General features: G+C 39.2%; 1 protein-coding gene and 1 long non-coding RNA gene across 3 annotated transcripts; one reads left to right on the top strand and one right to left on the bottom strand.

Moving 5' to 3' along the window:
- Window positions 1-25,652: 25,652 nt before the first annotated feature.
- Window positions 25,653-44,383, bottom strand: LOC107179289. Of its 2 annotated transcripts, none has more exons than XR_006220717.1 (3): window positions 44,129-44,383; window positions 26,239-26,346; window positions 25,653-25,820 (listed from the first exon to the last, which is right to left on the bottom strand). It is a non-coding gene; the product is annotated as an uncharacterized LOC107179289 (long non-coding RNA). The 2 variants fall into 2 exon arrangements; XR_006220716.1 differs by having other exon boundaries at window positions 44,163-44,383.
- On the top strand, window positions 42,750-62,614 carry RND3 (Rho family GTPase 3). Its single transcript, XM_007078538.3, has 5 exons — window positions 42,750-43,137; window positions 43,619-43,706; window positions 55,691-55,800; window positions 59,005-59,139; window positions 60,582-62,614. Exons 1-5 carry the CDS (start codon window positions 42,988-42,990, stop codon window positions 60,831-60,833), a joined length of 735 nt encoding a protein of 244 aa, XP_007078600.1. The 5' UTR covers window positions 42,750-42,987; the 3' UTR covers window positions 60,834-62,614.
- Window positions 62,615-72,089: the final 9,475 nt, after the last annotated feature.

Below are 72,089 nucleotides of genomic sequence, written 5' to 3'. Positions count from 1 at the left end.
CATGAGATCGAGCCCCGCATTGGTTTCTACATTGACAGCACAGAACCTTCTTGAGATTCTCTCCCTCTCTCTCTCTCTCTCAAAATAAATAAATAAACTTAAAACAAATAGTACAAGGGAAACTCAAAGAAGGTAAAATTAAAGATATGTCCAGGACCCTTCAACTTTTTGACTGTCATCATTCTCAGCAGTTCTTCAGGGGCAACTACAGCATTCAAGAGATGAACAAGCACGTGTGTGCCCCTCCATACCACCACACTGTCACTACTGCAGGAATTCTGGATAAATAACAGTTAGATTTTTAGAAAGATATTGCTGATGATGTGTTGGAAGACTACTTACTCCTTTTAATTGTTCTTCCATGGGTAGATGTTTTCATTGAGATCATTGTGTCCAAGAATTTACCCACATCCATGCTGGTCTCATCTTCCTAAGTAGCACCTTGACCACTCTCTTCTGGAGAGTGTTTCATTTCAGTGTGGCAGAACTTCAGTGTGGCTTTCTTCTTTCCTGTTGCTCTTTTGTTACATTAGAACCCTTGGCCCATGACAGATCGTATCCCTCAGATGTTTAGCTCTGCATTGGCCTTAAGGGTTTGCTATTCCTGGAAAGTCACATGAAGGGTTGAAAGTTCCTTAAAAGCGTCTGTGTGTTACTTCTTTCCGATTTAATCATGACTGGTTTCCTACTTTTCTCCCTCCCCCACCAAAAAAGGGAAAGAAGAGCAATCAAAAGATTCCTGCTTGTTTCCACATTGAGGTTTTGGGTCTGCAGCTTATGTTAAGGTCAGACAACTTCTGATTTACTTAGTGTCTTATGATTGTCATTGGACATAAAGAGTTCAGGTGTCATTGAGAAGCTCTAACCAGGAGGAAGGGAAGCTTCATGAACCAGGAGGAGGGGGATAAGGTAGCTGGCATTTGGCTGGAGATCCACACCAGATTGTGCTTTGCTGGCTATTGGTCAAGAAGGCTCATTCCAGGGCACAGAGAACAATCCAGAGAGATCGCTTGCTTTTTTTATGTCACCCACAAAATATAACCATCCTAAATATGGATAGATGGCAAGCATCAAGGCTGGGGAAAGCCGCACATTTGATAACATCTACTCTAGCACAGAATACAAATGCCAGGAGCCAGCAACACAACCAGGGACATTAGTGAAGGGAGTAGCTTTCCTCTGTGATCCCACAACATAGCCAGAGAGACAAAATATTTGTAAACATCACTGTGATTCACTCTTCAGCATCAGCGGTTTTGAGGAGATTAAAAACAAAACAGGACAAAAGCAAAAGCAGTACTATTGCTGTCTTTGAATCATTTCCTGTCGAAGAGGGTCAGCCTAACCACATGCTTAGAGACCAGTTGACCCAACATCATGAACTCTGGGGTGCATTTTTCTGCTTTTAATTAGTTTTTTAGCAGCATGTTGAGACAAGTTTAGGTAGCACACTCACTTCTCTACATAAGGTATAGGAAATAGTTTATAAAAGTTTAAAAGAGACAAAAGCAAATATGTCAAATGTTCTCTTCAGGAAGAGAAAAATTTTAGTCTACAAAAATGTTACCGGTTGATACATGACAGGCTTTCCTTTTATAGCTGCACTACCTCAGGCCTTAAAATTGTTTCATGAATTATTACATGAAGTTCACTGGGTCATTTTTCTCCAGAGACCCTCTCCTGCCCAGGCAATCTACCTTCTTCTGATTCCCTCTGTCTTATAGGCTATATTTACATATATATCTATATGTATATATCTATATCTATCTATCTATCTATCTATCTATCTATCTATGTACACACACACATAAATATACCTCTCACCCAGTCTTTGTGAATAAAAATATTTCAAAAAGCTGAACTATGCTATGAAGTCTAAACATTCTAAGTAAAATATTTTAAGTTATTTGAAGTTGAAATCTTTTTGTGAAATGTGCATAACATCTAACTTACAAAATTATTGTAAGGATTAGAGTGATGGATGGGAGGCACTTAGCCCATTGCCTGACTAATGGTAATGGTAAATAAACCACAGCCATCATTATTACATTATTAAAATTTTTTCCAATGTGCAAGTAAGCCCTGTAGTGTAGAGTACTTCATTTAAAACTGTGGGTTGTGACCATTGGCAGCTCGTGAAATCAAATTGGTGGGTCATGACAAGAATTAAAAGAAAAGTACGTAAGTATGACAGAAGAAAAAAATCTCAGAATATATTAGCATGCAGAACTAAATGATGTTTTGTGAAACTATTATATCTGTTATTCATAGTCTGTATGTCATTGTACATGTGTATTTATGCTGGGCTTAGTCTTCTGTGGATCATGGTCAAAAAACTTCGAGAACCATTGACAGAGAATCGGGTGGAGAAATGGCAGACTAGAGGATGTATCTAGAACCTCATAGCAGGGAATCGTGTGCTTTTTGCAACTTTGCCCTTTGTATGAGGCTGGAAGACAAGGCTTTCCAAGGCTAAGAGTCTATCCTTCTGCAGGTGTTTCTGTGGCTGACCCCAAGGGAGGACAGGGAGAAAATCACCCTAGGATGCAATAGCCTAGGTGGTGTCCAAGCTCAGGGCTGAGCAATAACCAGGCCATTCACGTGTCCACATGCCCTAGAATGTTTGGGAAGGGCAGGCCCACTGCCAGGTGCTCTTGGTGATCCTGCTGCTGATATGGTTGCCATGAAGCTTTAGGATTTGCCTACCAGGCTCCTATGCCAGATTTTGCACATGCTGTCAGTGACACTGGGGTGGAAGCTGTGATGAAGAAAGATCTAGATTTGTGGGTGGGGAGCAAAATTATGTTTTCCTCTCATCTGTGTGTCAAAGGCTGTGGTATTACCTCCTTCATAGAGCCAAAGCAAGAATCAGCCTTCTTTGTAGTTTCTGGCTGAGAAAAGAATGAGACAGATGTTTTGTAAATTCCAAAACCGTGTTATAAGATCAGAAATCCTACAGTGTTCTGGGGAAAGAATGTTTAATCAGGACATGAGCAACAGAGGTGATGAATGTCTGGCATTGTCGAAAAATGTAATAGTTATTATTGTTACCAACCAAGAAGGTCGAATAGTACTTACTAACAAAAGAAACATTCACACAAATGAAGAAACTGCACGTAGAGTCTTCCATTGGAGTGTGGGAAACAGTTCATCCTATTCCTCATGGTCAGTAAGCCCCTCTGATGCACATCTTTGGCTCTTGGGAAACTGTGGCTCTCAGAGGAGCCAGTGCAGGGAGGGAGGCAGCTGGTTCACGGCGATCACAGACACGATGCCTTGGGAGATTCCAAGTACCATTCTGTTTCAGCCTCAGGTTCAATTTTAAGACCACAAGAGCAATTCTTTGAAGTTTTGGAGTTAGCTCTGGGTACAACGCTGAAGTGTGAGACATTTGGAAGTTATGGGGAACTTAAGCAAGGAGGCCCCATGTGTTGAGCCACCCCCGATTACCTGGTTCCCCCAGACTGTAATTACAGACCAGTCAGGCTTGAGGACCAACCACCACTGTGCTGCCACCTTACTTTTGCTTTGCTATGTGAATAGTTCTCTCCTCCAGTCCTCCCTGGAACTTCTAGGTGTCCTTCTCCTGCTTAGGAGGAAGTGGAAGAGAGAAGGGGAATGCCCACTGGTTGCATGAAGATTCACAGAGCATCTATAATCATCCTGCTGTGAGGAGCTTTCCAGCAGTAGGCTGGTGAAAAGCTGACTCGGTGCTCTTTCAGAAACCCTGGAATCACTCTTTTCTGGCGTTAGATGGATGGGAGTAGAGCTGAGATGAGAGGAAACCCACAGACAGTGCCACTGTCCCTACATGGGAGAAAGAGGGTACCCTATGTTTCTCCCTCATCTTCACTCAAAGGTGCAGGTATGTACCCTAACCTCTCAGAAAGGTTATTATACATGTTAACTAGGTTTTAAAAAAGTGAATAATCTTGCACATATAAATGAAATTCATGTAGATGCATCATGAAAAGTAAAACAATGCATTATTTGTATATAAATGCTCCATTTCCCAAAGCATGTAGCTAGAAGATGTTTTAAACACATGCTCACAAGCACTGTATAGACTCCCCTACCCACTAGAAAAAGCTTTTCTAAGCTGCATACTGGAAATCTTGTATTATACAGGGTGATATTTGTACAGTTGTGCAAACTGGCTGCCTCTTGGGCCACTCCATGATTTTCACTCACAATTGAATTTTTAACACACAGCAGTCACTCCAGGACTTGGCTATGTATTTTTAGAATCATCTTAGACATTTTTGAATAAGAAAGCAATTCAACTTCTTGCAGACTTTGTATATTAAATTTTCCTGTTACCCACCTTTTTGTCTTTTTCAGATATATTTCATACTCCAAATCAAGGGACATTTTTTGCCAGGAATTTCCCTTATAACTTCTTTAAAGTTTATGCATTTGGAGGCAAATGTAATCCATATGTTCCTGAGTTACTCTCACTTTTTTTTTTTATCAAAATGTTATTCTCTGCAAAGTACTTGATCACCAATAAGTTATATGAGATTTTTAAAAACCTTTTTTTCTTTGTAAAGGGAAACCACATTTGATCAATAACACAGTTAGTTATAGAGTCAAAGTTACACAAAGACTTACGAAGATATATTGTTTTACTATTTAACTTTAATAAGTTAGGCTAGAGATATTTGGAAACTCACCAGTCACTGTCAGAAAAATGCACACTATTGGTTTTTTTTTTCTCTTCACAGCCTAAAAACTCTATTTTTTGTTTATAGGATACACTTTATTTTCTCATTACAGTGACTTTGTCAAAAAAAATTGGTCCTATTTCTGCAGTTAGAATTCATTGCAAACAACTATGTAATGTAACTATCTTATATTTGAATACATCTGCATGTAAAGACCCTTTACAGAAAACCCCTAAATCTGTAAACCTGAACACATAGTTATAATACAAAGTTCTATAAACATAATACAATTCAAGGCAATAACTCTTTCCAGATGATGAGTTCCCTAAAGGCAAGAAGAGTGTCTTCCTCATAGTGGGTCTTTGATAAATATTTGTTGACCAGAGAAACCATGATTTATTTAAACAAATTTTTTTAACATTTATTTATTTTTGAGACAGAGAGAGACAGAGCATGAGCAGGGGAGGGTCAGAGAGAGAGGGAGACACAGAATCCGAAACAGGCTCCAGGCTCTGAGCTGTCAGCCCAGAGCCCGATGCGGGGCTCGAACTCACAGTTGGACGCCGAACCGACTGAGCCACCCAGGCGCCCCAAAGAGACCATGATTTAAAAAAATTTTTTTTTAATGTTCATTTGTTATTGAGAGAGAGAGAAACAGAGTGCGAGTATGGGAGGGGCAGATAGAGAGGGAGACACAGAATCCCAAGCAGGCTCCAGGCTCTGAGCTGTCAGCACAGAGCCCGACGTGGGGCTCCAACTCAGGAACAGGGAGATCATGACCTGAGGCGAAGTCAGATGCTTAACCGATTGAGCCACCCAGGTGCCCCCCTGTTTTTTTAATTTTTTAATGTTTACTTATTATTGAAAGAGAGATACAGCACGAACAGGGAACGGGCAGAGAGAGAGGGAGACACAGAATCCGAAGCACCAAAGAAAACATGATTAAAAAGAACGTAAGAAATATAGTTACAGCAGAGTCTGGTTTTAGACTACAGAAGGGTGCCAGCTGAACAAGGAGGAATACGTGAACAGGATATAAGAATACACCAACTCCTACTTTAATGCAACTTCAAAATGGATTAAAGGTACATGGTTGGTTGAAGGCAAGAAAGAGCTGGGAATGTGTTCAATGACACAGCTGCTCTGGCCATGCCCTTCCCAGCACATGTCCTTGTTGAGAAGAGAAGTGGGCTGGGCTTGATTACAGGCTATACCTTAACTTATATTACTTTATATTGAAACGTATGGTGTTAGCATAATCACTGTGCTTCAGAAATACCCGTATTTCAGTTTGTCTGAATAGAATTATATATATCCTATATAAATACATACAACAAATACATATTGGCTACATATATATTTGTTCAGCTATCTATTTTTATATTCTCTATGTAAGTTTGTGTATGTATAACATATGTTATAAATATATGTTATAGAATTTCTCCATACATAAAGATTTCCATTATTTATGTAGGAGGCCAATATCATTAGCGTTCATAAATTCTTTTGTATCACAGATTATTGATCCAAAGAACATTCTTTTCGTATAGACTCTTCAGGGAAGCGGGTGATGTTCTCTGATGTCTGAGGCTTATCTGCCCTCAAAACTTTATGTAAATTACTAAAGAATATAACATGAAACTCCCTAAGGACATTTAGGAAATGTGAACTCTCCCTAATTGATATAATCAAATTTCTAGAATTGCAGAAGAATGAAGAAAACTTGTTTGAAGGCTATACTCCCCACCAAAGATTTTCCATGGATTATTTTTTTAAGCTGCAAAGACTATGAAATGGAAACCAAAATGGGATATGAGCCCCAATAACACTTTCCCACATACTACACATTCCTGACTTCTAAACACAAAGTCATAGATCAGAGTTTCAGGCTCACAGAATTCTAAGCTTACCGTCTCCAAAAAATCCACATCCACCTTTATACAAAAGTGTTGATTTATAACATAGACACTGTAAAGGGTATTTAAATGTGTAAGCAATTTTTCTGTTTTAAACACTTGTTTTACTAATGATCCATACTTAGAACCATTATGATCTTTCTTCTTCAGTGTTGTTTTTTCTCTCATGCTAAAGGCCCTGGTGATTCTGGCAAAGCAAACACACAGACCCCTCCTCCCCCCCCCCCACACTTCCTACACACATACACACATACACACACACTTCACAGCAATAAACAAACAGACAGAACTTTGAAAAAGTTGTGTAGTATACATGTGGAGAAAGGAACCTAGGAAAAGCAGGAACTGATATGCTTTGCTATGGGGCAAGACATCAAAACCCAAATAACAGAAAGATTAAGAATGGTATTAGTCGTTCAGACCTGAATGGATATTAGTTTAGTCACAGATGGCATCATTCCCATTAAAATTGGCTTCTTCTTTTAGTCTTTCTCTTTATCCACTCCTGCAGAGAGTTCGCAGTGATGGGGTAGACCAGCAAAAAGTCACTGCAGGTGGGAAGTAGAGGTAAGAACAGCACCACATGGTTGAGGACGCAGTTGCAAATAATAAAAAATTAAATGGGGAAGAATATCTCAAATGACCTTCATCCATTTTAGAATTTTGACAAAGCCACACCAGGTACCAAAAAACTGTCTTCTTTTCCTGTCTTCTTCTTCTTCCTTCACTGTTCTGTGGCCAGAGTCAATTCGACACAGTCCCTTTACCACATTCATGGCACCCAATCCACCACAGCATCTTGGTGACTATTAACTACAGAGAACATCAATGGGTTTCTGGTTTATACAACCTAAGAAGTTCCTGGAATAGAACCAGTTTATAAGTTAAAGACTTCCTATACTAAGCACACACTGTTTCAAAGTGATAACAAAAACAGGCTTTTTTATTGAGCTAGGCAGAGGAGAGGAAACCCTCTGCATTTGTCTATTATTGGACATATGTAATATGCTATAAACTGAGCAAAGTACTAGGCAGCACATAATTATGGACCAGTTGTTTTCTCTGTCCTCAAGGAAATCAGTCTTGTTGGGAAGATGAAACTGGAAAGACATTAAAACAATTGAGTGTTAAAAAAAAAAATTAAAAAAAAAAAAAAAGGGGGCGCCTGGGTGGCTCAGTCGGTTAAGCGGCTGACTTCGGCTCAGGTCATGATCTCGCAGTCCGTGAGTTCAAGTCCCGCGTCAGGCTCTGTGCTGACAGCTCAGAACCTGGAGCCTGTTTCAGATTCTGTGTCTCCCTCTCTCTGACCCTCCCCCATTCATGCTCTGTCTCTCTCTGTCTCAAAAATAAATAAACATTAAAAAAAAATTAAAAAAAAACAATTGAGTGTTTAAATATATTGTGAACATTGTTACAGTCTGGTGTGAGCAAAACAAAGAAACAGGGCCAATGTAAGATGTATTTGGGTGGTGGGACCTATTTCTGATATTCAGTGTTCATAGGCCAAGTGGATTCATAGAGTCTAGTGGTATGGTAATGAGTGGCTAATGACAGGAAGATAATACAGATGAATCAATACCAAGAAGTGTCTGCCTTCCCCTCCTGGTTACATGTGGGGTCCTAGAATCTGGGTACCAAATTCAAGCAGCTTCAACCTATAAATAAAAATTTGTTCACCATTCATGGGCTAAGTGGGCAAAAGAGAATCCAAGTCAATATTATATATATATTTTATAAATATATAATCTTATTTTCAGTATACATATGTATGAAATTGTATATAATTTTTAAATATATATAAAATATATAATTTTAATATATGTATAAAAAGTGGTAGGTTTTTTAATTTACATATTTTAAAATATACATATGTATAAAGTTTTTATTATATACTTTAAATATATATATAAATACATAAACTATATGATTTTTAAAATATATACATATATATGAAAACTAGTAGGTGTCCTGTGACTCTAAGGGGTAACACAAGACCACCATATGTGGAACCTTTGGCTGGGGGTGGGAAAGTGGAGTTAAAAGTGTCCTATGAGTTTAGACATTGAACACAGTGTCCTAATGAATATGTATTTGAGTTGCAGCAAAGAAAATTGGCCAAGGTATAGTGGAAAGTAAAGATTCAGTGATGGAAAAAACTAGAATAACCTTTTGATACATGAAAGGGAGACTTCATGGGGTGCTTGGGTGGCTCAGTCAGTTGAGCGTCCAACTCTTGATTTCAGCTTAGGTCATGATCCCAGGATTGTGGGACCAAGCCCCATGTCAGGCTCTGTGCTGAGCATGGAACCTGATTAAGATTCTCTCTCTCTCTCTCTCTCTCTCTCTCTTTCTCTTTCTCTTGCTCCCTCTCCCTCTGCCCCTCTTCCCAGCTCACATTCTCTCAGAAGGAAGAAAGAGAGAAAGAAAGAAAGAAAGAAAGAAAGAAAGAAAGAAAGAAAGAAAGAAAGAAAGAAAGAAGACTTTTAAAAAGTATTTATTTATTTATGTATTTACTTATTTTTGAAGCATAGCTGATATGCGATGTTATATTAGTTTCAGGTGTACAACATAGTCTTTGAACAATTCTTTGCATTACTCGGTGCTCACTGTGATAAATACAGTCACCAGCTGTCATCATATATCGTTATCACAATATTATTGACTATATTCCCTATGCTATACTTTTCATCTCCATGACTTATTTATAACTGGAAGTTTGAAATGAAGAGAGTTTGGAAAGAAGACTTTTTAAAGTTAATTTTGTTGGTGTTTTCATGGGGGTGGGGAGGAAACAATTTATAATGAAGTTGTGTTAATAAATGTACAGTAATCCCCCCCTTATCTGTGAGGGATACATTCCAAGATCCCCAATAGAATGCCTGAAACATCAGATAATACCAAACTCTATGTATACTATGCTTTTTCCTATACATACACAGCTATGAGAAGGTTTAATTTATAAGCTAGTACCATAAGAGATTAACAACCATAATTAATAAAATAGAGCAATTACAGCAATGTACTATAATAAAAGTTATGTGAATGTGGTCTTTCTCTCAAAATAGCTTATCATACTATATTCACCCTTCTTTTTGTGATAATCTGAGATGATAAAATGTCTACATCATGAGATGAAATGCGGTGAATGATGTAGATGTTGTGGCATAGCATTAGGCCACTACTAATCTTCTGACAATACCTAAGAGGAAGGATTATCTGCTACCCTACTGCAGGTAACTGAAACCATGGGAAACAAAATTGCAGAAAAGAGGGGACGGCTGTAAAGTGAAAAATAGAAGCAATTATTCAAGGAGCTATAGCCAGCAAAGAAAACACAGAGTTATTTAAAAAAAAAATTTTTTTAATGTTTATTTATTTTTGAGAGATAGAGACATAGTGTGAGTGGATGAGGGGCAGAGAGAGAGAGAGGGAGACACAGAATCTGAAACAGGCTCCAGGCTCCAGGCTCCAAGCTGTCAGCACAGAGCCCGATGCAGGGCTCGAACTCCTGGAATGGAGAGATTATGACCTAGGCCGAAGTCAGATGTTTAATCAACTGAGCCACCCAGGCGCCCCAACACAGAATTATTTTTGATAAAATGTTCAGATAAGTAAATAAAAAATTAGTGACCTACCCATGTGGTTTTCTCCAATATTCCTCTTTTTAACGGATAAAAACTAATAAAAAGACCTGATTTAATTTCTGGAATGTTTTTAGTATATCCTCACATGTATTCTTGTTTTTGAAGAAAAAGTGTGATCTAAAATGACAATTTCTACAAAAGAAAAAGTATGAATCATTTGAATTAATATATATACAATATATATATATATCTATGCTTATATCCACATATACTCACTTTAAGGTATTACTACTGAAGATAATACTGAATTGAAATGAACAAAGGAAGCATATCCATTTCATCATACACAACACCTAGACATTTTCAGATGCTAAAAGAATTTCTTGGAGTATTTTCTCCTCCAAGTTAAGAATAAATTGAGTTGTTCCAAATGTCATTTTATAGAGTGCAGAATATCAGTGATACGTCCAAAAGATATCTATGATGAAAATACCATTTGAGTGTTCCTGGGCATGTGCGACTATTTAAAAATGATTTCAGAAAAACTCCCCTGTCATAGTGCCATTTTCCCAGCAGCCGTGGCGGTACCAGTAACCAGACGACAGATACTGGCTTTTCTGGTTCTGAAGAGAGAGCAAAGAATGTTGACAGAAAGCACCACCCCATGATTCATGTGTCAGAACAAGGCTTAAATCATTCTTCAGTAGAAGAATTTCCAAGGTTATTCCTTCCCAGAAGCTTCATATTTAAGATACTCTGCTATCCCTATGGTTACCAAAAGGGGAAAAAAGAAAGAAAAAAAAAAACAGACTTCAAATTTCAACTGCTGTGCTGTTGAATCCCAAGCAACGAAGTGACCTTCACCTGAACAATGTCTTCCGGATGGTTTCAGGTCTTTTCATTTGACTCTGGATCTGACTTATCTTTAAAAACAATGAAAAAAAATATACTCCAAACAAATAACAATGAACATATCTTCTACACGCATAATAATAAAAGCTAGATTTGTGTAACTAGCTATATTGTTTAATAATCTGAGGGAATTGGACAGTAGGAAGATCAACCAGAAAAAAAGTGATTTGATAAAAATTTTTAAATAATGATAAAAGCAAATAAAATGAATTATGACTTGAATTGCGTTGCTGAGGTCAATAAACCATGTGAATGATCCCTGCCAGCTCCGGTTAAAGGGACTATTTTTAGCTTTGTAGGTAGCAGGAAATATTAATACACAAGAGGAAAAACTATCTAGGTTATATGGCTCATTGGCCTTCTCAAAATTCTTTTTTCCTCAAAGAAAATGTAAGGAAGTGAGGGAAACAAATCAAAACAAAAAGACTGAGAAGAACAATAAAACACACACCTTGTCTCTGTTTATCTAAATGAATCTACATTTCTAGTTTTAGAGTTGGCTCAAGCCTCATTATCCATTATGGGAATGTTATGAGATGGGTGTTTCCAGTAAAGTTCTGTCCTACTCTGGCCCCGAAGCAACAACACAACCTGATCAGCACAAGAAATTCAATACTGTTATTGTGTCCTCAGTATGAGCACTAGACACTGTAGAAGATCCAAAGATGGATGTAATTGAATCCCTGTTGTCCGTGGATGCACAGGTTAGCTGAGGAGCTAAATACCTTATTCTGCCTTTTATGGTAATTTGATTTCTTCCTTGGTGATTGCACAAGGGAATGAAGTGAAAGTGTGAAGGAAAAAGAATATCTATTTGGAAAAATCAGAAATTACTTCCTAGAGGCTGACTTTGAAAGTGCAAAGGCATGTAAGCTGGCATTTGGGTCTAATGAGTTTAGAGCCGGTGTCATAGAGGAGGTGGACTGCAGGTCAGAGAAGACTAGCAGATAAATAAGTAGGGCCATTCTCTGGAGAATCTAAAACGCTGGTTTAATAAGAATGCATTGCGATCCATAGGTAATTGAAACTCATTAAATGTGTTTTTAAAGAGTACTGACTGAGCTTCTTTACATGCAGTTCTAACCATATGTTACCTTGACTACAAGACATCGTATACAGCAAGTCCTTCTCTCCAGAAGGACCTGTGCTGGGACTATATTATCTCCTTACTCGTCATGTTGCCCTGCATTTCTTTCTTCACCCCCACTTGCCCCCAGCAGGCTTTCATGTGCAGGGTGGCCAGACAAGCCCCCTCCAGCATCAATCCTATCCCCTTGGGAATGTTTCATAAACAGTGTGTGCTAGGCAACACATCTGTATCCCTAGGTACTTAGAAAAAGAACGGGGCAACAATCAGCCTGATATCAGGAGAATGCTTTCGGGCTAGTACAGTGGTTAATGGCAGAGAAATGTCCACAATTTATTTTTGAACCACCCCCATCTCCCCCACAGGCCTACCTCTGACCCAAACAGCCCTATGGGGATTCCTAGTGCTTCCTTATGTTGAGAGGGTACAAAATGGAATGAGAATGCAGTGAGGGGATGTGCACAGGAGAACAGCACAAGTAGAACATCTAAAGCCTCGAGACCCTGGTTATGTCACACTCAATGTCAGTCCTACCTCAGAGATACAAATCCACAGAGCACACATTTAATGGGGATGATATCGCCTCCAAAGGGAGAAGATTGGTTCTCGGGGAGTAAAAGCATCAGGCTTGTGTGATGTGTAAAAGACAGACACACATACAGTATATGAACAGTATTGAATTGTCATGAGGGAAATTTTATTAACTTACTAATTAAGAAAAAACCCATGTCTTAAAAGGCTCCTTAGGAGAGCAATGATGAAAAAAACATTGTGAAACATTGTCATAGGGGCATAGGAACCTCAGCCTTGCCCCACTGTGGGTTCAGTGGATATGGACAGAGGGAGAGAGAGGGAAATCTGTGAGCCCACCTTGACTCCATCCCCAGAGCCAAGGCAGAGCCATCTGAATATGTAGCATCCACTCTGGAGAAGGATTTGGTAGGTATTCAGAGAGCTGATGGCAGAATATGAAATTCCTGGGTCTTGCCAGGCTACAGAACGAGCTCACTGAGTGGCAGCTGGGGAAAAAGCAGGCTCTGCCAGCTTCAGAGTGTGCGCTCAACTTGAGGGTGGGAATTTCCCAGAGCCCACATTAGAGTTCAGGCTTATACAGAGCTGGGGTTCCCTGATTTGCTCTGTGCTTGGGGACAAACATGTCATGTTGAGCTTAGCCATGAGTGCTGTCTTTCCAAAGCCTGCAAGTCTCCCTACTCATGGGATATGGAGATATTCCAAAAGGAAGTGTTTGGCTACCTTAGGCTTCCCGTAAGCCAGTGGACTGGAATGGAAGACCACTTTGGTAACCAAATTCTGCATGGGGTGATGACATAATCTCTTCTTTGTAACTGAGGGACAAACAGATGGAGGGAACCAAGAGAGGTCGGAGGCCATCCGTGACACCAGAGAGGGAGTCTTCTTTTTTTCTATTGGAGCTTCTGTGTAATTGTTTTGTCCACCTACAAACTACTGGAGTCTTGCCCAGTATCTGAGACTTGGGAAGAGGGTGGGAAAATGAACAGAACAGAGAGGGATGAAGGCAGTGGCCCTGCAAGGAAGGCATAAAATATTAAGCATGGTGGAGGAGAGCTAGCAGTGAGGGGCAGCTAGAGTCAGACAGCTGAAAATGGAAGTGGCAGTGGGCTCTAAGTCCATTTTAGCTGAAGAGAAAGAAAATGTGAAGAAAATGGCTCTGAAGACTAATTGGCGAGATATGTAATTTTCTCTAATTATGTTGTAGGAGAAAATTATGCATATTTATATATGCCGAGACTGTATATCCCATACAAGCATGCAAACACATGTATATCTCATCTTATTATAACGTGTGGAATATTTAGGTATGCAATTTTCTAATTTGATAATTATTTAATGAAGTTCTTCTTTCAAGGTACCTTCCTTTGAATTTCTTTTTGTGTTCCTGTATGCTAAGCAGAAAGTGAGAGGATACTTCCAAAAATGGAAATGCATCAAGGTAGGCAGCGAAAACTTGATGAGGCTGTCACCCTTTAGATCTTTAAGGGATTTCTCGTGAAGGATGAATAATACTCAATATAATTACTTGCTGAAGGATTAGGATATATTTTTTTAATTATAAGTTTACCCAGGTAAATGTTTATGGGCTTGCACTGACAAGCTCAAGAGAGGTAAAGGAGTTTTAAGGCTTGTGGGAGGAGAAGCAGGTCCACAAAAGGAAGCAATACTGTTATCCCACGTCACTTAACGTGGAATCATCTTTGGAATTTATGTTCACGCCTTTTATGGTTAAAAAAATGGAGACTTCATTTGCATTTGTAATATGTGCTCAGGTTCATATCCTGTTAAATCCAACCGAGTTCACACGCCCCATGTCATTCTGACAAGACTGAGGTGCAGAGGAAACTAAGGCTTTTCTAAGTTGTTCAGGCCAGCATTAGAGCTATGCCCACAAAATGTAGTAGAATGGCCAAGATTTTTACCATGTGAAATTCAGGAAGAAAAAGGTCCGGGGTTGCCACATTTCTGATGTGTTTTAAACCTAGGTTGTCCACACCATATTCACTACCCTGGTGAGACAGAATCCAGCCTAATCTAAGTTTCAGAAGGGAAATTAATTATACGAGGGTGCTAATATGGCGTGGAGAAAAAGAATCCTTAGTCATAAATCAAATATGCACCATTGAAACCACATGTTTTAAAAAATAATAGCTTCCATCTTCATAAGAAAAAAAATCACAGTACTTGAATACTGCAAGCTTTTGTGCCCAACTTTGCCTCTCCATCCTCCTGAGAGAGGAAGAGTCAGCTTGTCATCAGTGCATTTCTCTCCAAAAATCTCGGTACTTTTTAGAAAGGCGTTGCCAGAAGCCAAGGTCATTCCTAACAGTGCAGGGGCTCTAGCTTTAGGGTGCTCTTAAGTTTCAACTTACCTGGGATGAAATGTCTTTGCATGGGTTGTGTCTCACAGCTTGTGTTTCTCAGTATGCTTTTGCTTCGTTGGTAGCTTGGTGTCATGTTCACCACTATTCTGTATGTAACATACGTGAGAGAATCCCACAATGTTGTCAATTCTTAATGAATATTTAGGTATATCATAGCTGAAGAATATGAGACAAGTGGTTTTGGTCCAGGCTTAATAAACATACTCTGTTATTTTCTTTTTTTTTTTTAAGTTTCTTTATTTATTTTGAGAGAGAGAAAGAGAGAGTGGGGGAGGTGTAGAGAGAGAGGGAAGGGCAGAGAAAGGGAGAAAGAGAATCCCAGGCAGGCTCCACACTGTCAGGGCAGAGCCCGACACAGAGCCAAACTCACCAACCAAACGTGAGATCACAACCTGAGCCAAAATCAAGAGTCGGATGCCCAACTGACTGAGCCACCCAGGTGTTCCTCTGTCATTTCCTGTCAAACATTACTAAAGAAGTTTTTCCAATTAAGACCTTTGGTTCACAACAATTTTTCCAACATGTTTTTATTTATGATCAGGAGCAAATGTTAAAAGAGTGAGCAAATGCCAAGACTTTTTTTTTTTTCCCTGTATTTTCTCTTTTACTGCTTCAAGAATTTTGGGTGATTTTGTTGTTGCTTTCTCTTTTCAAAATCCAGTTGATACAAACCCTTTTCTAATTGCAGAATTTGGCTTTGATGTCTTGTTATGAACCATTCCTAAGGAAGTATAAAGTAGAAATAACATGAATAGTTATGCTTCAATTATTAATTCACCTTTCCACCATGATAAAGCCCAATATATGGTGAAATAAAAGTCATCAGTTGCCTATGCAGTACGAGAAATTAAGGTATTTAAAAAAACAAAAACAAAAACCTTCCACATGTAAAACTGTGATATTTGTGGCTCTAGTTACAGGATCATTCATTTCTCAAAAGAAATATTTTGATGAAAAAACAATTTTCCAGATAGAAATATCTACACGAGAAAAAAAAAATTTTTCTAGAAAATGTTAGGGGCGCCTGCATGGCTTAATTGGTTAAGCGTCCAACTTTGGCTCAGGTCATGATCTCAAGGTTTGTGGATTCGAGCCCTGTGTTGGGCTCTGTGCTGACAGCTCAGAGCCTGAAGCCTGCTTCAGATTCTGTGTCTCCCTCTCTCTCTGCCCCTCCCCTGCTCGTATTCTGTCTCTCAAAAATAAATAAACATTAAAAAAAAAAGAAAGAAAATGTTAGGTTTGAACCTATGACACCAATATTGATGGGCTTTCTTTTAATTAGTCACACATTTGAGCCTCCCAGAGGCAAAACAAACTGCATGAACTATTGGTTTTCACAATTTTCCACCTTCATTGGAATAGAAGCTAAAGAGACAAGGATAAAAGTCAGATTTTGTATTTGAAATAGCATGTCTTTTTTTAAGACCTGGGTCACTATGGCCCCCACAAAAACAAAGTCAGAAGATCATGAATCATACATGAATGAATGCCAAATGTTTTTTCTCCACCTAAGGAGATGTTTGAAAGGGCAACAAGAGCTTTTAAAGTACTCTATATGTCCTGTGTAATCCTAGTAAGGTGTTAAAATATTCAATTGTAAAAAGTCACCAAAAGAGAAGACCCTATTTCTTCCATATCAAAAACCAAAGTAAACAAAACAAAACAAAAAAAAAAAACAAAAAAAACCCAGAATATCATGAAAGAAAAACAGGCACATCTTTTACTCTAAATAAATGGACTGAACCTATAATGTGGAAGAATTTCCACGTCTGCAAGGAGGATTGCAATGTTACTGACAGTTATGGGTGCGGCTGCTTACACTATCATGTGACTTTTTCATCTCCCATTCAAAAGCTATTCAGAACTGTTCTAAGTTCATTAAAAATGTAAGAAGGATTTATAGTGACCTAGACAATAGGAACCCACTCAACCAAAGCTTATTAAAATCTGATTTTTATGATGTTGCTGCAATGTGCAACTTTTTATTCAGGTAGCCACAGCAAAATACACTCTGGAGATCATCCTACCATGTTAGCCCATATTCGTAACAACAACCCTTTATTGGCTGATCTGGTGACCCTTACCATGTTCTCCCTAATATAGTCTTTTACGTGGACAACTTCCAAATATTGACACAGCCATTAGTAATAATGGTAGTAGGATAAAAGAAAACCCTTGCAACACTCAATGCAGATAATCTAGGTTATTCTTCAAGCTTTCTCACTTCTTATCTTTTATGTAGATGGTACCTAAAAACACCTTCCTAAATTCCAATTCAGTCTTTAAAGTCAGCAGATCAAATTGCCCAAACTCACACAGCCGTTTAATAATCAGTAACAACCTCTAGCAATCTATTCCTTCATCTGTAATATTAGAAGACTGAATTGATTGATCTCAAAAATTCTTTCCAGATTTACAGTTCTTGTTCTAACAGCAAAAGAAATACAGAAAAGCTTCAAACAAAGTTGGATGGGAAGCTAATATTTGTAATGTCACATGGAGAGATTAGCTCAGCAATTTCCATTAATAGGAGTCATATGGTGAAATCTCCCAGAGCTATTTAGAAACAAATCTCTGATTGCTTAGAACTATAGGTAGAGCCAATTTACTTTGCCTTTTTTTTATTATTAAAAAATTCAAGGTATTCGAGGGCTATGCTCTGTCTTTCTCGGGGTGGAGTAATAGACATTTAGAGAAGAAATTTTGCCTAGGTCAGCACTTTACCTTCTACATGAAGCAGAGGTTTCCTGGAAAATCTTTTTCAGATGAATATTGAAAAAGTACTGAACCAAGCAGCGGATGGGGTAGAGAAGAATGAAAAATGTTGTAAAGGTCATAGGAGCAGAAGAGGGCTGTGGATTGGCATGTGATAAGTGTTTCAATGCCTTATGGTTTCTTGTTGATGGTAGGCTAGCCTTCCAATTGTATGTAACACCTTAAATAATGAGAGGTTTTGAGATATTATGAGCAGTTGCATTCATCACCGTATTTTGAGTTCGTTGTGGAATGACTCATGGAAGACAAGGGAAATGCCAGAGTCAAAGAGGGAGGACCAAAAAAAGAAAGTTTTCAAAGATTTAAAGAAACACTTTATCATATTTTCCTCCTGTACAGTGGGTGTGTTTGGATGGAGGGGTTGTGTAGGGTGTTGGGATTGTTATTTTTCATATAACATGCGTTTATGTATATTACATATAATATATAATATTATAGCTAATATTGCTATAGTCCTATAAATATGAATAATTTTGGATTATTAAAAATAGGAATTGAAATATTAGAATGAATACTTAAAAATGAAATTGTTTTTGTGTTTCACATTCATATGACTCACTCTTCAGGTGTTCTTTAAAAATACCTACATGATTTAATGGCAATAAGATCAATTTGAAGAATTCACTTATTAAAATGTTGAGAATAAAAAAAAATTTTTAAGGTGAAAGGTACTAAGAGCTTGCAAATCCGTATTTGATTGTATACTATTAGCATATACTAGGAATTCCACAGTCAAGGGAAATTGACATGTACAAAAAGTTAAGAACTCAGAGGAATAACACAGTAGCTCTTTCCCCTCTATGAGATCTTCTCTGATAATCCATGGGTAGTTTTTGGCATTCTTTCTCCTCTGCTCCCAGTATATATTGTGTTATAAATTTATTGTAGCGGACTCGTGTATTTACAGGTCTATCTGCTCCTTGTACCAAGTGATCTTTATAATCAAGGATCATCCTTCTTTTTTTTTTTTTTTAAGTTTATTTATTTATTTTGAGAGAGAAAGAGAGAGGGAGGGAGGGGCAGGGAGAGAGGGAGAGAGAAATTCCAAGCAGGCCCCATGCTGACAGTGCAGAGCTCAACAACACAAACCATGAGATCATGACCTGTGCCGAAACCAAGAGTCGAACACTTAACCAACGAAGCCACCCAACGTCCCAGGGATCATCCTTCTACCTTAGTGCCCTCTGCAACTACTCTCCATAGTGGGCATTCAATAAGAATTTGCTCAATAGCTTGGTACTGCTTTATTTTTAGTGCAGACAAAGAGAAAGGTCATGCTTTTTTCTTTTTTAATTTTTTTAATGTTTATTTTTTAGAAAGAGAGAGAGAGAGCAAACAGGGAAAGGGAAGACACAGAGAGAGACACAGAATCCGAAGCCGGCTCCAGGCTCTGAGCTGTCAGCACAGAGCCTGACGCAGGGCTCGAACTTATGGACCACGAGATCATGATCTGAGCCAAAGTCGAACACTTAACTGACTGAGCCACCAAGGTGCCCCAGAAAGGTCATGTTTTAATCAAGTTCTTTAAGACCTCAATGGTAATTTTGGGACACTTATAAATTAAAAACTTAAAAGAAAAACAACAGCCTGGAAGAAAATATTTGCGTAATATATAATAAAAGGAGTACTCCTAAGAAAAAAAGAACTACAAAATAACAAGAAAATCACAAACAGCCAAATGGGAAAATAATAATTGAAAGATATGAATAAAAATATCAAATGGCTAATAAGCATATGAAAGGAAGATACACCCCACTAATAATAATAAAAAGTCAAATTAAAACAATAGTGAGCTGTCATGTTTGCTGGTTTCGTGAAACAAAACCTTAAAAGGTTAATAATGTCAGTGATTGGTAAAAATGTAGGGAAATGACTACTCATATGTTTTTAGTGTGAGTGTAAAATAGTACAGCCCATTTTGGGGGAAGGGGTTTTCACTTTCTAATCTATTAAAATGTAAAACACATGTGTCCTTTGAACCAGCAATTTCACATCTTGAAATTTATCTTAAAAAAATACTTGTACAAAGAAGCATGTGTCTGACTGTTTCTGGAAGCATTTGTTGCATTAGTCAAAAATTGGAGGCAATCTAAATATCTATTAATAAGGTGCAGGTTAAATAAATTGTGGTCTGTCCGTCTGCAGAAACCTGTACAGTCATAAAAAAGAATAAGCTGAGTATGTGCTCATTGACAAGGGGGTACACCTGTGACACAGCGCCATGTGAAAAAGCAAATTGTGAAAGAACACATATAGTATGATTTTTTTTTTGTTTTTGGTAAAACATTTTAATAAAGACTATGCATACCAGAGTTGGAGAAGATGCATAACTCTAGTAGTGATTGACTCCTGGGCGTGTAGGAGGCAGCTGGAGACTTTCATATGCTTTTGTATTGACTGATGTTACCACTGAGTAATTCTTAAACGCACCATGTTTTAAAAATAGAAATGCAGAGGGAGGATTGTGTATGCTTAGAAGAAAGTTTGTAACATGAAGTATGCTGGGTTTTTTTTTTTTCTTATCTGAAGTATTTCAGATAATACAAGCATATGCTTTTAAAAATCACATGATACGGAAAAAGAGGGCCCTTCTTGCTCCCATCTGTGCCAGTCGCTCTGTGAGCCTGCTGGGTAGCTGCCCTTCTGGGACTTCCTTCAGCTGTGCTCCTGGTTTGGATACACTTGAGTTCATGCTTTTCTTTTTCTTGGTCTGTTCTCTCATTTTGCTGAAGATTGTCCTCAAAGACTCCTGAAAATGTTTGCTTGGGAAACAGGATCTCTGAAAAGAGATCTTTTTTTTAAGTTTATTTATTTATTTTGAGAGAGAGAACAGGAGCAGGGGAGGGGCAGAGAGAGAGAGGGACAGAGACTCCCAAGCAGGCTCTGTACCGTCAGTGCAGAACCCAACATGGGGTCTGAACTCACAAACTGTGAGATCATGACCTGAGCCAAAATCAAGAGTCATATGCTTAACTGACTGAGCCACCCAGGCGCCCTGAAAAGAGTTTTATTAATTTTTTTTTTAAATTTCAACATGACATACACTAAGAAGTTGCATATTAGATTTGATTCATATAGTACTGTATATAGTAAGAACTCAACAATCAAGGCAAGCTGATGTGTATAAAAAATTAAGAACTCACAGAAATAACAAACCAGCTCTTTCCCCTCTATGACTTCTCTGATAACCCACAGACAGCTGTGACACTTCTAATTTAAAAATATAGAAGACAAACAACAGCCTGGGAGAAAATACTTGCATCATGTATAATAAAAAGAGTACTTCTAAGAGATAAAGAACGACAAAATAACAAGAAAACCACAAACAGCCAAATAGAAAAATAGTAATAATTGAAAGATACAAATAAAAAAATACAAAGGGTTCATAAGCGTATGAAGAGAAGATGCCTTCCACTAACAATCAGAGAAAGTAAAATTAAAACAATGGTGAGCTGTTATGCTTGTCCGTTGCATAAAACAAAACATGGACTCGACCCACCATCTGGAACCAGAAGTCACAGATAACCTTCCAGAGGCACATTTTCATTCCATGTTCACATTATATTTGCCTTGTCATGCAATATTTATTAAATTTTCACCACAACTTCATGCGACAGGCAAAATTATCCCTAATTTACAATTAAAAATGAGATGCAGTCACATTGATTTCCTCAAGGTGAAACACTGGTTAGAAATGCCAAGTTAAGTATTCTAATTTCATCACCACCAACACACCTACATTGAGAGATCACAGCTTTAGAGATGTGCTTTCAGTCACTGGCATATTTTAGGATGTATGATGGTATCGTGTAAAAAGCCCTGGGCTGGAAGAGTCAGGAGGCCTAAAATCTAGTCTTATTTCTCCTAACTGTATCCACCACACCACCATGGACTTTTATTTCCTCATCTGTAAAGTGACAGGGTCATACGGGATGGCATTTCCAGCTGTAATGGTTGATATTTCTATAAACCTACTGAACACGTCACCACATGATATTGTTTGGGACTTAAGGAACATTACCATAGAAGTGTTTTCTGAGCATGTTGTTGTGGATTCACAATGCCCTGTCCTTAGCGGGATGGGCTTCATCAAGAATTTTCCCGGGGCACCAAATTAAGTCTAATAATATTTAATAGTGAGGACTCTTGCCTAATTGGGACAGTCATGCTTACTTAGTTGAGATGCCTCTAGGTGATTGTGTGGTATCATCTGCAGAATTTGAGGTGACTGAAGACTGGTGATGCCTTGGGCTTCTTCAAATAATTCTGTTAGTGCAAGTCAGTAGAGCAGCACAGAAAGAGCAAACTCTTCCCCAGAAAAATCATCTCTCCTAGGTGAGAAGAATCAATTCTCCCAGGAAGATTACTCTTTAGATGTCTAGTAAAGATCAATTAGTAGAGGGCACCCTTACTTCCAGAGAGAAGGCACTCGTCGAGAGCTAGGTTTAGTGTATGGAGTGCACACTCAGTATACGTGCGTACCACAGCAGAATATTTGTATGGTGTCTGCCAGAGAGAATTTGATAGTCTACATTAAAAAACAAATCCGTAGAGAGAAAGGAGGCAGGAGCTGAATCAGAGACCTAATGAAAGACTTCAAATGTTCGCAAACATACATACACACTTAGTAGCCACAATTTAATGGAAAAGCACAGGTCGCAGATTGTTCTTTGCAATCTCCATAACCTCAACAGAAGGTGCAGAATTTAACACCTGCCTGTTTTTAGCCATCAGTCTTCTCTCTCTTTCGATTAAATGAGGTCTCGCTTTCTTTGGTTTCTGAAACTGTTGCTATACTGAGTTTTGTTGCCTTTCTATTATGAAAATCTTGACTTTTTTGCAATATAGTTCAATGTAGTATCTATATAAATCTTGACTTTTCCTCCACTTGGCCTATATGACAATATTTTCCTTATAAATGGCATTAGGGGAAATTTTATAATAGAGAATTGTGTTATTTTAAGATCTAAAAGATAGCACATTTAAATTTTTTGCCACTTTTTTTTTTGGACGCACAGACCCAAGAATTGCGAATCGATTCCTTTCTGGTGGAATTTTGGCTTTATCTGATATATGTTTATATCATGTAATAATGAACATGTCCTAGAAGAATCATAATATTTCCTCAGTGGTTGAACACCCCATGCATACAATTTGTCCTTAATCTAAATAATCCCAGACAGCATGTCCTGTATAATCACTGCAGTTGCCAACAGCAGACTTATGCTACTTAATCTGTTTTTTTCAGAGAGGGGGTGGAGCTTTTAGATAATTCATCTAACAAAGCTAAAGGTGTAAGTTTAATTATTGCTTTTCAGCAGTTTACATTACATCTGAGCTCAGTAACACCTTTGAGATTTCTGCCACCCAAAGCAAGAATGCTCCATGCCCTTGATTTAACCCCCTCTGAACCAGGTGCTCACCTACACTGTTATTAGCAAAAGTATTTTACAACCTACAGCTAATTCCAAGAGTTACTTCTCTCCACTATCTCACTGAGGCACTCAGGCTGGGGCAAAAGACAAGTGGAAGTTAAGTGAAACCGTATGCTGAGGTCAGGTGGATTTCAGCACCCCAAATTGAGACCTGAGTGGCTCTTTAGCAAGGACAAGCGTTTATTCAGAGCTCTTCCCTTTCCTTTTGGTGTCTCTTCACCCTCATGTCTGACCTGTTCTGAGCAGTGAATTGACAGCTTTCACTACAATGGGACTTAATAGTTTTGAATGTAATAAAATATTTACTACATACGATTTTGATTTTAAAATTTTAACTATTTTGTCCTTATTATGACATCCTTTGTTTATGAGACAATGCATGTATATTTCATATTAGTTTAAAGTACCTGTAGGTGACATTGAAAGGTTGTTTCAATTTAGAAAGCAAAGCAATTATGCCATTTTACTATTTGATACTGTGTTCTGAGCAGGTATTCAATAAATGACAATTGTTGATTAGATAACTCCTAAAGATGTATTTTATAAAATAACCCATATAATTCTTTATCAATGTTCTGATCCATCTGATGATTGTTAAACATGCCAACAATTTCAAGTATTTAATAACTTACTTTAGTCTAGAGTTGATGTCTTTCTCTTCATGGCTGTGTTTTATTTATTTATTTATTTATTTATTCATCTAAAAAAGGGTATCTTGTGACCTATTGAATTCTTAAGAATGTCTATTCACTTAGAAATTCAGATTTATTGGATCAATTTGTAAGGTCAAAGTTGTGCCAGTGCTTCACAGCACAAGAAGTTTTTCAGCTGTAGGCTCGGGTTACACCTTGTATGCATTCCCCAGTAGAGTTTTACATTTAATTCTGGACTGTGGAAGAACCTGGGTAGGAGAAAGAAGGAGTGTGGATGAATTAATGAGGAAAGCAAAGTTCAGTATGACTCTGAGAGCTGATCAAGTTTGCTGAAGTGCCTCAGCCACTTATGTGCCTGTGTTTTTCCATGGACCTCAGGCTCACAAGCTTTACAGTCTTCAGGAGGCACCTAGCTCCATTTCTCTGGCTTTACAAGATGATGTTCACGGTTCTTGCTCCCCATGTAGTTTTTCTAAAAGCACTTTATAAAGCTATGGTAATCTTCTGAACCCAACAGCGGTTGACATAACTAAGGTCATTTTCAGATTTATAATATATCTAAATATACTTTGTAAATATAAAACTCTAGTAAAGTCGAGCAACGATACAGAAGTATTTTACCCTTAAGACTCCAGTGAAATAAAAAAAATCAAATCACACTTAATTATACATTTAAATAATTGCTTTTTTTTTTTTTAGAAAAAAATGCATTAAGAAATCAAGACAATGCCAGTAAATCTCCATATTTATGGTTGGCTATGGACTAAATTATGCCCCCGAAATGAATATGTTGAAGCCCTAACTCCATGTGACTGTATTTGGAGATAGGATCTTATGGAAGTAATGACATTAAATGACATCATTAGGGTGGAGCCTTAATCAGCTGAGACTGATAGCCTTATAAGAAGAGGAAGAGATGTCTTTCTCTGTCTCTCTGTCTCTGTCTCCTTGTGCACCCAGATGAAAGGCCGTGTGAGGATACAGAAGGAAGACAGCTATCTACAGACTAGGAAGAAAGGCTTCACCAGAAACAGAACTCCATTGGATCTTAACCTTAGACTTTCCAGTCTCCAGAACTACGAGAAAATAAATTTCTGTTGTGTAAGTCATGTAGTCTGTGGTATTTGTTATGGCAGCCCAAGCTGACTAAGACACTTTCCATATCTATTAAAAGTGCACAGAAATGAATAAAATATGCCACAGATTTCCAAGGGAGTCTTCAGAATAGCTGTAGTGCTGGTCTGTCTAGAGTGCTTGACTGTTTGGAAATCGCGGCATGTAACTCTAAAAAAAATCACTTTATTGGGTTGCAAGAAGGAAGTTCTGGCCCTGGTATAGCTCTAATTACCATAAAACTATGTGGAATTAATATTCACATAATGTAAACCAAATGAGTAATTTTAAACCAACCAATGGCAGGGCGATTGGGTGGCTCAGTTGGTTAAGCATCCGACTTTGGCTCAGGTCATGATTTCGCAGTCCGTGAGTGCAAGCCCCTCGTCGGGCTTTGTGCTGACAGCTCGGAGGGAGACACAGAATCTGAAGCATTCTGTGTCTGCTTCAGAGTCTGCTTCAGATTCTGTGTCTCCCTCTCTCTCTGCCCCTCCTCTGTTCATGTCTCTGTCTCTCTCTCTCTCTCTCTCCCTCTCTCTCTCTCTCTCTGTCTCTCTCAAAAGTAAATAAACATTAAAAAAATACACAGTGGCAAAGTCTGTCTATTTACAAACACTCAAGGTGATCTCTTAAAATTCATTTTATCCAAGATAGAGAGAGGTAGAGCTGCTTCCTCGAGGCTGGAGACTATTGGCGGGTATCCGGTTCAGCTACAACATTGTCAGTACCAGCTTTCTTGGACTTGCAGAGGTAGTTCCGCCTTCTTTCATTCGAATAAACATGGAGACAAACAGAAAATATTACAGAAGTCAGAGATGATTACTAGAATCAAAAGAATGCAACTGAGTCATCATCCACAAGTACAGGGAAGCTAAAGACTAAGTGACTTGCCCACAGTGCTCATTCATGGGAAAGAAATAGTCAAAATCTGAATCCAGGTCTCTTGAATTCCAGTCTACCACACATAATTCTTCTCTCTGTACATGAAGAATATGACTGGGCTTAAAAAATATGTGCTACAGATTCCATGGCATAACAAAATATAATATCCTGTAATAGGTGCATGTTAGTCAATGGAAAACAACCTGAAATAAAATACAAGATACTTTTTTTTTAACACTATAGCTATTTCAAACAACTGCATGTTGTAGTGTAATTGTTTTCCTTCCTTTATAAATTACCTGGGATGTGGACAAGTCAAATGGTCCTCACACGTTCAAAACAAGTCAAGAAACTTATTTGCTTTCCTTGGCTGGTTCTTATTTTGTTGTCTTTTACAGAGGTGCATTCTGGAAAGAAAAATAATGATTTAGTTGTGCAACCTTTGTCAAAATAATTTGTAAACGCTCTTCCATAATGGAAAAGAATCAACCTGGAAATAAACTAAAACACAGTTACTTTTCTTGACTAAAAGTACTTACCTAAAAAAATTTCAATTCGCTTTCAACTATCAAATGCTATACTGGACTTTTTTCCGGTTTTGTTGAGAAATAATTGACATACATTACTGTATAAGTTTAAGACATACAGTGTGATGGTTTGATTTACACATATTGTGAAATGATTACCACAATAGGTTAAGCTAACATCCATCTTCTCATATGAATACAATAAAAAGGAAAGAAAGGAAAAAACTCTTTTATTTGTAGCACAAGAGCTTTTGAGAAGATAAATAACAATAAAAAGTAATCTCTGAATTTCTAAGACGATCATTAAGATTGCTCCAAATTTATATGTCTGAAATGATATAATACAGATTTTAATGTTAACTGAACTTGCTTTCCATTTAAAAAACCTTTGTCTTATAAGCAAAATCCACCACAGGTAATTATTTCTAATTGTAGTTTTTCATGTAGTTTGTAGTATTTAGGGCTTTTTTAAAAAATTTCCTTAATAAACTGGTAACACATTATTATTTTGAACAATTCACAACTTGACAACTTAAAATTTTGCTATAGCATTTATCAAGAATTCCATTTGCTGCTGACAAGTAGTGTCATATTCTCCAATAGATCTTGGCCAGCCAAGGGAGTGCTTAGGTAAACGGTCTCTCCTAACACCACAACCTTGTGGTTTACAGTAGAAGATGAAAGCTGAAATCATGAAATAAAAAAGTCAGCTCACAAAAAAAAAAAAAAAAGTCAGCTCACTCTGGGAATGGTATTGGACGGTAACAGATATTATAAGTTACCATGCTAATGAGCAATGGTTCTTGCTGCATGAAATAGTTCCCTTATGTATATCCTAAATTCCTCTTGTTGCACTTTATTATGCATTTCCTCCCATTTAGTCCGCAGGAAAAATAAAGTTCCTTGTTAGAGGAGATGAAGAGTTTCTAGTCACCAACCTTTAAATAAGAAGTTTTCATTGGCTTGATAAATATTATATATAATCTAAACATTCTTTTCTCTACAGTGAATGAACTTGCTTCCCTGCATGTTTCCTCTGTCTCCTCTCATTTCAAAATCCCTAATTACTCTGAGAACTGGAAGGAACACTGGATAAGGAAGTAAGCATTAAGGCTCTAGTCACAGTTCTGCCATAAAATACTTCAACCTTCTGAGTCTCGTCATCAGTGAAATGTGGAGTTTGGACAGAATTAGCTCTATTCATCTATCTCTAAAACCAAATTTCTGATGCTTCCCTGAAATCTATCTAGTTCTCCCACATTAATTAGGAAAGCTATGACTGGACACAGAAGGTTGGTGCTAAGTATAGAAGTTAGTATATAAGACATGCTTTATTACAATTTCTGAATCCTTGTCTCACAATATCTTTAAATTATTGAACTTAAGTGGTGAAAGAATCATTTTGTTATCCATGTTAATGTCAATACTTTTTTCCTCGCTAATCTTTCTCATCCTTACTAGCTTTCAATTGTTTTCTCAGCTTTGTTTTTAAGTGTATCAGCTGAAGACATACCTAATTAACATTCATTTCGTTGCCACTGATTGTTTCTCCAACATACTATGTTATTTTTATAATCTGGGCAACCATGGAATAACCAACCTTTCCACCTAGTAGTACATCATTTACTTCATTAATTATTATTCTCACAAATCACCCAGGAAAATACTTAGCAGTATCAGGGATGGTGTTGGTCCCAGAATAGCAACACCAGTGTTGACACTGACCCTCTGCTAAGTCCTCTCTGCAAAATGACCACGAGTTGTGTGATCCACCCTAGAACTACGTTCCCAATAGACTTATTTTCCATTTCCTTATTTATTTGATTATATTTAGTACATGTATGCTATATTGGTCTACTTTTCTTGAGAGTTAGAAAAGCAGCCCAAGCTGACAGGATGACATCTAGGAACCTATTTAGATAACATATAACAAAAGGAAATTTATCATGGAAGGAAAAAGAGAAAACAACATAAGTATTATTACCAACTAAACTATATTAATTACTATATTAAATGTGATTAGATTGAAATTTCCAATGAAAAACAGATTATCAAAATGGATAATAATATAAAACTGAAATATATGTTACCAATATGAATACACAGCTTTAAATATAGAGCTACAAATACTTGAAAAGTAAAAAGATAGAAAAAATATACACCATCCAAACACAAATCAGAAGAAAGCTAGTGTAACTGAATTTACATCAAAGTAGACTTCAAATAAGAAGTATTGTCTGAGATGAAGAGGGATATTTTATAATGATAAAATATTGAATATATCAACCAACATGATAATTTTGAACATAATGCACTTAATAACAGAGCTTTAAAGTACATGAAACAAAAACTGACAGAATTAAACGGGGAAGGAGATAAATTCATAATCATCACTAGAAACTTTAGCAGGCAACTCTCAACAATTGATAGAACAAATAGATTTTGCTATCAACAGTAGCCACAGTATGGAAAGAGCCAAATGTCCGTCAACAGATGAATGGATAAAGAAGATGTGGTATATATATATATATATATATATATATATATATAGGAATATTACTCAGCAATCAAAAAGAATGAAATCTTGCCATTTGCAACTACTTATGCTAAGCAAACTTAGAGAAAGACAAACATATGACTTCACCCATATGTGGAATTTAAGATACAAAACAAATGAACATAGGGGAAGGGTGACAAAAATAATATAAAAACAGGGAGGGGGACAAAATATAAGAGACTCAAATATAGAGAACAAACTGAGGGTTGCTGGAAGAGTTATGGGTCAGGGGATGGGCTAAATGGGCAAGGGGCATTAAAGAAGACACTTGGGGGCGCCTGGGTGGCGCAGTCGGTTAAGCCTCCGACTTCAGCCAGGTCACGATCTCGCGCTCTGTGAGTTCGAGCCCCGCGTCAGGCTCTGGGCTGATGGCTCGGAGCCTGGAGCCTGTTTCCGATTCTGTGTCTCCCTCTCTCTCTGCCCCTCCCCCATTCATGCTCTGTCTCTCTCTGTCCCCAAAATAAATAAAAAACGTTGAAAAAAAAAATTTAAAAAAAAAAAAAAGGAAGACACTTGTTCATATGAGTACTGGGTGTTTTAAGTAGGGGATGAATCACTGGATTATACTCCTGAAATCATTATTGCACTATATGCTAACTAACTTGGATGTAAATTTTTAAAAAATCAATAGTAAAATATAATATTTGAGCAGCACTATCAACAAGTGACCCAATAGAATTTTATAGAACACTGTATCTGACAGCTGCAGAATACATATTCTCTTCAATCACACAAGGAATATTAAACAAAACAACCCAATATACTAGTCTATTAAAAACTCTCAATAAATTTTAAAGGATTAAGATCACAAAGTATTTTATCTGATCGCAACAGGATTGTATTAGAATCAATAACTAAAATAAATAAATAAATAAATAAATAAATAAATTTCTCCAAATATTTGGATATTAAGCAACATATTTCTAAATGACCCATTAGTGAAAGAAGTCACAAGTTAGAAAATATTTTAAATGGAACAATAAAAAGCACAACGTATTTAAATTGTAAGATGCAGCTAAGAGAGTGTTTAAAAGGAAATTTATAACTTAAGTGCTTATATTAGAAAAACAATAAAAGCCTAAAATTAATTATCTACCCTTCCACTTTAAAATTATAGAAAAAGAAAAGCAAATTAAGCCCTGTAAGTGGAAGAAAGGAAATAATAACTGTAAGAACAGAAGTCAATGAAATAATCTTAAATAATAATAAGATTAACACATTTGGAAGTATCAGAAGTTGGTTTTTCTAAAGAATTAATATGATTGATAAACTTCCATCAAAATTAATCAAAAATTAAAGAAAAATACAAAATACCAAAATCAAGAATGAAAGGGACTCTCACCACAGATCCTTAGAAAGAAACTAAGAAAATTCTGGGGGTGCCTGGATGGTTCAGTTAAGCATCCAACTTGGGCTCAGGTCATGATCTCATAGTTTGTGAGTCTGAGCCCCTCATCAGGCTTTGTGCTGACAGCTCAGTGCCTGGAGCCTGCTTTGGATTCTGTGTCTCCCTCTCTCTCTGCCCTTCCCCCGCTTCCTCTGTCTCTGTCTCTGTCTCTGTTTCTCTGTCTCTCTCTCTCTCTCTCAAAAATAAATAAATAAATTTAAAAAGTTTCTATGAATAGCTCTATGCCAACAATTTTAACAACATAAATGAAATGGAAAAAGTTTTTAGAAACATTATTTCCAAAATGGATATAAGATGATATATAACACAAATAAAAGCCTCTCTGTCAAAGAAATTGAATTTGTAATTAAAATTTTCCTATAAAAAAAATTCCTGGCCCATACACTGGCTCAGGGTAGCTTCTATTAAACATTTAAAGGGAAAAAAAATCTTACACAAAACATTTTTGGAAAATAAGAGGAATGGCATGCATCTCAATGTGTTTTATGAGGTCAGAATAACCTTATAACTGAAATTTGAAAATGACATTACAGAAAAAGAAAATTGCAGATCAATGTTCCTCATGAATACACATACCCATAAAAACCTTAACAAAATTCAATAATACACTTAAAAGATAATACATTATAAGCAAGTAGCTCTCATCTGAAGAATACAATATTGGTCTAATATTCCAACATCTATCAATTTAAATCATTGTATTAAAGTAAATGCAAATATCACCCAATAATTTCAATAGGTATAGAAAAAAACATTTGAAAAAATCCAACAAATTCTCAGCAAGCCAGGAACAGAAGGAAACTTCCTTAATATGATAAAGGAAATTTGTGAAAAACCTGCGGCTAACAGCACACTTAATGGACAAATATTGAACACTTTTCACCAAGGCAGATATCAAGCTAGGGGTGTTTACATTCACCAACCCTAGCCAACACTGTATTGATTCTAAGAAAAATTTAAACTGTCTTTATTTCAGCCAACAGGTTAGTGTATGAAGAGAATCCTTAGGAATTTAGCAAAAGCAACACAAAACAAAACAAATCCAAAACCAAAACCAAAAACCTATTAAATGTAATAAATGATTATGTGATTTCAACAAGATCACAAGATTTAAGATCAGTATACAAAAAAATCAATTCTATTTCTATATATCAGCAACAAATAGGTGGAAATAAATATTTCAAAATGATGACACCAAAACATGACATACTTAGGAATATATTTAACATACCAGGTGCAAGACCTGTACTTGGAAAATGATAAAATATTGCTGAGAAAATCAAACACCTAAAAAATGGAGAGGTGAGCCAGATTCCTGTTAGAAGACTGAATATTGCTAAGATCCCAATTCTCCCCATATTTGTTGCTAAGATCCCAATTCTCTGCATATTCATCTATAGATCCAATGCAATTCCAGTCACAAACCCAGCAACAGTTTTTTGGTTTTTTTCTTTTGACAAGTTGAAACTAAAATTGATACTGAGAATGTAAAGGGCTTAGAATAACTAAAACATCATTGCAAAAGAAGAATAAAATTGGAGAATTTTCACTACATGTGAAGAGTTCATATAAAGTTATAATTGAGAAAGTACGGTATTCGTGTAACAATAGATAACAGATTCATGGAATGATAAAGTGAGTGCAGAAATAGACCATACATTTATGGTCAAAATGTTTTTTTACAAAGATGTCAATGAAATTTAATAGTAAAATAATTTTCCCCAAGAAAAGATGCTAGATAAACTGGATATCCATACAGGGTTTTGTTGTTGTTGTTATTGTTGTTGTTTTTGTTTTTTGTTTTTTTTTGCACTATACACATAAATTGACTGGAACAGGATTACAGACCTAAGATAGAAGCTAAAAGCTAAGCCTATAAAGAAAACAGCGGGAGAGTATACTTGTGAAGTTGAGGTAGGAAAATATAAACAGAATGCAAAAAGTACTTGCTATACGTGGAAAAAATCAATAAACAAAATTTACCAACATTCAAAAGATACCATTACAGAAATGAAAAAGTAAACCACAGGCTGGGATAAAATATTCACAATGTATACAAGTGACAAATAACTAGCATGGGAGAATATTTTTTAAAACTACAAATCAACAGTAAAAAAATAACACTCAGTAAAAATGGGCAAAAGTTTTGCATAGATACTTCATAAAAGAGAATATATAAATTCCCAATAGATATATGAAAATGGGAAATACATAAGGGAATGCAAGTTAAAACCACAAAGAGATATCATTATACATCCATTAGAATGGCTAAAAGTAAAAATACCATATGTCAGGAAAAATGCAGGGCAATGGAATCACTCACATTGCTGATGGGATAGTACATCAGTACTGGAAAGCCGTTTGGCAATTTCTCACTAAGTTAAATATGTACTTAACCTTTGACCCAGCAATTCCCCCCTAGGTATTTGCATATGCACACCCCTCCCCTGCCAATGAAAACATAAGTCCCCCAAAAGCCATGTACAGGAATGTTCACTGTAACTTTATTCACTATAGAGAAAAATTGGAATTGAGCCAATTTGTCTATTAGCAGAAGCATAGATGAGTTGTGGCATATTCACACAATGGAATAGTACTTAGCAATAAAAAGGAACAAATTACAAATACATGCAATCAAATACCTAAATCTAAACAACATTATATTAAGCAATATACAAAGTTCAGGAATAGGCAAAACTTATCCATGCAGATAAAATCAAAATCAGAGTTGTTCCTTTCAGAAAAGAAATTGAGTGGAAAAAGACCTAAGGAAAATTTCAAAGGCAATGTTTTATATCTTTTTTGGAACACTGATAACATGAGCATATACATTTGTCAAGATTCACTCATGTGTACACTCAAAAGTGTATACTTACTACTGTATGTAATTATACTTAGATAAAATAAAGAAAAAAACTTCCCAAACTCCCAAATCTGTATGATACATATATATCATCATGGGCACGTATGAAAGGACAGTTATGTTTGCAGGTGTGCATATAAAGAAACCAGCTCATTTGACCGTGTGGCAATCTGCTATTCTGCATTAGATTTGAATGGACTTTTCCTTAATGCCTTCTAAAAGATACTGTTTAGACAAGACAGAAATTAAATGGCCTCAACATATCACGTAGTCGGATCCTTGAGTTGAAATATAAAAGTGCCTGTGGAGGATCCAGGTCCTGGAAACGTGGTATCCGTGTTCAGAGCCCTACGTTTGGGAGCCAGGTGCTGGAGGCTGATAGAAAGCAGGCAGTGGAGGACTTAGTTCTTCCTATTGATCTAAAACACAATCCAAGTCATAAGCCATGGCTTATTAAAGCTGTACAAAATCTCAGAGGTCATCTAGGTCAGGTGGAGAACTTGACACCCACAGAGGTTAAACATTTGCCCAAGATCACACAGCTAGTGTGAAGTCATTCTATCTGGATGCCTCTCACGCCTATAATTACCCATAATTTTCAAAGTAAAAGTGAATGGACCACCAGTGTCTACACTCTTCCATGTAAATACTGCCTTTTGAGTTTCCCCCATCCCCTTAAGGCTTCCTTTGAGAGATATTTGAACTAGATTTAAATCAGAAAGGTAAGAGTAACTAATGGTGTTGCCTGAGCCCATAGGCCTCTAGGACTGGCTCATGACTGAGAAAGGGTTTCATTGCAAGGAAGTGCATTTCAGTTTCTTACGGCAGCTTTTCCGCAGAGGTTTTAAGATCAGACAAGGAAGTGCAACGCATCACTGAATTGAAACTGCCTCTGTTCCAGGAGGTGAACAGAACCATTCATTTGCACTTAATTGAAACAGTAATTTTATTGGGCTTTTTAAAACAATTTAAGGACCATTTATATTTGCAAGATGTAAGCAAAATTTTGCTCTCCAAACTGTAACATCATTGTTTTTACTCCTGTGTAATTTTAGGAAACGTAAAGATCATGCTTGTAGCCCAGATTTCCTTTGGAGGTAGGGTTTGTAGTCTAATGGTCTGTTTATGTTTTAATACAAACTGATTTTCCTCATAGTAATGAAAACCCATGGGGGCCTATGTGTGTGGGAATAGTGGATATCAGGGGCCTGGAATTATCCTAACAATTTGCCCCTCCTTTGTAAAACACTTCTGTTACACTTGCACCCAGACAGTTGGGGGTAGTACAGAATGAATTTTCATGATTAGAGTTGCTGGTCCTAGAGTCTTCTATTCATTCACCTGAGACTGTTTAAGGGCCCCATGGTAAGTTCGCTCAGCATCCTTTAAGAGGTCTTACAGATCACAAAGTGCCCCAGTGAGTTCCAGAAAACTGCAAAGTCTTCTGATAGTCTTTTCTCCAATTCTTTTGACCTGACTTTCCAGTACCTCTGACTGAGAAGCAGAGGCCAGGTCGCACTCAACAAGGCTATTGAAAATACAAACTGAGAACTCTGGGGAGAAATAAAACTATGAATTTATATATATGGAGAGCACCATTTGGGAAAAATTTCTAAGATGTATTAATTGGGCAATAGCTGTTAGCTTTTTTGGAAAATGAATCAAAGTTGAATGACTTCCATTGTACATTATAATAAATAAGCCTCTCTTTAGTATGCTAATCTTAGCCTTTCTTTCTAATTCATGCTTTTTAATAAAAATAAATACCCTTATTTTTTTCTTTCACATCATGCCAAAATCTCTGATGTACTATAAAATTTGGTTTCAAAGGTCTGTTTTAATTGTATATGAGCTGCCATAAATGCCCTGGTGCCAACATGTTAACCGCCTTAGTGACCTTGTCTAACATGAAGCTAGATTCTCTAAGTGGGACTGGATGACATGGGGGACACCTAAGAGCAGTCATTTGACTGATTCCATAGCACTGCTGGGACAATGTGGAAGCACTAGGAGGCATATTCAGAGGCTGCATGGAGGTTATAAGCCAGAACCATGCGTACTGGCATAAATCCTCAGTAAATATTTATTAAGATCAATGGCTATATACAATGTGCTGATGGTAGCTTTTTGCTCTGAGCTAAAATTAAGAGGAATTGTATAATTGATGTATTATGACCTCCTCTTTGCTTTTAAAGCACAAGACAGGTTTTTTTCCCATATAACTTACACATCTTGCTGGTTACCAGACATTGCATCATAACACTTACACATTCATTTAACCTAAGGCCAGTCTGTAGTGGTTTGGTGACAGTAATGTGACCTACAGAAACATCTTGGATAAGGGCCAGGATCAGAATGTGGTGAGTCATCTGACCTCTACTTAGGTGGCCAGTTTTAAGGCGCTAACAGTTAGTTCATAATCACGTCCAACAACACTCAATAAGAGCTAGCATTATGAAAAGCAGTGCCTTTCAGAGAGGGTTCCTTGGAGGTTGGAGTGGAGAAGGAGGGTACAGAGGACCCTCAAGTCTAGAAGATGTTTATAGAAGACAAGATTCTTGCTGGCTGGGGATAAAAGAGTAATTTTCTTCTCCCTCATATACGTTTTCAAAAATTAGTGGTTGCAAGACCTTATCTGGACCTGCATTATCTTGGATATTCTTGAGTACCATTTTGAGCTTTTGGGCTGTATTCCAGAATGCTCTTTTACCTTAAATAGGCATCCTCCAAAGGAAAGATGAGATTTTAATTTACAGCCAGATATAAAGAAAACTTAACTGAAAGCATCTTTTAGGATAACACATAAACTATTTTGACTAACTAACTAAAAAGAAAAAATAATAATTTTGCTCCCAATTCGGCAACAAAAAAGAAGAAGGAACTGATATTGTCATATTGTCTATGGTCTTTAACAGGGAAGCCATAAGCTCTTTGGTAAGTGCTACCCTTCCAGCAGAGAATATGATCTAAAGTACTGAATCTGGTCTGCTACAGGCAAATCGGTAACGTCAAAAAAGAAATGTTCCCCCTCTAAAATCTGGTTTAGAGCAACGATTCTTAAATTTTAGGTCTGGAATCACTAGTGATCCACTAGTGATAAGTCTTGCGCATGCATCATGCATGCTTCAAGTTTAAAAATAACTCATCTAAGGCACTCAATTTTTAAATAAATATTATAGACAGAGTACAAGACCTAGACACCCCTTTGTAGGCTTACCATCAAAATTATTGCAGTTTGACTTCTAATTCTGGAGATAGTTTCCCAGAGAACATCTGTGGGCTTTTTTTCTTGGTTGGTTGGTTTTACTTATGAAAGTAGTAGCCCTCTGCCCAATCATACATGGAAAGCTACTAGTCTAAAACATAATATATGCAATTTAAGGTTAAAAGCATTAAAGTCTACTGTCTTTGTCTTTGCCTAAGTTAATGAACCCTTTCAATTCAACCTAGCCAATCATTTTCTGTTTCTTCACACTGAGCTCAGGAATAATAAAACAGTGGCTCCTGGGTGTTTTTAAGTTTGATCTAACAATCCCTGCTTTTTCTTTAAATAAATAGTAACCTCAACTTGTTTTTGAGCATTTCATCATAAGGGAAAGAATTTCCACAAAGGATTTTTCCAGAAACTTGACAGGACATCTATAACTCCATCTTTTAAGTCCTGGATTCAAATATTGAATGCTACTTGACCATGCATTGAGCCATAAGTAACTCAGGTTTGTAAATCTCATCAGATTAGCAATGTGGCTCTGGCAGTCTCTGAAAGATGGACTGATCTGTGCTCAGTAGTAATCTTTGCTTTTCTTTGACTACTCCCAGAATACTGAAAAAGGTATATGTTTTGAATGTACTATATGCTCTTAAAAGAAAACAAGTTATGAAGCACTCATTTAAAATTTTTTTCCTAAAAGTTTCCTTAAATATTTTTTCATATTGCACTGACAAACTGATATAAAGTATATACTGATGTTTAGTATATTAAGTAATCAATGAGCCTTATAATCCTGTATGTGTTGATCTTTTTGTTTCCCCTAGGAAATACTGAACAATAAAGAAATGCCATTGGGAATCAAAGACACTGAAGTTTGGAAGGGGCACTTGGGAAGAGTTATGGGTGCCCTGTAATATCCACCACCAAAATTATGTGGTCCTGGTCTCCGAAGAATGCAACAAATTCTTTGTCAAATATGCTATAAACAGAGGGAAGGATGATCAGTTGGGCAATCACTTATTATTCAACATTCACACAGCTGTGTCATTTCCTGTTGGCTAAAGGGTGAGAGCTCAGTCTACACAGCAGCAGTAAATCATATTAGCAGTCAGCATTAATGAGGAAAAACAAGACCAAATTCTGCAACTTGACTGGAGTACTCTCACCAAACAGACTACACAGCTTCCTGCAATGCCCTTGACCGGGCAATCAGCCATAATTTTAAAAGGAAATAAAGAAAAAGATTGCCTTCCAAGAGAACAAATTCTTCCCAGATAACAAGTTGAATTCACTGAATTTTGTGAACCTTCTTTCCTCAATTCCTCTTTCCAAAAAAAAAAAAAAAAAAGCCTTATATTTTGTTGATGTTACATAAGGGCAGCTGAGTGACTGTCCCAAAGAGACAACTGTGGAAGTGGCACCCTTCAGAACAGTGTAGTACATCCTGCCCTTATTTTTATATTGAACTTCATGTTTTTGAAGCTATTGCATCCCCAGCATTTTATTAAATTCTCAAAGAGAATGCCCATGGCTCATGTCCCTATTTTCTGACATGACGTCTAGGAAGGCATCCTGCATATTTTCTTGTTTTTTGTATCATCCCTCTGCTCCATTGATGATGCCTTTGAGAGACCTGTGCTTTTTCCTCAAGGTGGACTTGCTCCTTCAAACACTTCTGCTGGAATCTGCAGAGAGGCAGCAACCATGAATAAACAATTAGGAGCAGGCCTTCCATTATTCCACCATGAGCTGATACTCTATAAATGCCCTGAACCTGAAAAGGGGGGTGTCTGTAGTGTGTTTCTAAAGAAGAATGTTTGAAAGTACAGGGCATGTGATTTTCTAAGCAGCCTTATTTTACATCTTGAAGGAGGCAGATGTCATCATCCTCTTGCAAGGATGAAACTGAGGGAAATAATTCAGTCAATATTTGCTCAAGGTCAGACAGTGCATTAGCATAACCTGGACCAAAACCCAAATTTCCTCACTTGTTGTCCAGTGCTCACATCAAGAACACGGAGTTATTGCTTATCATTTGATGCCAACCCTAGATGGCTGTTCTCTGTCAGTTAACCTCCTCTCCAGGCCTGGAACCAACCCTGTTTGTGTCAGATAAAATGTAGTTTCTGTGGGAGGAGTGGCTTCCCCCTAGTAAATAAAGGGTTAACCACAAAGCAAAGAATTCTTTAGCTCAGACCTCTTAGGGCAATTGAATGTTGAATACACATGGTTTATTAACCAATGTATATTGAGGTGTTTGCTATTTTTTCTCTTCTCTTGAGCTTAGGGGGTTAAGTAGAGAAAGTAGAAAGTAATAGGAAGACAAACAGGAAGAATAAGAAAAAGCAGGACATTAAGTAATGTATGATCCCTAGATGGGGTTTCCCATCTTCCAAATGATTGTTTTCTTAAGAAAAAGATTTTCAGGGGCGCCTGCGTGGCTCAGTCGGTTGACCGTCCGACTTCGGCTCAGGGCATGATCTCGCAGTTCGTGGGTTCCAGCCCCACATCAGGCTCTGTGCTGACAGCTTGGAGCCTGGAGTCTGCTTCGAATTCTATGTCTCCCTCTCTCTCTGCCCCTCCCCCACTCATGTGCGCGCGCGCGCGCGCGCGCTCTCTCTCTCTCTCTCTCTCTCTCTGTCAAAAATAAACATTTAAAAAAATTTTTTAAAAAAAGAAAAAACTTTCATTGCAGTCTAAAATTTTAGTCTTTACTAGGTATCGTTTAGAGCTGAAAAACTCATTGAAGATGAGAAGTTACATCGGAGTTTCACAGTGAAGTGCCAGGTGCAGACCTAAACCTGGAGTCATTCATTCATTCATTCATTCTTTCAAATAATCATGTCATTACCATGCTTCAAGCCCTCCTATATCTGACTACGTAATACCTTTAGAATAAAATCCGACTTCTATCATTACATCTCCATTCTTTTTTTTTTAATTTTTTAATGTTTATTTTTTTAGAGTGTGTGCAAGGTAGGGAAGAGCAGAAAGAGATGGAGACACAGTATCCAAAGCAGGCTCCAGGCTCTGAGCTGTCACCACAGCTCATGAACTGAGCTGTGAGATCACGACCTGAACCGAAGTTGGACGCTCAACTGACTGAGCCACCCAGACTCCAAGGCCCAATTGTTTGTTTAGTTCTTGCCTGCTCTCCTCTGCTCTGCTACCTATTTTCTCCCTCCTTCAGGGACCCCAATCCTTCTGGCCCTCCTTCTGTTCCTCATACCCGCCCAACTCTGCCTGTGTGTGACCTGTTCACTCTCTGTTCCCTTGCCTTCCAGTAGACCGTTTCATTGCTGATTTGCTCTCATCACCGAAGACTCAACCTCCTTAGAGAGGCATTGCCAGGCCACTGGGTCTAATCCCTATCTACTATAGTTTAACATGCCGTCCTGTTTTTTTCTTCAAAGAGCTTAGCACATGCATTCTTATTTATGTACTTGCTTCCTTATTTATTGTCTGTCTCTGGTTTGGAATGTGTACTCTGTAAGAGCAGCAAACAGGCCTGACTTGTTTACTGTTATTTACAGCTCCTAGAAATGTGCCTGGAATATAGCAGGTGCTTAATAAATATTTGTTGAACTAAATACTAAATGAATTTTTTTAAATATTGAATATCTATTACACACTCAGCACTAGATATCCCAAGAAGTAAAGCAAAGAGTTCTTGCTCTAATGAGATTCAGAGACTGGTAACTTCAGGCAGTTGGTTTTCTACTCTATTACACAGCCATTAAATTTCACTCCGCAACTGGCAGATTCCTGGAGATTCAGGTCACCTGATTTCCAAAAATAGTTATCCACTATGATTTTAGATTATTCACTGGTAAAGTGATTATGCCTCTCATTTTGCCTGGGATAGACCCTGTTTACAGTCTCTGTTCTGACATAATCATTAGTAGTACTCTCTTTTGCTCTCAAAAGTGCCCAGCTTATATGACAAATGACATAGCTATCCTATTCATTGTCAGCCAAAAACTAATACTTCATAATTATTGCTAGTTAGAGTGGTTTAACCACATAGACTACATCAATTCAGTAATGTGGAAGATCAAATCATAGCTCTAGAAAAGGGCAACTTCTTAAGTTAAAAATCTGAGGGAAAAAAAAAGGTGGGGGTGGATCTATTCTCCCAGTTCCAATTAGTGAGTCCACTAATGAGGACAGTATTTCCCAAGATATGTTCAATAATTCTAAGACGTGTAAATAAGAGTTACATGCAAAATATAAAATAGATTGGAGATTCTTTACTGTGCCAGAAACTATTCTGCAAAATTCGCTTGCATTTCCTCATCATTACTATTAAGATTCCTATTTTACAGACAATGAAATTGAGGCTTAGAGAGGTTGAATAAGGTCACCCAGATACACTTCTTTGTGTCCTCCTGCCCCCAACCACAGTGCCCATTGCTTCTCAAATGAACTAGCAAATAATTTGATAAAAGTTTCCTGTACTGAAGTAGATTTGGGAAAAGCTGGGTTAAACTATGTTAAGTAGGCTACTTTTCCCTAGAACGTTTTAGAGTCTGTAACATGTCAAAGTGCTTGGCGCATCTTCAAGGATTGATATGGGCACAGTGTCTCCACTACTCATTGGGACACAGGACACTTTTTGTGAGGAGCATTAAAGTTCTGCAGAGGAAACTTTGGCCAATGCTGCTTTGGGAACCTGATTAGGGTCAGCTATCCCTTTCTCTGTGGTTTAGCCCAGTATGTATGTAAACACAGACCCACACGCTGGGTCTGAGTCACAGTCTTCCTTTGGGTTAGGGCACCATTTTCTCAGGTCTGAAAGGAAGACAAGACCATCCTTGGACCCATGAGGCTTCATGGTCTTAGCATCCAATACTTATATCCGTGCTTCTAACCCCCTTTCTGTGTGCCTTTTCATTCCCCATACTGAACACTGTGGGTTTTCACCTCACCTTCTCCTTTATAAGCCTAGAAGTCTCCATAGGGGTACCTATGAGATTTTTGGCCAGTGTCCTTACTACAATTTTTTGTGTGGGGGGCGAGGGGAGAGAGAACGTGGGGAAGGGGAAGAGAGAGCGGGAGAGAGAGAATCTTAAGCAGGCTCCACCCCCAGCCCTGAGCCCAATGTGGGGCTCAACCTCATGAGATCATGACCTGAGTGGAAATTAAGAGTCAGAGCGCTTAACCGACTGAGCCACCCAGGTGTCCCTGTCCTTACTAAAATTTAATATTTGAAATCTTTCCATTTGAAGCACAGAAGATGAAGATGAGAAAAGAAGGACCTCTTATAGGGAAAAAAGAACAAATGCAAGGCCATTTTTACTCCTCTTTCAGACTTTTGGGGTGGGTGGGGAGAAGGATGGATGTGAAGAAGAGGTGGGGAGGGAGCTGAAAGTTGTACCTGCATTTTCCAAGTAAGAATATTTGTGTTTTCTGGGTACAGCTGAAGTTGCTTTGATTCTAGGGAGGGGGAGGCTACAGATAGAGGAAATAAAGGCAGGATCAGAACCCCTCCTACCGAATCTCCTCACTGCAAGAGGGGCAAGGGCTGCCTTGTGTGCTTGGGTCCCTAGTGCATTAGGGCTGAGTCTCTAATGGTTTTTGCACTGAGTTATAAGAATCTTCTTTTCTCTGTTTCCACCTCTTCTACCCACACCCCCAGACCTCTGTGCCTTCTCCTGAGTGACTGAAACTGACAGCTTTCAGAAACCAGTGTGTTGCTGTGACCCAGACAAGCCAGTTCCCGCTTCTGAAATAGCCTGGCTTAGCTATTGTTCCATGGCCTATATACGTGATACAAACCATTTCTTTCTTAAAAAAAAAAAAAAAAAAAAAAAAAAAAAAAACCACTTAACCCTTCCCAACCCAAGATTTGCCTCTTATGTTTTTAAACTATGTTTTAACTTTGGTGAGAAATGTTTTTGCTTTCATCAATGTTCATGAGGCTTATGGAAAGCAGCCCCTACTAAAACGTTTTAAAGAAATCCTACTAAAAATCAATATGCACAGATCCCCATTTCCCATCTCCTTCTGGACTTGTACCCTCCTATCCATCGGCTAAGCAACGCTGGGATCTCCAAGTTGCCATAGACTTAATAGGGAAATAGATCCCGCACGGTCACCCTAGAGGGCGCACTGTTTACATTTTCCGCCTGTAACCAGACGGCGCTTGCTCCCAGGCTCCATAAAAGGGGAGGAGGCGGATCAGTTTCCTTCTCTCATTGAGAAAGAGGATTGGAAGGCCGGGCGTATAAAGCCGCGCAGAGAGCGTGAAACAAAGCAGTCGGATCGGAATTGGACTTGGGAAGCGCGGTGTGGAGTCAGGCATAAAACTTGTTGGAGGGGAGTAACGAGCCTGCTCCTCTAGCCCCTCATCTGCGCTGCGCTTCAGGAGTTCCCACCAGCTTTGCGTTTTATTTTTATATGTTTTTTATATAGAGAGAAATATATATATTTTTTCCTCTTAAGAGACAATTCCTGTTCCAAGAGAAAATAAGGCAAGATCAATGAAGGAGAGAAGAGCCAGCCAGAAATTATCTAGTAAATCTATCATGGATCCTAATCAGAACGTGAAATGCAAGATAGTAGTGGTGGGAGACAGTCAGTGTGGGAAAACTGCGCTGCTGCATGTCTTCGCCAAAGACTGCTTCCCTGAGGTGAGTGTGGCCGGCGGAGGCTTGGAGGAGGGGGTCGGCCCTCGGGAATCCCCCAGTCTTGAGTTGGGCTTCTCCTTGCTTTTCCTCCGTCACCCGATTTTCTTTTTTTAAGCAGTCTTTCTTACAACTTTCCCCCTGGTTAGACTGCCCGGAAAGGGAAAGTGAGCTGGAAGCGTGTAGGGGACGCATCTTCACATTCTATTAGCTTCTGAAACTTGTTCAGTCATGTGTGCGGAACCCTGGGTTGGGAGGTTTGGATCCTCAGGTCTTGGAGAGCAGGGTGGTGCGGGTGGTGAGTCAGGGGTTTCGGAAGGGGTCTGCGTGGTTAGTGTGTGATCTGGTGTGTGCGACATTATATATGTTTTTTTTTTTTTTAATTGGGGAGTGAGGAAGCGATTTTCGGAGGGTGTTCTGTGGGTGTCGTACATTTTAGATAATCTCTTTGCCCTCTTCCCTTCCTCTGTCCATTTTGTTTGTCCAGAATTACGTCCCTACAGTGTTTGAGAATTACACGGCCAGTTTTGAAATCGACACACAAAGAATAGAATTGAGCCTGTGGGACACTTCGGGTAAGAGAGTCATCGGACCGCGTGGCCCTCGGGGCGGGTTTCCAGCAGCTCCAGGGCGCGCGGCGGGTCTCGCGACCCCGCGCGTGGCTCACTCCCAAGCACACAACCGCGCACCACCAGCGCCCTCGGCGCCCCTGGGTTAACTTTGCCTCTTCCGTGGGATTCCCGCAGTCCCTGCTCGGTGAAAATTTTGTCCCTTCTGGGTGGGGGTGGGGGGCGACAATGGGTAGGGAGGAATGGCAGGGAGGGGAGAGAAGGGCGCTGTGTGCCCGCTGGGTGACCCCGCCGTGGGAACTGCTTGTAGCCAGGTGGCCGGGGAGCGGCTGGGCCCAGGGTGGGGGTGGGGGTGTTATGCCGGAGTCGCCTGTGGGCGGCCAAGGTGGCCCGGTACTGGGGAGATGCGTGCGGCGCCTCAGAACTACCTGGCTCGCGACCGGCGCCCCTCCGGGATCTAACCTGATGGTTGTCGGAGAGGCTGGGAGCGCAGCGGTAGTAGTGGGAGGTGGGAGAAAATCCCTGAAGCGACGCAGTTACGTGTGTATTCAGCGCTTGGAGGGATTGTAACGTGAGCGCAAGCAACCGCGGCGCTCGTGACGCCTACTGCCAGGAATGCGCTGGTGGCGCGGGCAGCACCGGGCCCAGCGGTCGCCTGCCCTTGTCTCCCGCTGCCGGCCACCCGCGTAGCCTCGGCGCGAATCTGTAGGTCCGACATCCCCGCTAGCCCCCAGTGATCACGCCGCCGCACGCACCCCCCACCCCCGGCCCTCGCCCTTCCCTCCTGACCCCCGTTGCATCACCCTCTGCCAGCCTATAAGGCCGCGGGCAGCACAATTCGCCTTTGACCTTCCTGTCTAGTTGAATTATTGGCGTCGTGGTAAATTATTTTCAAGGGTCTGGGGTTCAAGGGCGGGTTATCGCCTCCTACGCGCCCACCCACCTACCTGGCGCGCGGTGGTAGAGAGGGCCCGGTACCCCGCGGTGGGGAGGCTCCCAGCGCGTGGCTATTAGGGGTTTGGGCTGGGTCAAGCTTGGTGAGGGCGGGAGGCTCGACCTGGAATCACCGGCTGGCACCGGTTCCCGCCCACCCCCAGCAGTGCTGGGCGGGGGTGAGAGGGAGGAGTACCGTTTCCCAGAAGGGTGACACCTCTGGAGGAGGAGGAGCCACCGGGAAGGCCGTTGACGGTCCCCGCGCTTAGTCCTGGGAGCTTGGGGAGTTGGGCTGCTGCGGGCAAACCGAGCCAAATCCCGGGTGAAACTAGCTTGGAGGAGCGCACAAGTGCCAACACGCAAGCGTTGCGGTCAGGCAGGGAGGCCCCAGAGGTGGGCCTGAGCCCAGCTGGGAGTGGCCTCGTGGAGGTGCTTCTGGACTGTGCGAGCTTCACGCAGCCCTCGGTTTTAACCTCTGGAGGCCCCGAGGGACTCAGGGGATTAAAGAACACGAGGAAGATACCAGACTGACAGGGTCGCCAGAGGCAGTCCGTGCACAAAGGCAAAGGAGAAGTCTCGCACGAGCGCCTCTCACGGCCGGTGCCAGATGCTCCTAGTGTTGCAGTGAGAAGCACTGATTCTGTTACCCCCTGGAGAGGCAGGCTCTTCCTCAAGCTTGGCCAAGGAGAGCAGAACCAGAACCTCACCCTGTACTGTATCGGGGTGTGCACACGGTCTCACAACTATGGGGAAGGTGTTGATAGAATTGCAGTGTTTTCTTATTTCAATAGCTCCTATTATCAGAATTGTTACATAGCCTAGTATTTAAAGGGCTCTGATTCCCAGACATCATGATATTTGTTATACCTAGAGTGCAGTACCGCTGGTATGGTACCGGTAATTAGCATCGGTACTTACCCTCCCCCAGTCTCTTTGGACCTAATGCATGATAAGAATTCTTTAGTCTTGGGGTCTGTAAATCTGATCTCGTCTTTGATAAAAACCTGTGTTTAGATCTTAGCTACTGGTTACCAGGGCTTTCTGTGTGCAAATCTCTACCTCCCTGAGCCTCATTTCATCATCTGAAAAGATACAGAGCTAGACAATGTGCAGGGTCTCTCCCAGCTGTATACTTCTTGGCCTTAGTATGCCAGACAGGCAAGTCTTTTTGTTTCCCAGGACGTTGGTTGCCTTCAGCTCTTAGTCTCAATGGATCTGGCACCCGTTGCTGGGGTTTTCACCACCTACAAAGCAAGCCAGGTTCTGAACAGAGCCACTGCTTCCTAGTGGAGTTAGGAAGGAGATTCGTTTGGGTAGGGAGGAGGCATGGCTGGGCCTACAGGAATGCGGGTTATGCCTCCCCTGTGTCATGCTCCATGAGTCACAGGACCACCAATGGAGATTTTAGATTAGGCGACCAAAGAGCTAAAGTGACTTTTTTTTTTTTTTTTTTTTTTTTTTTAGGGAAGAAAAGGCACATTGTTTTTTCAAATGCTAGAAAACAAACAAAATGTGGTCAGTTTATAGTTGAGGCTATGCTTCACGTGTGCAGATAAATAACACTTCAGATATCCTCAAATATTTAATCCAAACTCAATAGTTTGTACACCCTATGATGATGCTACACATGTAGCACGCCTTGCACACAGTAGTCACCCAGGAAAATCTGTTAAATGAACAAATGAATAATTGTATGCATAGTTTCCAAGGAGATAAGATTCCCTGACGTTCATTACCACTGAATTACCTGTGCGCAAAGAATGGCAACTTTATAAACACTGCCTTTCATCAGATTAAAGATAATCACCTGAAATGAAGTCTGTAATAAAATAATCACTTTTATTTTTATTTAACGTAACAAAAACTATGCATGTTTAACTCAAACATAAAGGTTTGAAAAAAACCGTGATTAAGAAAACATCACACTGCAGAATTAGCCAGTAATGAAATCTTAGTTGAAATTTAGATTTATACAAATGGAAAAAAAAGGGACAAGGGTATTATTTAGAATCCTATTATGTCGATGTGAAGTGAAATATTAACTAAGCATAGCCACCAAGTACTGGTTAAATTCTACGAAATAGATTATTTTCACCTAAAATGGTTTATCATTCACGAGCGAAAGGCATCTAACAAGAGCCACTTCATCAGCGGCTCATCATATCAAATTCCGAACATTTTTCTACTTCATCTCAAGGTTTTTGTGACAAATTTCCAAACAGGATTATTTTTTGACAAATACTTGACATTTTCTTTGCCCACTAGGACATTTGTTTAGTTCAGGTTGTGAAAATAATTGCATATGCCTGATGCATTCTGATACATTTATTTTTTCCAACTGCTATCAATCAGTTTAACTCTGGAGAGAACATTCAAGCCCAAGACTCTAAAGTCCTAAATGCCAGATTTTTCCCCCCTTCTGGAACTTTGTGAAAGTTAAAGATTAATAGGAAAAATGAGGTATACCTAACTTCTGTTACGTAGAAAGCAGTTCTCTTTGCTGACTTCTGTACTTGGACAGCTTCTCATAAGGGGTCTCCTTCCCCCACCTAGCAGTCATGGAATTATGCATAGGCAAAAGTGCCAATTTGGGTAGAGGAAAGAACATCAAATGGAATTAGAATATGTGGGACCTCTTTGCACCAAGAGAAGAGAATTCTTTCCCACTTTTTGAGGCACAGTAACTTGACAGTTCTTTCCATTCCCTCACCACCTCTCTCTCTGTCTCTTTCTGTCCCTCTCCCTCCCTCCATCCCTTCCTTCTTTCTTCCTTTCCTTACCTACCACGAATAGGCTTTCTGTTAAGCCTTAGAGATGCAGTATTATTATACAGTCTTGCTCCTAAGAGTCATAGAACCCTGGTAGGGCAGGGAGTGGGGAAAACGAAGCTCTCCCTGCCTAGTGTAGCTAATATTCAACCTATGTTGAGCTAATTTTGTCAGGTTCTTGAACTCAAGTCCACTGTTCCACCTGGTTGCAGTGTATTTCCGTTGTCAGGCATCACTAGTGCTGATACATCCTTTGGATCCTCCTCAGGTAGGAAACACTTTCCCCCTCCCACCCTCAGTGCACACCCCAATTAGAGCAACCACAAATGGCAATTTGCCAGCTGCTTGAAGTTATTCCAGCCACCCCCCCCCCTCCCGCCGGCCAGGAAACAAAACCTTTTAAATAATGCCACCATAAATTCTCTAAAAGGGGGGATTTTTAAAGGTAGTCTTTGGATGCCGGTCCATCCTTAATTGATTTTAATGAGAAAAATTCCCTTTTCATTGATAAGATGAGTATTTGTGTTAATAGTTGCAGAAATGCTCTGAATGATTCTCAAATTCACTCATTGAGTTTCTGCAAAACACTCGGTAATGGTTTCAACATTTTGAAGTGGTAAGTGAGACCAAAGTAGTTCTAATATCTTGAATGTGAATGTTCTAATATCAGAATGTGCCACATTTGCCAAACACGGAGGCAGTTTGTAGCATGAAGCCAAATGCCTCCTAATAATGGAAACTCAGCCATTTGAGGATCACCATATCTTTTCCTAAGTGATTTGATTGCAGTGTAATTTCAGCACACGCAATTTAGGGAGTAATAATCGTTCATGCCAGCTTTTAACCAATGCACGTTAATGTCCACTTTATTTAAGGCATATTATTACTTACAAATTCAGCTGCTAAAATTCCTCTACAATAACTGTGCCATTGCCTCATGAACACTGTTTTGAATCTTGTCATGATGCAAGCTGCTTTTAGTCCATGAGTGCTAAAGTTAGCACTTCCTGTATTAGTTTTTAGCAGAGTAACAGAAAATATAGTTTTCTTTAATTTTTAGACTTATAGGACAAAGGAAGAAAGAGAAATCTTAATTACTCCTGGCCTGACTTTGAGGACATACTCCTCTACAAACACAAGTCAATGCATATTGTATTTGTACCTTATACATCACATTTGAAAAATGGTCTTTGTGGCAAGCACTGTACTGAAATACTGCTTTACAGAGAAAGAAGTGTTGCAGCAATGTTCGGGATTAGTATGTATTTAGCTCAGAAAAGCAGCTTCAAAATAAATAGTTCATTTGTCCCTTTTCTTGTGATTTGACATGTAAATTAACATAGCAAGACAAGACTTACAGAAATGATTATAAAACCAGTAAATGCTTTTTAGGGTATTCTGTGTGCAGGAATTCTGGTAGAGGCTGTGGGAGCAAGGGAGGGTATATTGCAAAGCAGTTCCTGCCCGCAAGGTAGTAATGGCCTCCTCCTTGGTACTGCAGTCCTTGTTTATAGGAGGGTGAATCTAAAGGTTTGAAAGCTAGATTCACCTCCCAGCAAAAAGATCCAAAGAGTAATTGAGGGCCAAGGGGCCAGCCCAAGCCCCCTGACTCATTCTCACTCATTCTCACTGAAGCCCACCACAATTCCATCCTTATCTCTAGAAGTTGACTCAATTCTTAAGAAGTCTTTAACATCCCTCCCACTTGGAAACATGCCTACACTTAAGGGCTATCAGTGAAAACAAGATTCTGAAAGTTGAAGAATTCTCACTTAACTTGACCTTGTGAGAGAAAGGGAGAGAGAGAATTTACAAAGAAGCCAAAGAAGCACGAGGACTTGTGATGTGAATATCAAGGGACAAATTGCAGAAAACCAGTTAGATCATAAGGTGGTAATGATCCCTACTAGCTTAGTGTTTCAAAACCAGGCTCAATGCAGTTTTCACACTGAAACTCTGTAAGAGATGTGGATTAAGGCAAAACAGAGAGCTCTGAATTTGTACGGTGATTTCCAATAAGCAGTATATAAAACTACATTTGGAGATTTGTCCACCATGTATTTTAAAAAAAGGGGTATAAATTCTCTTTCTAAGTCCTTATCTATCTCTAGACCTATTTTTAAATCTCATTTAGTCTGGTGTGTTCCCCCCCCCTCCCCCAATCTTGTTTCTTGCTACGTTGCACATTTCGGTGAGATATCCAGTTTGGTTATTCTGATGCCACCTGAAATAGCCAGATATTTCCTCATTAATCCAGTTCCTGCATGTAGATATGACACCAAGGACCAGTAGTTTCTCCAATTAGCTCATTGGAGAGCTGGTGGCTATGCCTGCTGAACTGGTAGTACCTTAGCCATTTTCTGATGCCCTTTATATTTTTATTTGTTTTTTAAAAATGTTTATTCATTGAAAGAGAGAGCATGCATGCACAGGCATGAGCAGGGGAGGGGCAGAGATAGAGAGGAAAAGAGAGAATCCCAAGCAGGCTCTGCGCTGTCAGCACAGAAACCAACATGGGGCTTGATCTCACTAACTGTGAGATCATGACCCAAGCCTAAATCAAGAGTCTGACACTTAACAGACTGAGCCACCCAGGTGCCCCAGGTGCCCCTGATGCCCTTTAAACATCTTCTCAGTTACTATATATTGGCAACTTTACTCAGAGACACCCATGACAAAACAGAAATTTCATTGACATGGATGGAGGGTAAGCTGCCTCAGAAGTTTTAGCAGGTGTTGTATACATTGGTTTTGAAAAATGAGCCTGATGACATAGCATGTGGCAAGGTGGACTTGCTCATGGGCCTCTCCTCCAAGGAATCACACACTTACGTATAATATAAAACACAAAATCTTCAATCTGTTACAGAATGATAATGTAATTTTTAAAATGCCTGTCTACCCTTATCCCTCAAGTTCTGTGACCTCCCATGGTTCTACTTTACATAAAGTATTTTCATTCTTCTATTTTTTAAGTATCTCAATAAGATTAGGAGTTTAAAGTTTAAGCTAAAGCTTTATGTAAAGCTCAAAAATAGCAATCATTTCTACTTCTTTGACCTCTTCTCTAACTATGTAACTGCATTGTCCCCAGAAATTGAGAACATAGATTGCATTTTTGTAGCAACACAGAAATGCCCTCACATTTTCATAAAATCTGTTCATAATTCCTGTTAATCTGAACCTATAAAGAAATAAAGGAAATAGCCTCTCTGGGAATGTTTGCTGCATTTTTACAGGCATGGCGCTTATCCTTCAGACTCCTTGGGAAAATGAATTCAACAGAGTCTTGTACTGAGCCAGACACGAAAGTTCTGCCCAGACTTGATTCACATTCTTGAGATTATTGCTGACTTGAAGCTTTCACTCTGAGTAGAGACGGCATGAGGAAATGGAATCTGGTAATAATTGGGCAGATCATAGAGGCTCGCATGGTAGCTGCTTTCTGGTACAGATGTTCTCTTGCTAGTCACTAAAACTACCAAAAGTTAATATGTTTTCTCTGCCAAAATTATACAACATTCCAAATTTTACTGTTCTTGGTAGGGATTTCTTTTTTGGGGAAGGGGAAGCTTTTCAACTTCAGGTTCAAGGAAAAGAGTATTTCAATTATGAAATATTCAACTAGAAGGGTTTGCAGTTCTCAAGCTCCTGTAAAGCCTCAGCGTTTGAACTGGTTTTGCAAAAGGTTCCATAAAGCCTCCCTTTTGGGCATGAATCTTCTGACATATACATTTAAGTATGTGCATATATGGTGTATTCTATCTTTGTGCAAGGATGACTTAAGCAAGCAGGTATGTGTCTGCAGAATTAGTTTCTGGGTGAGGCATTTGGTGACTATTCTTGGGCTGGAAGTATTGCTGTCACCCAGAATTAATGATCCTGAAGACAAAGATGGTTAGACCTGAAGTTTCAAAAACGTTTTTGGAACTTTGCTGATGTTTGCCAAACTTGAACTCAAGAGAACCCCAAACGTGCACTTATTCCAGTTTACCCAGAGCAAAGCCCTCTGACTATATGGGATGGGGGGTGGGGGGGCTGGGGGGGGGGGGAGTGGGCACATTTTACACATGTGGCATGGTTGTTTCTTTACAATATAGAGTTTCCTGGAGTTTTCCTTTTGGTGTTCTGATAGGTGATTAGAAAGGACTTTGGAATGGTGCTGTGTGCTTAAGAGTTTCATGTAGTGTAAGAGACATGCAGCATGTAGAAATTCCCATATACGTGGAGACCATTTCACATGCTGAGAACGAGTTGACAAGCAAAGCTTAGACTAACTGAATTAGGCCTGGGAACATTCCTGGATACTGGAGCACCTACCATATGAACCTCAGTACCTACCATGTAGGGTGGGTCTAGTTCAGTACTTGACTACATAATGATTGGCGCTCTTCTGTGTGCCATGTTCAGTCCTACGCTTACCCTGGAAGCTTTTCACGTGCATCTTTTAAATCTATAGACTTTGCTTGTTTGTTTGTTTTTGTTTTGTTTTGTTTTTTGCTGGTTTTTTTTTTTTTTTTTTTTTTTTTTTTTTTGCCGTTTGGCTAGCAGAATGTTTTAAGACTTTTCTGGAGGGATATAGGAGTACGAGGCAGATACTGTCCATTTCATCGGCTTGCTTTCTGCTCCTCACTTTCCTGTCACTTCTGCCTTTCCATGTTGCTTGTCACTTCACAGGGGCATTCCTGGAATTCCTCTTCATTTCTCCTTGGCTGGAGAGTTATCCCCGGATGCCAGTGATTACACCCTGACTCTCCAGCTTTGCTTTTCTCACTTCCTTTGTGTAGTAGCATGGGCTTTATAGATAGGGAAGAATTCAAAGTGCTTAAACACAGAGTGAACACTGTCAAATCACACAGGATTTTTTTTTTTTTTTAACTGAAGGTCCTGCTTCGCTGATGAATTGCTAGATTTTTCCCGGTAGAACAATTCTCTTATAATCCTGTGTTGTCTTTTGTCTTTTTTTTTTTTCTTTACTACAAAACAATAGAGACAGGTTTTTCTATCCAAAAAAAGTTCTAACCTTACCCTAGCAAAAATTTAATGAAGAAATGGACTTTCTATTTTTAATGCCAAATCACTCTTGTAGTTCGTGGTTGGACAAATTACACCTCTAAGTACTAAATGTGAGGATCAGTTTTATTACCACCTTTGGACACTTGTTGATCTAAAAGTACCGTTCATTAGCAAAAGTAGTAAAACAGGATCAAAGTGTCGTTCCTAATTGGGTCTTGTTAAAGCTCTTTAAAATCACCCTTCTATTTCATCCAGCAAGGAGCTTTACTTCCCATGAAAACCTTTACACACAAATGTATTTTCATTCAAAATACTAAACCAAATAAAAACAAAAGAGGAAACAAACCTCCATAAGAATTTGGTTTCAGTTGCACACTGTTTCATTTTCAGGCCTGGCCACTGTCTATATTTTGCAGATATATGGGCATACCCACTGAGCACAGAAGGCAGCTCACTTGAAAGTAGTGAGCAAGACTGGGGCTCCTGGGTGGCTCAGTTGGTTGAGCGTCCGAGCTCAGCTCAGGTCATGATCTCACAGTCCGTGAGTTCGAGCCCCGCGGCAGGCTCTGTGCTCACAGCTCAGAGCCTGGAGCCTGCTTTGGATTCTGTGTCTCCCTCTCTCTCTGCCCTTACCCTGCTCATGCTCTGTCTCTCTGTCTCAGAAATAAATAAAAACATTAAAAAAAAAAAAAGAAAGAAAGAAAGTAGTGAGCAAGAATCTCCAGCCTTGACTGAGGGCTGAAGACAAAGCCAGATCCTCCTTGTGTCCATAAAAATGGGTGGGGGAGGCGAACCCAGGACACAACCGGAGGAAGGAGTATTCTCTGCGGTGACCTAAATGCTGAAATCATTCCTCTGGAATTTACTGGTAGTCCCGATGTTACTCTATTTTAGCACCTTTGTAATTCTCCGGTTGTCTTTCCTAAAGTTTGTATTTGGGAAAGATGGTCTTTGGGTCTTCCCATTGTTAACACAGAGAACTCTTAGTACAGGGAGATCAGTATACTCTCTGTTACATAGAATACTCTCATCCAGACATAGGTCATGTTCTGAAGGCACCTGGATATGCCTTTCATCCAATTCCAGTTGGCCTGATTGAGGCTGGAAAGTAGCCACAGTGAGATAGTTGTCTTTTGTAATGTGAGTGATTTCCAAGAAAGATCTCTGAGGCCCTGTTAGGGTCCTGGCCATCAGAATTGTCAGACAGCTATACTCTATGAATTTGGGGTCATGTCATATCTTACTAACTTGGAAGAGCAGAGGAAGTCTTTGTGTATGTGTCTGGTATTTGTATACCACTCTGTAATCTGGAATTTTCTGACTGTGCACTTTGAAAAAGATTTCCTAACTTTATTTACAGAAGAAGCTGAGTCAAAGTCTAACTTTGAACACAGAAATGAGAGAGGTTGAGATTGAACTTCACAAAACAAATACAGAAATAACCATTATACCTAGAAACAGTGATAAGCCATCTCATTTCTGATGCCTCTCAAAAATGTTTAAATTAGTGAGTTGTTTGTGAATTATTCTCTTGACATTAAATTTCTTCTAGTGGCTGCAAAAGCAGTCACAACTCATTTTCAGAGACAGTGCCGTTCCAGTATGCCTTAATATCCAGTATGCCTTTAAAAGGACTTGATATTTTTTAACTCGAAACCCTTTAAGCTTTTGAAAAATGCCTTTCAGTTGTCAGTCTCTGTAACACCAGAGTCCTGATTCCAGATGTGTGTAGGGAGCTACTGCAGCTTGTGAAAAATTCTGGTTTAGATTTCTTCTTGGTTCCTAGAACGTTCCCTACTTGGTTGCTTGTAGACACAGCTGTCCTGGAGTTGTCACTGTCCATCCCGAAAGCAGCTGTTGAAAAGGCCACAGAGTTCCTGGGGTTGCATAGTGAATGCCAGATGCACCCTAACCACAGTAACTTCTAGGTCTCAAGAGCAGCCTCCTGAAGAATGTTGTTTTGATAGAATTGTAAAAGATTATTTTAAAAGCTTCTTTATAGTCTTTCTCTCCTCCTGACTTTGACTACCGAGATTTTGATTTATCAGGGGACAATATGTCATGTTTTTCTGCTAGAAACGGAGAGTGATGTCAAAATGAAATTGGGTTTCAAAAAAACTTTGGTAGCTTAGATTTTCTTCTTCTCCTCTGGAGTCAAATACCTATATATGTAAAATGATTTTTCATGCTATGCTTGTAAAATGGTAGTATACTGAAAATGATTTTAAAAAATAAATAACATTGGCAAGCTGTATTTAATTTTATAGTCACACCATTGTACAATAATTGACTTCATGTAATTGCTCATCCTTTGGGATTCTAAAAGAAATAGAAATTCTTCTAAACAATGAGACATTTCTGTGGTTAAATTAATTGGCTGGCAACTTGAATCTTTTGGGTGCCCTGGATTTAACTCAGGCCGAGACCCCTGCATCATGCCTCAGTGTCACTCTCAGAGATGGAACTGTGTAGAAAAGTGACATGGCCAATATGGCATTTATTACATTCTTCGGTTGTAACAGAAAGAGAGTCCACATAGGGTTTGGGGATAAGTTCAAGTAAGCAAGCGCACAAATCAGTGGCTCATCCAAACGTGTAACTGAGATAGGGTGACTCTGTGTTTACTGCAGTTCTCCTTTCGGAGCTGGCCCTTCCCTCCCTCCCCCACTCATCCCATCCGATTACCAGAGAGATCTTGAGGTCTTGTCTCTTTCCCAAGAAGTAGCTCCATTTACGGTGCTTGCTACCACTCAGCTTGTAATAGCAACAATACAACCATAACCATAGTTGAGACTTATCAGTCCCTTACTAAATCCCAGTCATTGCCTGGGTTCATTTAATCCCAGGTGTAGGTATTGTTGTCATCTTCATTTTAGGATGAAGAATCAGAGACACAGAGCCCTAAATGTGCCTTGCCCCCCTCCTTCAGTGATGGAGGTAGATTTGCACCCCAGGCCACCTGACTCCTCATGCTTCTACTCTACACTTCACCCAGGTGCCTTCGGGGACCCTGCACCATACAGATTTCAGCCTAAAGTCCTTGCTCCTCCCCTTGAATTTAAGACAGATGCCAATGAGGCCGCCTTATCTTCTGGTAGAAATGAATATACTACCACTGGGCTGTTGCTTGTTTGCATTCTTCTCTAAGAATTTGAGAAGGTGGGAATAGAGCCATGTGATATTCAGGGGGTTTAACTCAAAAGGGTAGAGTTAGTAGATGACAAATAAATAGGATTTTTATCTGAAAATGTGTGTTTCTTTGTTTCTTCTCAGGTTCTCCTTACTATGACAACGTTCGGCCTCTCTCTTACCCAGATTCAGATGCCGTGCTGATTTGCTTTGACATCAGTAGACCAGAGACTCTGGACAGTGTGCTAAAAAAGGCAAGTGCTGGAGACAATGGCACAGTTCGGTGCTGGCCCATCTGTAAAACAGAGACGGGGGTTGGCTGGGGGAGCTCAAACACTCCAGTTAATACTTTGCTGTATATTTTGTAATTAAAATGCTGTAAACAACACTCTCATACTACAGCAGCGTTTCTACACACATATGTCAAAGTTTTGACCATGAACCTGCTTAAAATTTTCTTTCATTTTTAGAAAGTACGTGCCCTTTAAAGAGCTTCTGTCTTTACCCTTTGGGCAAAAATGGTGCAGCCAAAAATATTAATATTCGATTACTCTCAAGCATGTGTTTCTTTTTCCATCCTTCATTTCTCCTATAGATTGTGCCTTAGTTTACAGGTTTACATTTGACCTCAGTTCATATATTGAAATAAATGTAATAATAGCTGTTTTGGTGAAGAAGCTGTGCTTTGGTTATGATGTTATTTATTAGAAATAGTACTGTTAAAGGAGGAGTGGAGGTGTGTTTTCAGACATTAGATAAGGTGAAGAGTGATCAGATAGATATCAGAGAGTGATAAAAACAGTAGTTTTAAACATGCTATAAAGAACACATTTGGTTTCTGGAGGTTCATAGGTTCTGTAGGTGGAGAAGGGACCTGAGCAAGCTCGGGCTGGAACCAGGGGGAGGTCAGGAGGAAGGGAGCCTGTTGTAGGATGGATCGTAAGTCCTAGGGAGGCCAGTGGGGGAGAGGAGTGTGTCTGGGCTGCCACCAACCTAGGACTAAGCCCCTGGCTGGTCACAGAAGGCGTACGCTTGTCCATGGATGAGCGTGTATTTGCCACTCTCTGTTTTCTCAGTCCTGGTCTGAGTGCTGGGAGGTTTCAGAGTCAGAGCCTTCTGTAGATCACCTGCCTCTTCTCCATGCACTAAGGCTACGACAAAGGCCGTGGTTGAGAGCAAGGTAATGTGTTTGTATTTTGTGTGTTTTTATTAGTTTACATTCCCCTATTATGTTTGACTGCTCATCTTGGATGTCATTATGAAATGAGGATTTGAAGGTGATTTATTCCCCCCCTCACCTCGGTCTCTTTACCAAACATGACAAACACAGTTAGTTAGCTCAATGAAATAAGAATTTCTTGAAAGATCAAAGGCTCTTTTTACTCCTTTCAATTTTGAGTAATGTGTTATCTAACACAAATAATGCTAATGTTTGTCAGATTCAGGCAGAAATGCACCTTTCCTATCTTCAGTGCTTGTAAACAATTGCTAGACATGCAGAAGGAAACCAAAGTCATTACACCGCTGAAGAGCAACATAACGACATGTCTACTGCTTGTCTGTAGATCAAAGAGATTGCTTATTTACTGGAGGTTTTACTTGATGTAGTATCAGGTTGTGCATAATTTATGATCAAAAGCCTTGCTCTTATTTTATTTTGCTTTTGTCTTCTAAGACCTAATGAATAGTGACTTTGGCCTTAGAGATATTAATGAATGTGTTTTACATTTGTGTGAAGTTTAAGGCTCGTGATAACCCGTGCAGTGGTTTGTCTTGATTAGTTGAGTCTTTAAGTCCTCGAATATCAAAGAGTTTAGAGTGTCATAAAGCAGGATAGATCTTTTTTTCTTTTTCAATTCATCTTGCAGTTCGAACTCCAGTGTCATCTAGCAAATGGTAGATGCTTCTAAATAACTTTGGAAGGAAGGGAGGAGAGAAGGAGGGATTTGGTAGAAAAATTAGGCTCTTGTGGAAAGCATGTTTGTACCTTTTTGTCTGCCCAAAGTACACCTCTAGATCTGGAGATGTCCCCTTTAGTGGTCTTTTAAATGACTCTGGCAGGATATCCCTCTTATCTAGTATTATATACATGACTTTGTCAACCCTGCTCTTGGGTGGATTCCACAGCTATGTCTTTCTTTCTTTCTTTCTTTCTTTCTTTCTTTCTTTCTTTCTTTCTTTCTTTCTTTTTAATGTTTATTTATTTGTGTTTGTGTGTGAAAGAGAGAGAGAGAGAGAGGGAGGCAGGGCGTGCGTGGAGGAGGAGCAGAGAGAGAGGGAGACACAGAATCTGAAGCAGGCTCCAGGCTCTGAGCTGTCAGCACAGAGCCCGACTCAGGCCTCAAACCCATGAACCGTGAGATAGTGACCTAAGCCGAAGTCGGATGCTTAACCGACTGAGCCACCCAGGCACCCCCACAGCTATGTCTTAATCATCTTTGTAACGACCACAGTACTTAGTAGATCACTTAATGTGTACTTGTGTGTGTGGGCTGGGAGAGCCAGCCTGGTTCCTGATCTTGGCTTTCCATTCCCCCATCCCCAGGAGCCAGAGCTCTCCTGGGAACACTCTGAATCCCTGTCTCCCATCATGATGCTCATCTGAAGCTTGAGGAAATGAAACCACACAAAGTCAGCTGTTCACTCTTTAAGAGGACAACTGGAATTCCCTCCTAGGCATTTCTGGAGGCTCTAATAAGTCTTGTCAGGTCACGAAAACAGCTAGCCAAATTGGACTAAATTGAAATATGAAACAACTTATGCAATTTAAAACTAACTCAAGGGCATATCAGCTATAGGACCAGAGGCCTTCCCGATAGCCTAGAGGTGGGCCTTTGTAAACTTCATGATCTGTGTTGATTCAGTCACTTGAATGGAAGTTCCTTAAAGGCAGGCCATTCTGTTTATTAACACTGTCTCCAGTCCCTGAAATCTCACTGGAAATGTTGGCACATGGTGGCTGTTCAGCCTTTCTTGGTGGGATTTGTGCATGCATACCTGTGCTTGTGTTGGCTCTGCCTTGTTCTCAACCTTCCAGGCTGGGAAGTACCAGCTCAACGTATCTGAGGATACAGTCATGTGTTAGAATATATAATTATTCCTAAGGCACTTTTATCCTTCAGAGATACCCCAATAATTAAGAAATTATTGGAGCTACCTTCTGACATCACCCAACAAGTTTCTTGCTTAGGGATAGGTAGTGAGTCACAGAGAGGGAGAAGAGATAATAACATACATAAGTGTTCCTTAATGAATCCACTTTAAAAAGTAGTAAAACTTAATAATCTACTCGAAAGATACAGGCAAGTTTGCTTCTTCATCTGAAGTGACATTTTCTTTCAAATGTTCTTTTTGAGTCTCCATTTCCGACGTCCGCCAGTGGAGGAATTGTTTGCTGATATATAGATGCCGGCACTATGCTAATTTTTCATCTTACTTCTCTCTTCCCACACCCTCAGTGGAAAGGTGAAATCCAGGAGTTTTGCCCCAACACCAAAATGCTGCTGGTTGGCTGCAAATCTGACCTTCGGACAGATGTTAGTACATTAGTAGAGCTCTCGAATCACAGACAGACACCAGTGTCATATGATCAGGTATGTATGTTGTCAGTGTATAAATGTGGATTTCAAAAAGGATGATGAAAGTGGAACATCACTCATTATAAATAAAGGAAAAAGTAGCTGCTTTTCTAAAGGCTCCACCAGTAGTCAGCTCCAGGTTAAAAACCCTTGAGTAAGGTGTGTTCTGAGTCCCATGTGTCCGGATGGACCATCTGAAAACACAGAGGAAAGAGCTGGCGTTCTTTGTCCTCATGCCTCCTACAGCGAGCATCTAAGCCCCTCATGACAGCTGATAGCTCAGACTGTGAAGACCGCAAAGTGATCTGGGGCAGGGTTCAGCTGAGATTTTGATGGTACCTTGATGCTGGACCCTCTCAAAAAGCGTTCCAATATTTGTTTAGTAGTTTACTTTATGAGGATTAGATAAGGATATGTGTGTGCATCAATAAGATGAGTTTGGAAAACATCTTTTAAAATGAGAAATGCTCTGTCATTCAGTAGGGTAATCACATGATATTTGGTTACTGAGTATATAAACAGTGGATCATATTCTACCCTTTGTATATCTCTGCAGCTCTTCCTGGGTTTAAAGTTAGATGGATCTAAGAGAAAATGTGGTCAAATCAGTAATACTCTGTGAGAGAGGTCATCTTACTTTACACTCAGCAAAACAATAAAATACTTAAGAAGGACATTGCCAGTAAAGTAGAACACTGCATAAAACTGTCTTTTAGAGATTCATCATTTCTGTGGGCATCTCCCCCAAGTATCTAGAAAGAATTTGTTTCAGAACCTCATTCTCTGAAAACTTAACAACCAGATTCTAAAGAGAGTTCATGTTGAAATAGCTAGAATTTTCCTTAGTGTTCATCATTTTAAATACCGTAGTCTTGTTTGTCTTACACGTGCAATTAATAAAAATCTAGTTACTTAAAGAAGTCATTTTGATGCACACATGCTTATTACTGTGTTCCCTGGTTGTCTGTCCGGTCCATGTTTAGAAATTCTGTATTTTGTGTTTCCCAAAGTTATAGGTCTCATAACAGTGTTATTCATTTCCTCAGTTTATTTTGGCCCTGAGACATAATCACATACATTTCAAATTTGATTCTAAATTCCACCCCTTACCCTTGTTTTTTATGCAGCCTATTGACTAGTTTTGAGCACCATTTAGACTCAAGAAAAATCAGGCTTTCACACCTCTGGGAAGTCAAGCACTGTCTACTGAGTGATGATAACTGAACATTTTAAGACCGAGTCTTGACTGCAAATATTTATGAAATAATACGTTATAATTTATTACAAAAGAATGCATTTTAAAAACTGGAGGGTTTTTTTTGCAGCAACACTTGGAAAACACAGCTCACATATTTGAAATGTTTTGCAATGCATTATTATTCTGTGGTATTAGGAAGACACTTTATAACTTTCCCAAGGACTTATTGCTGATTGCAATCCATTCTTTTGCTTCTCAGGGGGCAAATATGGCCAAACAGATTGGAGCAGCCACTTACATTGAATGCTCAGCTTTACAGTCAGAAAATAGTGTCAGAGACATTTTTCACGTTGCCACCTTGGCATGTGTAAACAAGACAAATAAAAACGTTAAGCGGAACAAATCACAGAGGGCCACAAAGCGGATCTCACACATGCCCAGCAGACCAGAACTCTCTGCAGTTGCTACGGACTTACGAAAAGACAAAGCGAAGAGTTGCACTGTGATGTGAATCTCTGTCTCTTTAATGAGGACAAGGAAGTCTAGTGTAAAAAACACAAACAACAAAACAGAAAGGTGAAGTCTGAATGAAGCGCACAGCCAAAGTCACGTATTCTGGAGGCTTAGGAGGTGTTTGGAAAGATGCTCATCTTTTTGGAATCCTGTCCTTAGGTTCGGCATGTAGAACAGGCAGTTCAGTGAATACGTTGAAGAGTGTTGAAGTGTGACTTGAAAAATATGCCAAAAAAGAGAGATTCAAATGGGCTAGAAGTAGATAAAGAGGAACGAGAGGACCTCCAAGAAGAAGAATCACGTTCTGAATGGTGCTTGCGTTTTTGTTTTCTTTGTTACAATCTCTTCATGGATCTCTACTTTGATTTAATTTTTAAATGTTTTAATCTCCTTTACAAAAAGTATATATTAATATACCGTCCTCACTGGGGAACTGGCACTGTGACCTTAGCGTTTAGTTTTCTAGAGGATGTGATCTAATTTCCTCCTAGCTCATCATTAAAATGGAAATTGTATCAGGACCCATGGGATATCCAGAGGAAAAGTTTGTAAGGCTTTGAAATCTTGCCTTCCTGAAGATAGCTGAGCGAGATGGTTCTAAAGAAAGGCTTTTGGAGTCTTGCAAGATATGCAGACCAGCACTACAAAGATCAAATAGATCAAATAGAAAAAAGGTGTCCGTTTTTATGCAGTCTGATGGTTCTGTTCATCATTGTGATTGTCATTGAAAAGTGGTAAATTGCTCAATGTAATATTTTTGTGCGCTGTTTAGAAAAGAGGGTGTGTGATTTCTTTTGCCATCATTGATGAAAGTGCAAAGTCAAATGAGAGGTGTCTTGGTTTGACGTCATAAAATGATCCAAGGGGGGAAAGTATCTAAAATGTAGGTACTGTTTTCACCTGAAGAGATAATGAAGGAATAGTAACAGAAAGCACAGTTTGTGAGTAAAGCTGTCTGGAATTAAGTTACCAAAAGTACAAAGCAAAAGGCCTATTATTTTGGGATGAAGCTCCAAAGTTGACAGCATCTGATATCTCTTGGTTTATTTCACTTTCTTTAAAAGAACATCTCTAAGAGAAGGACCTTCTTACCTAAGCTTTAGAGAATCCTTAGAAGAAAAGTGTGATGTCAGTCCTGACACTACACTAGGGCAATTCCATAGAGCGATTGCTTACCCAGATTCCTCACTTAACCAGATTCAGCCAAGGCCGGTGTTCAATACTTGATTGCTGTTGTTCCGTAAAATAATCAGCATTTAAAATAGTTTACAGATATTTTTTGACCAGTTCCTTTTAGAACTTCTTTCAGAGGAAAAACCAGATCTGACCTGTTTATTGTTGGCGCTTGTTGAAAACGAGCTTTCTTTCCAGTGATAAAGCTTCATTTTTGAAGTGTTGAAGCTGTGCTCCCATTAAATTGTAGCAGAAGAGGAGATTAAGGTAATTACAACATTCAGTCCTTTGTCTTACAAGCACTTTGTTTTGTCTCTGCAAGAAAATACCATTCCAGTCATTTCCCACGAAATACAGACGTTTTACCAACATAATATGCTTTGATTGATGCAGCGTTATGCTTTGGGCAGTATTACAAAATAGCTGGCAAGTGCTTTCTGTATTTAAATATTGTAAAAAGAAAATAAGTTATAACTGTTATAAAGCAGAACTTGCGTTGCATTTTTTTAAATGTTGAAGTCACTTTGTATGTTTGTTTGGTCAATGTTTCCGCAGTATTTATTAAAACATACTTTTGTTTTTCTTTCAAATAAAAAAGTAACCATGTCTTTGTCTAAATATGATTTGTCCTTTATTATCTACTTCCTGGTTTAGCTGTTTGGTTTTGTTCTTTAATGGAGATGATGAGAGCATCCAGCCTCACGTTTTCTAAACTAGTAAGCTTTGGAAGTTTTTGATTCTTCCTGGTGGTGGAAGTTTCTTGGGCAAAAGCTAAATCTGCATAGATAAGAGGTTTTTCATAACAATTTCAAATCACAAGAAGAAAATGGAGTATTACCAGACTAAGTGGTTCGATCATAGAAAAAGAGCTACGATACTGCATAAGATTAAAAAACATGGAAAAAAATTTTAAATGATAAAAGATATGGAAATGCCTTGAACTCTTTAGTAATGAGACAGTGTGAGGTAGTCTCAGGTCACACGTTTAATTCTGCTTATGAGCTTTGTTTGCTTTCTTGCCCTTTGTCCCCCAACCCATCCCTCACTTCCAGCCTCAGTCCCTAACCCAGCCATCCACCTTGGATTGCATGTTTTTGTTCAGAGGTCAGTAGGGTAGATGACCCAGGACCTAGCTATTAACAACAATTACAGGGAAGGGGGGGAAAGAGGACAAGAAAAACTGCCCTTGTTGATGGCAGCATCTCTAACACAGGGAGACAATATGAGCTTCTCCAGGGGCTTGAAAGATGTAAGCATGGAATAGCATGGAACCAAGAGTGGCCTGGGTCCCCATAAATCTAGTTGGTTCAAAGTCTTTAGCTAAAACTCTCTACATAAACATCCAAAGATATTCCATGTAGGACTTCAAAACTCAGCTTTCTGTACAGCTGAGTCACTTCATATGAAAACCGCATCCTTGTGGCTTTTTAAAAAATGGCTTTAGCAATCTTTGGGGTATAGTTCCTTGGAAATAATTCTCAGAAGCACCAACCAAGGGGAAAACCAGAGGGGCTGGCATGAATGAATGAATGAAAGAGCATTGACATAATAGGATGGCCTTAGAAAAAAGATTTAAAAAGAATTACCAAAAATGTAACTCATTCTTGTCAGTAAGCAGTAAAGGAAATAAAAGTACTTTCCTAATCCTTGGTGTTGAGTAACTTCTAGGCTTAATATCTAAATCAGGCTTGTGAGAAACTTGTTTCTCAACATCGACTGGCACAGAAAAAAAAAAAAGAAAGGAAGAAAGAAAGAAAGAAAGAAAAAGAAAAAAACAGCTAAGGTTCTGCTGACCTTGGCAGTATTTTATAGATTGTACAGTAATATTTCCCTCTAGTGAATTGTTCTTTTCCAGCGGCTTTAATTTGTTAAACCAAAAAGAAAAAAACTTTGTCTTCAGCCCTGGGCATGTATGCCTTCCTTTTCTCCTCTGACTTCTTGCTTCAGCAAACATTTATTCTAAGCATTCTGTGAACATTCCTTTCTATTGATTAATGATCATGATTAATGCCTCTTTAAATACTAAAAGGTGATTTTCAAACTTTGAGTAAGACTTTGTGTCTCTCTCACTTCTATTAATCTTTTCTAGGAATAGTTGCTTGGAAGATTCTGGTCTTTTAGAAAATGTGCCTCAAATGCAAATTTAGAAATAACCCAGGGAAGTATTTTTTATTAAAAGGAATAAAAAAAAAAAAAAGCCTCATTTCCTTAAGACTCCTGAAACTCTGAGAGCTTCACATTCTCTTTTGGATGGATTATTTTGACATTAGTATTCTGTTTTAAATCTGCCAGTTTTTACTGATGTCATTCTTTCATTGACCACACATTTTTGAGTACCAACTATGTGCCTGGCACTTTCCTAGACTTGGAACATAATCACTGCTAGAAAAATCTTTGTCCCGGAGAGTTTACAATCTAGTAGAGGGAGACAGTCACCATGCAAGATGTCTGGGTGTGATTGCTATGGACATTAACTGAGCCATAGATGCTGCGTCGGTGGTAAACATTCCAACATGCAGCCAGGTACACCAAGGCAATAGCCACATGTGTTCCACCACATTTCTAAAGCTACGATAAAGATGGTGCAAAAGGAATTTTCAAGAGTGTCCTAACAGCTGGCGTCCGTGTATGGGGATCGTATAAGAGCAATGTGAATGATGGTTGCCAGTCATCATTCTAGTGTTTATACAATACCTCAGATTTCTGTGGCTGCTTAGATGTCCGTTGGGGGAAAACATCCTTCCCATACTGAACATGAACGATCCTTAATCTGCTTGTTATAAAATGTGCGGAAATTTGTACTTTCCTTCTGTAAAGTCTTCATTTGTTGAACATACTGGACAAGTGAAAAGGAAATAAAGTTTGAAATAAATGAAATAAAATTCATAAATAATAAAATGAAGTGACCTTTCAAAGGATTACAGAATTAACTCGGGGAATTTATAATAGCACTCTGGGTGAAGATGAAGAACCCATTATTCACCTAATGTTGAAAATATGTGTTTGGTGGGAGTTTAAAAAATCTTTTTAAAAGTATTGACTAACAGTGAATTCTAAAACTCTTTGTCTCTGACCCCCTTGGGAACACAGGAAACAAATTCCAATGAACCCAAAAATGAAAACTCAGGATTGGCAAAGCCAATTCACTATTTGGGATTTTTTTTTTTTTTCAGATTTTCTTTTGAAGGGAATCATTAATGCCTTTCTTCCATGAATAGTGAAATACTGACAGTGGGCCTTTATTTTAAAACAAATTTTTAAAAGGAATTCCACAGTCGAAATGAAAACTAGGTCAGTGTATGGTCAACCCTGTCAAAGTAATAGTTACTGCTGAAATTGTACATATTCTAAATGGTTTATATAATTACTCATTCCCCATCACAAATATATTCAATAAGGTAAGTACCATCAAGTTCCTCTTTGTCAGATAAGGAACCAGATATTTTCTTCAGGATCACGTGGAAAACCCAAGATTAGAACTCAGGGAGGGCAGTCTGGCCCTGCAGTTCCACTCTATTCACCATACTATCTTGCCATAGACAAAAATTTCATGTGTATAGTGTGTGTCCCAAGTGCATGAAAACCGAACATCATGGCCATGCATCTGCTTGCTGAGCTACAGTGTGAATACATCCACCCTGATCTCCCCAGGTCTGTACCCATACTAGTCTTTTCCATAATCCTAGCTACTTCCCAACTCTCCTCACACTCTTGTTCCCTCTTTCACTTCTGCCTTTATTTCTATGCATGTTTTCCCTGCTTCTTGGGTGGTGAGAGCATTTCCAGGAGACAATGAAAGGACCTGTCCGAGTCTGCTGAGGTTGTCATAACAAAATACCACAGACTGGGTGGCCTACGTATATTTATTTGTCACAGTTCTGGAAAATGGAAGTCCAAGATCAAGGTTCCAGCCCATTGTGTTCCTGGTGAGACCTCTCTTCCTGGATTATAAATGGCCACCTGCTCACTGTGTGCTCACATGGCCTTTCCTTGGTGCATGTAGAGATCGAGAGAGAGTGAGAGAGAGAGAGAGAGAGAGAGAATCTTCCTCTTCTTAAAAAGCCACCAATCCTATTGGATTAGGACTCCAACAATTATGACTTCCTTTAAACTTAATTACCTCCTAAAAGACTTATCTCCAAATATAGTCACTTTGGGGTTTAGGGCATCAATGTATGAATTTGGGGGACACAATTCAGTCCATAGCAGGACCCACGGTTGGCTGACACATAAGGCCTTTCAAAATCCCAGGAAGCCAATTAGAGGAGGAAGCTACTCTTATTCACTTTGGTTTCCCAAGAGTACATCCCCAGTAAATTTCTGTTTAAGGATGTCGAAGAGTAGCTAGAACTTACTTTCCTTCACCAGGAGCTGACATAGTTCTAGAGAACAGAGATGGACAGAGAAAACTTGACCCAATTCAAATAATGCAGTGACTTCCATTTGACTGGTCATCACCAAGGTGATTTAGCTAACCGTAAAAGAGCTGGGAGAGAAAATGCTACATTCACCTCTTATTGGGATCGTGTGGTAGGGTTTCCTATTTTTTAAGTGCCATTGTACCCTTCTGGAAAAGAAATTTGTCATACTCCTCTTGTTTGCGTAGGTCCCAACTTTCTCAGGCTCTGCCCTTTCTCCACTCGTGGTCCAACTGGACTAAGTAATCATTTCTAATCATTTGCTCATTTTTCTTCTAACATATCCTGTGGCAAGAAAGCCAAACGCAATCAGGCAATATGACATTTATAAATCGTGTTAACATCCTCAAAAAGTCTCAAAAGATCTGGACTTCCTTGGCCACTTTGTATCCAGATTTTCCCCAATCTGTGAGTGTGGACCTCTTTCTCTGACAGCCATACATCCAGGGTGTCTTGGAATGCCCTTGACTCTTAGCTCTGCAAGGAAGGGACTATATTTTATTTACCAATGTATATCCATCATTTGTAACAGTAGATAGCAGGCTAATTAATTAATTAATTAATTCACAACCTGAAGTACCAAATGAAAGGGTGCTCTTTGGGTTGCTAAGGTCTGACTCGAATCATTTCTAACAGTCTGAATTAATCAGAGTTCTTAAGATTGTCTCAGCCCTGAAGAAGCTTGCTGGATCTGGAATTACCCTAATAGGACAAGATTACACAGGAAATCTTTGTGTATCTGTGGCCATCTGGAATATATTCACCCCACCTTTACCCACTCCCCACATTTTCCCCTTCTCCACTGCACACATCTCTACTGCCAGGAAAATGTCAATGTATGAGAATGTTACAGAACATTCTCATTTCATTTAGTTATAATGCACAGCTCATGTATTATAATAATATTATTGCAATATAATATGATATTATTACTCAAGAATCTTCCCAATATTCCAGCCTTCTACATAAATAGTGTAGAAGTGGAGTATGTGACAAATTGCTGGGGAGGGAGACTTATTCATTCCTTATGTCTCCAGGACGCAGTTGATGACTTGTTAAGAACTTTAGGTTGCCTTCAGCGCCAAGCACATAGTTCCTTCTCCCTTTTCTTACCACCTGGTCATACTTAGCTATATGAATTCCTTCTCTGCTTTTTCCTTCTCTGCACATACTATCTGTGAACATGACTCTTCCTACAAAACTGTGGCATAAGAAATAAATACAAGCAAGCAAACATAAGGTATTGTATAGGCTGAAGAATGGCTCCCGTGCATGACTGCTTCCTAATCCTCATTAACTGCGAATGTCACCCTACGTGGCAAAAGGGACTTTGCATATGTGATCAAGTTAAAGATCTTGAGATGGAGACACCATTCTGGATTATCCAGCGAGGCCCAGTGTAATCATAAATCCTTATAAGAGGGACACAGAAGGACTCAGAGTCAGACAGGGGCAATGTGATGACAGAGGCTCTGCAGAGGGACAGAGAGAAAAAGAGTTGAAGATGCTAAGCAGCTGGCTTTAAATACAGAGGCAGGGGACCAACAGCCAAAGGATACAGCTGGCCTCTAGAAGTTGGAAAGGTCAAGGAAAAGAATTCTCCCCTGCAGCCTCCAGAAGGAATGTACCTCTGAAGAGCCATTTTAGAGTTCTGACCTCAAGAACTCTACTATAATAAATTTGTGTGGTTTCAAGCCACTGAATCTGTGGCGATTTGTTAAAGGAGCCATAGGAAGCTAATACAGGTATGTTAAAACTCTCCTCTTCCTTCACCCCTTACTCTTGGCTCCTTTATGTTATGAGGTAACAGGCTTTGCTCATGGAATTGCTACCACAGACCCAAGCCACTCGTTTCACTAAATGTCTGCCTCCCATTCCTGATGAGTGTCAGGAATCTTATCTCCAGAGTTCCTAGGCTACGGTCTCACCCACTGGCATGTTATGTGGATAGTCTCAGCAAACAGTCCTTCTACTGTCTCCTGAGCTCTTTTGGGGTTAATAATATTTATAGATCTGATCCCAGAAGACACAGAGTATTTGAGGGAAAATAGTGTTCTAGGATAAAACGCATCTACAAAAATTGTCATTCAATATTTACTGTGGGAATTTGGAGAAGTGAAGGGCTTAGCTCCACACTCAAATAATGTAGATGGAGTTTACCCAAGACATACATAGATATTTAAATCATGATAGATATCACGAGGCAGTGAATGACCAGGAGCAAAATGGACAATCAGAGGAAAAAAGTATTGTGGCTGAAGGAGTTTTAGATGTTTATTTAGAAGTCTAGAAATTTTATAGGAGAAAGGGATAGCAAAGTTATCTATTCGGGATTTTATTCACCTTTACTTTTTTTTTTTTTTTAATTTTTTTTTTCAACGTTTTTTATTTATTTTTGGGACAGAGAGAGACAGAGCATGAACGGGGGAGGGGCAGAGAGAGAGGGAGACACAGAATCGGAAACAGGCTCCAGGCTCCGAGCCATCAGCCCAGAGCCCGACGCGGGGCTCGAACTCACGGACCGCGAGATCGTGACCTGGCTGAAGTCGGACGCTTAACCGACTGCGCCACCCAGGCGCCCCTCACCTTTACTTTTTAAGTTATTTTTCTTTAAAAATAACTTGATGATAATTTATTTTTTTTTAAAAAAAAAAACATGCATACATGCATTTACTCATGTAAACATGTCATTTTACACCTAATTTTCAGAAGTTCGCAGGATTGCTTTCATACTCATCCATAAATCTATGCTCTCCAGGCTAGAAATTCCTGTGTCCAACTTCTCTATTATGCAAAGAGAATGGAAGCCCAGTCACATTTGGGGACTGCCGAAGGTCGCTAGAAGTAACCTAACAGCACAGACTAAACATAGGCCTTTGAATTCCCAAGTCGCCATTTTCCCCAATCTGGACCAATGAGCAGCCTATCGCATGGGGAGGCACTGTCACTGTGCATTTGCCATTTCATGGGAATAGAATACGTGGTTTATTCCAAATCTGGATGTGGCCCTACAGCAAAATGCAACAAAACTTTTCTGAGAGTGAAGAATAATATAACAGAAATTGTTGTTCGGGCGATGCCTTATGCTTTTGGGGACACAGTCATTACCATAGTCAACAAATGCTTTTTGAGTACTTTCTGTGTGTCAGACACTATGTTTTGTATTTTTTTTCCTTCAGACACTGTGCTCTGTGATAAATCAGACCCTGCCCTTATACTTACAGATGCCAGTCTAACAGTGAGAAAGACAAATATAAGTAAAATCAGAATTCAGAGTGATAAGTAACATCAGAGTGATAAGAACATAGTGTAAATAGTTCTCTCCTTTCTCAGTTATTATTATTGTTTTTGGTGTATTCTGCTCCTGTATATCTCCAAAACAGATTCTTGGAAGAATTAGAAAACAAAACAAAACAAAATAAGATCAGATCACAAATTGCAGTTATCCCCACCCCCTACTTGATAATTCTATTGAGGACAATGACTAGTCTAATTCTATCAATGAAAAAAAAAAGTGATGTTTGTCCTTCAAATGCAAGCTCATAATTTTCCTGGGATTAAAGAGAAAAGGCACAGGTGTTCTCCTGATCCCATATACAGAAGCAGGAGGGTATTACTTTCCATAATCAATAATAAAAGGAGTGACATGATTTCTTAATAAAGACACAAGCACCATAACATGAGTGTGTCTTGCTGGAGAAAGGGCACTGATCTAGAAGGTAAGACCAATTAACTTCAAGAGCAAAGCGGCAGTAACAGCTGAGCTGTCCTAAAGAACAGAATTCAGCAATTCAAATCCGAAACCTTAATTCCTTAACGAGAGACGGTGTGAGTGGTGTCTTTCCTTCTCATACCAAGCCATTTTTTAATTTGTGAGACTTTCACACTGCTTACCCAGGATCTGTTAAACCCACCTTAGGCAGGACTGAGTCATCCTCTCTGCAGCTTTAGATAAAAGATGGTGGGAAATCCCCTTAATGCTGACTTAATTATAAAGAAATGGGTGTCTGGAGAAAAAGGAACAGATTGCTTCTATTTTTAAAGAGTCATCTAGATTTATGGAAATAAACCTTCCAGCTGCGTAAGGCTGGGTGGGTTGGCAAAGCATGGCCCTGAAATGAAGCTGTCAGCCAAGAGAGACCAAAACTTTGTCAGGTTTTATATCATGGCTACTTTTTGTCACTCTCTGATGTCCTGCTGGGGAGAGAAGAAAATATCTTTCCAGATAGAATACTTGCTAAATTCCTTGGCATCTCTTGACATCACACAAAAGAAAAATTAGGTTGGATTTCCAGTTCCCTAGTGACACAAAACAGGTTGAGGAAAGGTGGAGAAATGATGATAGTCTGTGGGAGAACACAGGCAGAACAGTAAATAAGCTTTTTTTTTTTTTTTTTTTTTTACCGTTTATTCATTTTTTGATAGAGACAGAGTGAGTGGGGCAGGGGCAGAGAGAAAGGAAGACAGAATCTGAAGCAAGCTCCAGGCTCTGAACTGACAGCACAGAGCCCGACACGGGGCTTGAACTCACAAACCACTAGATCATGACCTGAGCTGAAGTCAGATGCTTAATCTGACTGAGCCACCCGGGGGGCCCCAGTAAATGATAAGCTTTTAAGCAGCAGACCCCAGATCTCTGCATTTTTTGTACGCTGTTACTCCTTTAAAGGCTGCCCAAAATTAGATGGTGAGAAAATGTTTCTGGTGATAATTTAAATATGGATCTATTGTAATCAAACTACCTTAGAATTATCAATGGGACTGTTTCTCATAAAATTGGGATAGGAGACAGTATCATTTCTATTCACTTTTTATTGCTGTTATTTCTAGTTTAATGGAGAGCAAAGGAAGTCATAAGAAAGGAAGGGATGGATAAAATACAACCTGCTACCTTTCCTTGTGAAACAACAGAAATTGACTTAAAACGATGGCTTCCCATTACTTTTACAGTCACGTGCTACCGTCTTTACATAGTTTATAAGGTACAGCCCCCTCTCTTTCTTGTTTGCCAGTTGAACCTGATCTTTTACCACCTTTTCCTACTTCCCGGTCACTAGTTTGCCCTCCTCTGTGGTCTGCTCCAACCTTAAGGAGCTCCTTTAAGTTCTCTTAAATCTATAACTCTTACAGTCCGTGGACCACTAGTCCCCCCCACATCAGTCATAATCTGATCCCAGAGTTTATAGGGATTGCCTAAAAGGGAATTATTTATATAATACTATATATAGGATGTAAGCCTGTTTCTCCTCCCAAATAAAAGAGTAAAATACTAACATATATTCTTCTTCATTCCTTGGTTTGCATGAAAACTAGAAAAAAAGGCCACTGTCATTGTATTCTCTGTCACATATGCTATTCCATTGGCCAGAAACACTCTTCTTTCTTCCCATAGTTGGCCTTGGTTCCGGTAAACTCATTCTGTTCCTTCAAATCTCAACTCAGGTAACACTGATCTAGGTGTATTCCCATTGACCTTACAAGTTGGAGTACATGTTCCTGTTATCTGGATCTAAGGGACTTCCCATATCAAAGGATGTATCACAGTATGACGGGACATATCTGCTTTTTTCACCATTACAATCAAACCTCTGACCTGGTTCTGGCCCACACTACGCTTTCAATAAACATGTGTTAATTGAACAATCAGCAAAGTGAATATTCCT

The sequence above is a fragment of the Panthera tigris genome, chromosome C1 (genome assembly GCF_018350195.1).
Source record: "Panthera tigris isolate Pti1 chromosome C1, P.tigris_Pti1_mat1.1, whole genome shotgun sequence".
NCBI classification, from domain to species: Eukaryota; Metazoa; Chordata; class Mammalia; order Carnivora; family Felidae; genus Panthera; species Panthera tigris.
This window is presented reverse-complemented; position numbering and strand designations above follow the sequence as displayed.

Coding starts and splice junctions, on each gene's coding strand:
- RND3 (XM_007078538.3), top strand. CDS start 42,988: ATGAAGGAGAGAAGAGCCAGCCAGAAATTATCTAGTAAATCTATCATG. Junction 43,707..55,690: donor GAGCCTGTGGGACACTTCGG/GTAAGAGAGTCA, acceptor GTTTCTTCTCAG/GTTCTCCTTACTATGACAAC. Junction 59,140..60,581: donor CACCAGTGTCATATGATCAG/GTATGTATGTTG, acceptor TTTGCTTCTCAG/GGGGCAAATATGGCCAAACA.